Source organism: Thunnus maccoyii, chromosome 3, assembly GCF_910596095.1.
Source record: "Thunnus maccoyii chromosome 3, fThuMac1.1, whole genome shotgun sequence".
NCBI classification, from domain to species: Eukaryota; Metazoa; Chordata; class Actinopteri; order Scombriformes; family Scombridae; genus Thunnus; species Thunnus maccoyii.
Window position 1 is genome coordinate 30499095 of NC_056535.1, and position 72089 is coordinate 30571183.

A 72089-nucleotide genomic window follows, 5' to 3' on the forward strand; every position below is an offset into this window, starting at 1 on the left:
ATATATCACTATTCTTTATGAGTTGTACTGACAAGTCTTAAATGTTGTTGTTTTCATTTTTTTGTTATTACCATTAATGGTAATAAAGCAATAAGTAATAAAGCTAAAATGCCTTATGCTAACATGCTCACAATGTCAATGCTAACATAATGATACTAAGCAGGTGCAGTGTTTACCATGATCACCATCTTAGTTCAGCATGTTAGCATGTTAACATTTCCTAAAAGCGAATGTTAGCATGCACTAAACACAAAGTAGAGACGGTGGCCATCTTTTTTAATGACATAAAGGATAGCAGTGAGTTGCTGGATATGAACGACTCACAGCGACTGAGATGGTTGAGATGGAAACTGGCATCTTATTTTGTGAATGCATGGGAGTTCAGTAAGAGATGGATGAATATTATGGATGTTATTTATTATTTATTATTATTATTAATGTGTTTTTCTGTTCTGTTGTTGCTGTGGATTTAGTGTGATATTTTTTTGAATAATTTGTGACGAGCACAGCTGGAAGCTCTTGTATTGTAAGCACTGATGTTTGTTAAAAGTTTTTTACAGTCTCATGACGGATGGACCACAAGATTGCAATAATTCATTCATTCAGACACTAAACCAATCAAAGAGATGTTAACCAAGAACCAAGACGTTTGGGCAACAAATCCTCAAAATTAAATGACAAAATACGTAGTTTGCAATTGCCATCCAGAACAACACAAGCATTCTGTGATCTGACTCAACTATCTGTAGGATGACGGATGACATAATTTATCTGTGACTTTCAATACAGCCACAAACCACTGAAATATAAATCTGTTTTTTTGATCTGAGACAGTTTGGGTTTGGTTAGGATTAGGCACAAACAAAACTTGGTTATGGTTAGGGAAAGAACATGGTTTATGATAAAATAAATATTTCGTGCAGATTAGAAAAAACCATCATGGTTTGGGTTAAAATTACTACTTGGTTAAGGTTAAGGAATGATAAGGAACTAATGTTTAGTCTTGGTAGGAAAGGGGAAACTAACAGCCGTCTCCCATGACCAAGTCGTTACACTGTGTCCTCTTTTGCTGCTGAAAGAAAAGAGTCATAATTTCTACGGACGCCAGAGAGCTTTGTCAGAAAATAGATCACTTAACGAATGACTTACAGTACCCAAAAATAGCTAATACGGAATAAAAATGTATAAGTGGGTGTCAAATGATCTCTCACATAAAACATCAAGGAATGTTTTGTGCAGTAATGGAATAGAAAAGCATAACTTTATATTAATATTTAAAATGTGAAATGTAAATGATCTCGTTTTGAGACAACTAATTGTTGATGGACTGTAGATGGCTTCATGAATAAGTTAGTGTTTTTTTTTCATGATTATACAATGATGTAGAAGAATGTGGGTCAAATGTAAATGTAAAGGCATAGTTACAGAACCACAAAAGCTTTTCTGATCAATTTAGTAGGATTCTACACATTTGAGGGTGTTAAATCCCTACTCTAAATTCAGACAGGATTAAGAGCGCATCATAACACAGAGACAGCACAGGTGAAAGTTACAAATGACCTAATTGCATCGTATAAAGGACTCCTCTCTTGTTAGATCTGAGCACTGTATTTGACACCATTGACCATCACATCCTTTTACAGCGACTGGAACATTTAATTGGCATTAGAGGAACTGCATTAAGCTGGTTTAAGTCCTATTTATTAGATCGATTCCAGTTTGTATACGTTAACAATGAATCGTCCATGCAAGCAAAAGTTAGACATGGAGTTGCACAAGGTTCTGTGCTTGGACCAATACTATTCACCTTATATATATTTCCTCTAGGCAATATTATTAGGAAACTCTCCATAAACTTTTAATGTTATGAGGTGATACCCAATTATATTTATCAGTGAAGCCTGATGAAACCAATCAGTTAACAACTCCAAGCATGCCTTAAGGTCATAAAGACTTTTGACCTGTAATTTTCTGCTACTAAACTCAGACAAACTGATGTTATTGAGCTTGGCCCTAAATACCTCAGAAACACATTATCTAATGATATAGGTACTCTGGATGGCATTACCCTGGCCTCCAGCTCCACTCTAAGGATCTGGGAGCTTTGATAAGGATATGTCCTTCAACTCCCACATAAAACAAATTCCAAGGACTGCCATTTTTCACTGACAGAACATTGCAAAAATCAAGCACATCCTGTCTTAAAAAGATGCAGATAAACTAGTCCACACATTTGTTACTTATAGGCTGGATTATTCCTTATTCCTTATTATCAGGCTGCCCCAACAAGTCTCTGAAGACTCTCCAGCTGGTCTAGAACGCAGCTGCATGTGTACTGACAAAAACTAGAAAAAGGAATCATATTTCTCCCATTTTAGCTTTGCTGCACTGGCTCCCTTTTAGAATTAAAAATCTTTCTCCTCCCCCACAAAGCCCTTAATGGTCAGGCACCATCATGTCTTAAAGAACTCATAGTACCCTATTATCCCACTAGAACACTGTGCTCCCAGAATGCAGGCTTACTTGTGGTTCCTACAGTCTCCAAAAGTAAAACGGGAGGCAGAGACTTCAACTATCAGGCTCCTCTCTGTGGAACCATCTTCCAGTTTGGGTCCAGGAGGCAGATACCCTCTCTACATTTAAGAATAGGCTTAAAACTTTCCTTTTTGGGTTACTTGGATCAGCCCCTAGTTATGCTGCTACAGACCTAGACTGCCTGGGGACATCCCATGATGCACTAAGTTCCTCTCTCCTCTTCTTCTTCTCCATCTGTATGAATTCATGTCCCTTTAATGCATGTTACTAACTCAGCATCTTTTCTCTCCCCATAGTTTTGTGCTTTCTCGTCTCTCTCCTCTCTCCTCCTCTTGCTTTCTGCAGGTATTTCTGCCTCCGGAGCTGTAGAATCTAGATCTGTGACTGTAAACCACCTACTGCCCCCATGATCCTGCTCAACACCCACTACTACAACAATAATAATAATAATAATAATAATAATGCTTATTATTATTATTCATCTCTATGTGGAACTTGTATTGTACTATGTTCTCTTTATCCCTACTCTCTCTCTCTCTCTCTCTTTGAATGCATGCTGGTAGTAAGCGTAGTGAGTGCTGCTGACAGTGTGTCGGCGTGTGTCGGCTCTTCTTGCTTGTTTTTCTACTCGTTTGTGGAGGCGGCAGCGGTGGCTGCTGGTGTGACTGGCCAGCATGGCTGCAGGTGGGAGCTCTGGCTTACACAAACTAACACGTCAACACACCATTAAAAACTTTCTTTGGCTGTTGAGTGTTCGGTTGAAGAGTGTAGTCTAGCTGTAGGTGAGGCTGTTGGCTATGGAATCTGTATCTAAAATGAACAGTACTAATGTGATTTTTCTAGACAGTACAGAAAAAGTGAATTAGTTGCTTGAGAGCAGAGTAGTGATTAAAGATACTTTCACCCCGTGTCATCACTAGTAAATCCTGCCAGGTCATTATTTCTAATGTGCCCCAGTTCCTGAGAAATGAGCTTTTGGAGAAAGAGCTGGCGAAACATGGACAGTTAGTGTCTCAACTAAAAATGATCCCCATCAGGTGTGAATCTCCTCATCTTAAACATGTTGCCACTAAATAACATTAGTTTTAAATAAGCCACTAAATAAAGTTCTTGTTTTTTTTTCAGTGAGGTGTTGACATGTGAAAATCCAATCTTTACCAAAACAGGTTAGAGACTACAATTAACCTTGGTTGAGCAAGTAAAATAAGTTTGGGAAATGGCATACCTGTCATAGCTTTTTGCCCAAATACTTTGTCGAATGCCACACTCTGACTGTAATGCTATACTGTTTGTTACAGATCCAAACAACTGCCAAGACAAAATCAGGAATCCGAAAAATATTTACTAAGCAATGCCATTATCTGTGCATGGGCATTGGTGACCACTTCTTTCACAAGAATTTCCTGAGGGAGTACGTCCAGGTTCCTAATGAAGCACTCCTTCTCCATAATGATGGAATTTCTGCTTGTCAACGGTCACAATATGCACAATGTCTCTTGAATCCTGTTCTGTGGTTGTGTATGTGCAGTACTGTGCAGAGTGGCCTGCAGAATGAAGAGTACAGAGACACACACACACACACACACAAACACAAAAGACATTGGAATATTACAATCAAAGTTACCATATTATGCACTTGACTTCCATAGCAAACCACGGACATGTCAATGTAATCATGGTTGACTAAGGTATAAAACATTGCCTAATCTAGCACAGCAAAATGGTCCTTTTGATGCAAACGGGTTAAAACATCAGCTCTGTTCCTTTCCCAGAATTGTTCTACTGGTTCAATACAGTACATGTCCTGTATCCTGAAAAAAGTGGATTGAGCCACCATTCCTATTTTCTTAAAAATTTAAAAAGGAGTGCAAATAGCATTAGGTATCCACCCTGCATGCCAAACTTTAACCAGGGCTGTGAATTCCACTTCCACAAACTGTATCCAAAGGGGCAAAACTCCAATGTGAAGAAAAAGTCATGTTTTGTAAGTCCAAAAATCAAGATATTTACAGGCAAGTTTTTAATACATCTTCAGTCTTAGTCATATCAGACGTGTAGAATAACTTTATTTAATCAAATCTTGGTTTTTGTTATTGTTCTAACCAACCTAGATTTTCTTTGTCTTTAACCCCATAAAGCACTCAGGCATTATCATTCTAATGGCATATTTATGTCTCCCCTCCTACATGCATATAAATTGTGTATTCAGGTCCAGCAACTGTGACTGCAGGTACTGGCAGAATATTGAGAATATGAGGGAGCTGAACACACAACTCTCCAACAGTAGACCACAATAAAAACATTAACTATTTTTTCCCCAAATGGCATCACGTCAAGTCTTTCATTTCTCCATTAAAAGCTTCTTAGTACAGTCTACAATAGGTTACAAAAGGGGGGAGGGGGTCCTTCAGCCTATCGAGGTCAGTACACAGAGCACAGTGGAGTAATTATTCTCGTCTTATCTATTCCAATACCACTCCAGTTCACTGAGGTTTCAGGGTCACCTGAAATGGAGGATTACCAGGGCATGCCGCCCTGGTCACTGTGTTTGAGTAATTGTCCATTTGCATTGGTAGCTGCAGGAACATGGTGAGTTAATGCTGATCGTCGTCATAAGTGATGCTCGCCCTTTTCCCAACCAAGTCACTCTCACAAAGAACTTTTTGTTGGTCGGGAATGACTTGCATGTCCTCGTCTGAAGGACGGGGCATTGACACATCAAGCACGGCTTCATCCATGCTTATTTCATGGAGTTGGTTGATGTGGAAGGTTTTAGATGAGGCTGTACTGCATAAAGAAGCAAAATATGTACATTAATTGATTCCATTCTGATACCCAAAACAAACAATTACATGAATACATTAAATGTTGTCTTCACTTGACAAACCCAACTGTTTGTCATTGTAATCACCCTTCAAGATAGCAGTAATCCTACTTGAAATGCAACTAGTAAGTGAAACATACTGTAAAATAGCTCATCAGAGCTGTCCCCATCTTCTCCCCAGCACTTCTGACCAAGATCCTCCCAGTAATCATCCATGTCAGTACTGTACATAACCTGGGATGACACGTACAAAACAAATAAAACGGAAATAAAAATATTTATATATACACACTATATATATATTCAACAAACAAACAAACAGAGATCATATTAACAACTTACAATGTCCTGAAAGACTGGTTTAGAAACTCTAGTCCAGGAAAACATACCTAACATGGTCCAACTCTGCCATAATGCTTAACATAGGCGGCGATGGTAGTTATCCCTTGCTGGGAGTAGATGTTACTTGCTGCTTTTGATAGCTGGAATAAAAGGGCAAAGTCAGTATGCTTATAGCTATACACAGCATGAAATTTATTGTACAACAGCAACGTGAGGGTGAAACTAGACTTGAAAAGATAGAATCTCAGGTTTCTGTAACAATCTTGTAGATGTAATGGATGTGCTAATGACAAACAACACTTGGCGGCGACAAAACAATGTTGTGTCTTGAAGTAAACATGCATGCTTAGACATTTTTTGCCATGCGACAGTCAAAGTTTTCACAAGCATTGCACACAACTCGGAATAGTAGCACGCTAAGCTAACGTAACCTGAACCAGAGACAATATGCTGCTAAGACATGGTTATGACATATAGGAATGCCGGGGATGCTAGATGCTAGACAAAGACCAAGAAAGCTAGTCAACTAAATTAACCTTACAAAACTTGGTTTCCCATTACACAAAGTAATGCAAATTTAGGTGGCAAGCTAGCCAACATAACTAGACAGCAACCGACGCAAGAGCACTTATTACCACTACCAATGTCCAAGTGTGTTATCTAGCAAGTTTGCTAACATCACCTAGCTCTAGCTAGCAGCTAAACCTCTGTCAAAATGGGCTGAATTGGCTTATGATCAAAAAGTAGCGAGTCAACAACTTTGCTAACAGCCAAACATCAAGCGAGTGCAACAACACAAGACATAGGTAGCCAGCTCATTGTCTGTCTTGCAGCCTTTTACTTCACACAGCCCTCGCCAACAACTAAAAGCCAGTCCGAGATTTCTTAGCTTCCTTCGTCAACATCCTCTTCTGTCTCTTCGCCTCTGCCATGATGTCCATACTGAGAATACCAAGCTAGCCTCTTGTTATACCTGGCTTAAGACCCACAGTTGGTGTTATGTGACGTAGTGCCATAAAGCGTTATGCACTTCTCACGGGAGATTGTACCCACTCAACCCAAGTTACATAATGCAAGAACAGGCTCATTATTACAAGTAAGAAATCAAAACGATTTTGAAGCTGTTATTTTAAGGTAAATAGTTGCATAATGTTGCTTTAAATGCAAATTATCTGTCTTTTGGAAACAATGGGGGATACTGTAGGTCTAGAGAAACCTTCCTAGAAAACTTGGCATGGATTCGTACAAAATGGTAAAATAAAATGTGTTGTTTTGTTTTTAACAGTGATGTTTGATATGTTTCTAATATGTATCCATGAAAGAATATTTAGGGTGATGCTGTAAAACTGTCTGGTTATTAAAACATCTGTAATTAGGTTACAACTTCAGATGCCTTCTAGCAGAACGGGGGGGGGGGGGGGGACGACTGAAATCACAAACTTCAGCTAGTAATATTTCTAATGTGGGTCAAATGAAAACTGCCTCTTCCAAAACACTGAGAAATAAAGTATATTAAGATAGCCTACACAGTCAGTGTACTGATGGATACAATGGCTGTAGGGTAATAAAGTACGCTAAACTTTGTAGCTTTTGATAGGATGCCTTTGAGCATATTGTGATGTATTTACATTTCATTCTTAAAAGGTAAGGGAACATTAAACATTACACTCCTCTTTTTTCTCTTTGTCAGCTCCATTAAGCTTCAGGCTCATCCAGTCACACATAAATACGGTGGGAGCCGCTCAGTACAACCACAGATCAGCTAGAGATTAAACTCATTAGTTACACTGCCTCGTGTCAGAAGAAATGCCGTTAGCCACATAACTACTTCAAAAAATAAGTATAAAACTCAAAGCAAATAAACAAGAACATTTTCACTGGCAAAAAGGAAAAACAATCCATACATATGATGGTTTTTTGCTGTATTTTATTAGTCTAGTGTAGTAAATTTTGATGATGTCAGAACATATAATGTAAAGGTGATAACAGGTTTGCTTGTGTTTGTCTCTGTCCTCCATGGAGGGTTACACACTACATTAGTCCTCATACAGCAGCAGTCAGGGAATAACAGCTAAATGAAGATGGATAGCCTGCTCTGTGTGTGTGTGTGTGTGTGTGTGTGTGTGTGTGTGTGTGTTTGGTGCTCTTGTACTTCTATCTTTCTGAGGTCCAGTTGTAGCTTTAGACGACAAGAGTGTGGAGATTTTTGTGGACCTCACTTTGAAAAAGCTCTGTTTCAGGGTTAAGACTTAATTCTAGGTTAGATTTAGGTTAGGGCATCCTTTTCCCACCTTGGGGCTGAGACACCACACTGGGTTGCAGGAAAATTGCTAAAAGCAGTAAGTATAGTTATGGTTATGAAGTATTATGTTCATTCAAGTCTTATTCATTTTCAAACATATCATTCAAATTAGAATACAAAAAGCTTGGAAAAGAAATTGCTTGAATTATTTTGACCTTCATAAGACTGTATGTTGATTGGACTCGGCATTCACACAACTGTATGAAGCAAAGGAAGTGCCAGCCAGCTTACTGCGACTGTCATGCTGTCAAACTTTAAATGGAATTTGCGAGTTGGTAGAAAAATTTTGATTTTGATCAGTGGGAGATTACCCACAGCTGACACTGAACACCTCAAAATTTTGCTGTTGTTTGCAAGAATTGATAAGTGTGGGGACGCTCATGCCAGGCTAAGCTGCGAACAACCCCAACCTCCATTCAAGCCATGCTGGCACAGCAGAAACGGCTTTCCACAGCACAGCATGGCTAAGCAAGGCGTTGTTTACTTTGATGACGTGTTGGGAGGTATGCTGGTTCGGACAAACCGCAGTAGAGCCAGTCGCCTGCAGCTCCTCATCTAACAGCTCAGCGTGGCTCTTTCTGCTTTTTCCAGTCTCACCTGTAATATGTAGACAGATTTTTGCGAAGAATAGTGTCCGCAAAGTGGGTGACAAATACCAAATAGCAGTGCAGTAGACTTTGCATTTCAAAGAGCTGCTTCACAATAGAAGCCTCCTGCTGGTTCACCACTGGAAAGCTTTTAATGTGAAGCAGCAGCAGCAGGAAATGTTCGGATGTTCAGACAGCTGATATTTGAAAGAACAAACAGGAACATATGAATTAAAGTAAACTCCAAACCAGATTTGGCTAGAAGCTAATGGAAGCTGAACACAGAGGGCTCACCAATAGTTTAGGTGAGACATAGGGAGGAGACCTTCAAGGGTCCATGCAAGACCACAACAGCCTGGCTTGGTGTGGTTATCCCCTGCTGTGAGAACACAGTGGAAACACGTGATTTGTAGCTTTGCGCAGCCCACTGCCATTAAAGTGGGCTTGACCAAGCTTGTGGAAAAGCACCATTACCAATGTGAATCTGGATGTAGCGCTCCTGTTTGCATGAAATCAACATACCAGTCATGGCAAGACGTTTATTTTCTGTAAACAGCTGCAGTTGTGAAAAATTTCAGACCAAAAACTGAATTTGGGTTAGATCAACAAGTGTCCTCACACATGTTTGAAGTATCATGTACCAAGTAAATGTGTGTGAGTGTGTGTGTGTGTGTGTGTGTGTGTGTGTGTGTTCATGGTAAATCATCTGTTAGTCTGTTTAGACACTTCAGGACCAGAGAGGCCAAGAGGCTGTGATTAATTCTGGATGTTCCACTCGGAAACACACACATACACATTTGTGTGTATGCATTGTGTATGTGTGTATGTGTGTGTGTGTGTGTGTGTGTGTGTGTGTGTGTGTATGTGCATGTGTATGAGTAGGTGATTGATGTTGAGCTGACAGTGCAGTCAGACCAGAGGAGCTAAACCCATTTACACACCATTCATTTTATATCTAGAGGTCTCTGAGGAAAACACACACACACACACACACACACACACACACACACACACACAGTCTCAGCATTTAAGAGCACACAAACATCCTCTTCCTCTCACTCTTAATTCTCTTGATTTCTACTCATTTATTTGCGTCTCTTTGATCGATTACTGTTCGTGCATCAGCCTTTTTTTCATTATTATCATTCAGAGGTGTGTTTTTAAGTCTCTCTCTCTCTCTCTCTCTCTCTCTCTCTCTCTCTCACACACACACACACACCATCTTTTATTCAGGAAACATATTTATATTCTCCTCTTACACTTTCTCCTCTTCATGACTCTTTACAGGTAACACTTTAGTCCTATGAGTGGTGGGATTTAGATTTGATGTAAGCTGGGCTTCATATGTACCAGTTTTACCTTATTACACTGCAGGTGTGTGTGCTTGTATGTTCATACAGGTGTGTAGTGTATATATGTGTATGGATTTGGCTGCTGTCACTCAGAATGTCAGCTGTCAGGTCAGAGCAGATAAAGTTTAATTTAAAACACTTAATACACAGCTTAGTTGAACGCTCCATTCTGATTGGCCGATTAAGTCATTATGTGCTCTGTGTGAATATCAGACTGATGTTTGACATAATGATCCACTATTCACTGAGCACAAAACTGTTGATTGCTGGTTAGAGGCTTTATCTTTTGATGCAAATCACTGATTTAAATGATTAGGGGCTTACAAAGAGACAAAAAAAGGAAAAAATAAATAAAACATGAAATAGCTAGCATCCATGTAAGCCGTTTTGTATCGATTCAGGACATTTTCATGATCTTGGTTTCACCTGAGTGCATGGCATATGGAGTATAAAAGGAAGGTGATTAGTTGCTGATAGGGGGGAGGATAGCTGTTGATACCAGGTACTGGAGGTAATGGATTGATAGCAGGATGATAGTTTTAACAAAGAAAACAAGACTGTGTCCACTGAACTTAACAATCACAGTTGGCATTACTCACAGATATGGATACTGGATAGATATACTGTAAAATGGATTCTATATGTATATTAAATTAAACTATTAAATGGTTTTGTCAAATATGTTTTGGAGGAAATGCATGTTTACTGGCAATGTTTTTCCAGTTACTTCTTCAACCGCACAGAAGTTCAAAGGTGGTGGTCAGAGTGGGGATCATACAACTTGTCTCATGCTTCATCAGCAATTTTTATTTAAGACAACAATCATTTTCCAAACCTGCAGCGAGTGCTTTCAGTTGCCTCAACAGAACCATAAAAAAATTAATCAGCATGCTTTAGCTGCTACGAGCAGATATAAGAAAACTGATTAAATACATTGTCAGTCAACGTTCTGCAGGTATGTTCAATATGAACTTTTTTGTCACTTTGCATTTATGAAAATATTTCCTCTTTATGTTGATAGAAATCTAAGCATTTAGTTGATTATAAGGACTTTCCTCATAAACACAACCCCGCCCAGAAGCACATTAGAACAAGCAATCGAAAGCATCTAAATGAATAAATACTGCATCCTTGAAAATGATTCTGTGCTGCAGATACCAAGCTGAAGCTCATTTTTTTGTGGCAATGTGGCCAAAAAAAATAAAAAATGAACGGGACAGAAGACCCTTAAGATGACTTTACTGTTCTGAAGTGTTAAAATAAAATGAAGAATCCATCAAGGGGAATCAGGCACGAACAGATGCATTTATAAATACACACATACTGTACACAGCTACTGCAGATTGATGAATTATTGAAATGTTGACAGATGATTTTTTTTATATTTGTTTGCACATTGAAAAAATAAAGAAAAAGATGGACATCCACATATTATAAAAACACACTTTTACCTACATACACTCAGTTATACATGAATTCAAAATGAACTAACAGTTGTGCAGGAGAGGCAGACGTCTCCTAAAAACTCATGACAAGATTAACATTAAATAAAAATAAGAAGAGGAGAAACATTTCAGATAACAGATGCACACATTAAAGTCCAGAACCAGAGCATACTGTGTACTAATGTGCTTTGCTGGCCGGTCAGATTTACAGATGGATGTAATTTGTGTGCAGATGAGGTAAATTTCCCCCTCTGGGATCGTTAGGCCAAACAGTGCATGGCACTAACTGACGTGTGGTTTGACGTTCTTAAGTTAAAGCTCTGACAGCATGTCGACACTGCGGGCAGCAGAGTGAAGCGTCAGCATTTTACCGCTGACATTAGATCACATGTTCTGCTCCATGGGAAATGGTATTAATCATATTTTACGTTCCGGATAACATCATTTCGTTTTTGAGCTGTGGTCTGATTTAAAGTTTGCTTCTTATATTTGGAAACCAGCCAGTATGCCTCCAACTCAATATCTCATATCAGTGCTGATACACATATTGCACTCAAATCTCAAATCAAGTTATGAGTCTGTGGCTTCTGCACTCAATGAAACCTCATGAAAACCAGATTAGTTCATTGTCAACATCTGAAAATTGACCAACTAGTTTGGAATAAATGTGGTGACAACAGAGCTTGAATTGGTTCAGTTTCTCTCATGTTTTCTCATGTTTCTTGTGAGCTGTTGTGTAAATGAAAAATGTGATTTAAATGTTTAGCATGAAAGCTCATTCTTGACCTCGGCAACATTACAAACAATCCCAACTCAAGGTCCTCTTACTAGCTTTTCTGTGCTTTTGACTGTAGCAGATGGAGTTTGGTCAGGTTTCAAGAAGAAGAAGAAGAAGCAGATGTTGACTCTTGATATGCACGTTCACCAGCTGTTATTTCATCCATCGTCTCTGCTGGCTTATATTGTGAGTTAAGCATTCGCTTGCAGATGAAGACTGTGATTTGGTTGAAAGCTCTGGAAAAAGCAAGTAAGTGATCTTTGACTTGGGACTATATTATCAGTTTCATTCATACAGTATCGATATCAGGATGATGGGTGGTTAAGCTTTGCTGTCTGATTCCCAGTTTGTTTTATAAAAGAAGAGAGTGCGAAAGAATTCAGAGCAAGAACGAGCCAAAGAGAGCAAGTTAGGGAGTAAATGAGAGAAGGAGCAACGACAAGAGATCAAAGTGAGTAAAGGAGGGAAATAAAGCATCATTTGAGGATAGTTTAATTGCAGCTACATTCTAAAGCAGAAATAAATAACCATCAGCAGATGGTCCACAGTGATTTTCCTGTCGCACAGAGCAACAGATTTTAACTTTGCAGTCTTTCTCTCTGCATTGCTGTTAAAGTATATTTAAAAAAGAGAAATAAAATAACAGTATCTGGAAAGGCACGAGTAAAGAAGTTTAAAAGCAGTGATATCAAAAAATAATATAAATATAATAAAAGATGTACACTGACCGTACAGGTTAATATGTGGACAAATGTGCAAACTTACCATAGTAAAAGTCTTATGTTCATAGAAACATAACAGAGGAACGTAACAGTTGTAAAACAGTCGATGTTGAGTTTAGTTCTTCTGGTTCCTGAAACCTTTGGTTAAAAAGGGCTTTAAGTGCTCACACTGACTCTTGAACCTCATGTCTGACAGAGAGGAAGAATATCATTATTCGACTATTTTCCTATCTGCTTGTCCTGATATTAACATTAACACATACACACACACACACACAGTTGGTGTGAGTGGTGTGTGCTGGCTGTATTGAGTGTGTGAGGTTGTTGAATGGTCCTAAGGGACCACTCCATTACACTGCCTGTTAGCAATTAGCATCAGTGCTAACGACAAGACAGTGACTGATAGCGCACACACACATACGCACACACTAGAAGTACCTCATTATTCTCTGTGCTAGCAATTAGCATCAGTGCTAGCGACAGCAAAATGATGGAGGGTGCACGCACACACGCACCCACACACACACAAGCTACTTCATTATTCTCTCTGCTAGCAATTAGCATCAGCAGTAATGACAGTAAATACACACACACACACACACACACACACACACACACACAAACACACACACAAACAAAGCCTCGTTCAGAACTTTGAAGCTGAACACAAAGTCACCAGAGCTGTGTGGATCAATGAGCAGAGGAAGGCTCTAAACACTGACTGAGTAACAGGATCAATTCCCTCTTGACTTCATGTTAAAGGGGAATCCACAACAACAGCATTTTTGAAGCTTTTGAGACATAATTTAACCAGCAGAACATATTATTTCTGCATTCATTTCTGTATCAATGCACTCTGAGTTCTAAGGATGAACATGTGTTGTGTCACCCCCCTGGTGTGCTTACTGAAGCATGAGCCCTACTGGCAGGCATTTAAATGGACATTTATATTTAAATCTCTTTAAGATGTGTATGTATGAGCATGATTTTGTGATATCAGAGATAGTTTGGAAGCTAACAGTGGTCAAATATTACTTACACATCCAACAGACACAGAGCAACATAATCATCCCATTGTAATCATGTTTGTGTCCACCTGATGAATGGAAGTCTCTCTGGTTTGGACAGGTTGGTGTATGAGAATGTTAAGACTGAACTGGCCTTTGTTTCCTAAAAAAGGACCAGTCTTAGAAGTTAAAACACCCGTTTCCCAAAGCAGTACTTAAGAGCGAGTGCACGCGTGCCGTTAAGAGCTCCTTTGGCTGTCTGCGCTGATGAAGGTGATGCTGAATACATTTTAAAGTAACTTATTTAACTGTCTGTAAGCTGGGCTACATATTGAAAAAACACACATTACAAAGCGTAAATGTTGCGAAATGCACAAATAAATGTCTTAAACTTGAAATTGTTTTGTATGAAAATAAAAGCTTATTGTGCAATAAACAGTCTACAGTCTTAATAATTCAGGTTACTGCGTGAAAGTCGGTTGAAGAAAGTAAACTTTGATTTAGCTGCTGCTTGAGGAGCATGAGACAAACATACACACCATAAATAAAATGAAAAAAGTTACAGAATATAATACCAGAGGAGATTAATATATGATGCAAGAAGAGGGAGAGAAGGGCACAAATCAATTACTGAATTAATTTTGTGTGTGTTGGTTTCATTTTACTTTATAATTTAAATATCAACATCACTTATTTTACATATAATATATCACTTAACAAAGAACATCAGAGTTCATGAAAAAAGACATAAAAATGTACAAAAACAATGACAACGTAACAATAAAATGTAGTTTTTGGTTCCTCTTGCAAGTTGCGGAGTGGGCAGAAGTCACTGGTTATTCTATCATTTCTAAGAGCGTCTTCAGTTATGATGCTTTTGGGTAAAAACTCTTAAGCTTAAATTGGTTTGTAAAATAGATTCTACAATCATCATAATCTTAAAATGCTTTTGGGAAACAAGGCACTGCACAATAAATGTGATGTAAAATTAAAACAATAAGCTAAAAGAGGCTAAACAGAGTTGGGTTCACCATTATGAGTGACCCCTTTCGCATTACATGAAAAATACTAATTACAGCTTTAAAGCCATACTTTACTGCATTTCAGCCAGATCAATAGATCACAGACTATAAAGACTGAAAATCAGGACATTAAATAGCGGAAAGCTGCATTGATTGTGCACACACACACACATACACATACATACACACACTTCCTTTCAAATGCATGGACAGTACATACAAACACAACTATAGAAATGTCATGTATGCACACACACAAGCAGATCAATACTTTCTGATTGAGAAGGGTCCATGGAGAGTTCTTCTCAGCAAAGCAAATGAGGTTAACTAACTCACTGACAAACAGACTGATCGCTGTGTGTGTGTTGTGTGTGTGTGTTTCTGTGTGTGTGTGTGTGTGTGTGTGTGTGTGTGTGTGTGTGGGTCTGTGCTCCATCACCTTGACTCTAATTGCAGGCAGACAGTGTAATAGAGTTCTTGTATGTGTATGTGTAAGATGTATTACCACTGCTCTCCCCTTCATCAGTGTTTCTTTGTGTGTGTGTGTGTGTGTGTGTGTGTGTGTGTGTGTGTGTGTGTGAGTTACTTAGCATTTCAATTACTGCAGAGCTGAGTTACTGCATGTAAACACATCGAGGGACATTTTCAATTGTTAAAGTGATACTCTACCTGAAATCTATCTTTTTAGTATCAAATGACTGTGAAGATCTGTCATTTGGTCCTTCTGGTTTAGTGGAATATAACAGTGACCGATATAGAGGTGGGTAAAATAAATAAAACCACTCTAAAAGTAATGTTATATTGAGTTTGAGTGAGAAATGATTAAAATAAAATGATAAATGGGAACGTCTTCTTTTAACACTGACAGTGATTGATCATCACAAATGTGTCTACAAAACAATAAAAAGGTAATTTTGGGCATTTTTTGGACAGTGAACCAGTTTTAAATATTGCAAAAAGTAACAGTGACAGGCTGCACACCTACAGCAAGGTAATCAACTCTGTTCACTGCTGTTCTGTGCAGCATAAAATCAGATCACGTTTGCTCATTGCATGCTGGAAAATGGCCAATTATTGATTGACTTATTTATTAAAACAGCATGAGTATGTTTGGCTGCACTGTAAACAGGTACATCAGTTGTTCCTCTGCTTTATTTATAGCCCCTTTCACACATGCAGTCTATCTCTTAAATGTTCATGAACATTTCCTGCATGGGGTCATGTGTGAATGGATGCAGGGATCAATATCCAGGGAAATCTGTACTGCCGATTTCCTACCTCAAGACCTATCGTACGGCTGTGTTGTGAATGAAAACAGTAACATTGCAGGGACAAACACGTAAAGGGTTACATCTGTCTGACGAAAGACACTTTCATGAGGAGCGAGCGAACCATCACATGACTCCGCTGATGACATACCTGAATCTGTGACTTGTTCACGGTTGCCTTGACAATGTTTTGTTAACTAAAAAGCAATATAAGTTACTTTGTTTGCAAAGAAGCTCCTTTTTTCAAGAACGGCTGGAAACTGAACACGTCTGGAGATTTCTTCCGCCGCCTACACGTACATCCGGATTTGCCCCATCCTTGTCTTCTTCTCGAGTTTTATGGCGGTTGGCATCCGTAAGTGTTGCATGACCAACATCTGCTGCACTGTCCCTTGAGCCATCTATTGTGTCGTTGCCATAGCATGTGTGAAAAGACACAAGACAGAAATGTTCGTGAATGTAGCTGCATGCGTGAATAGTGAAAATCACTAGTGGTGCCTCAGGTTGTCATTATGTGTGAAAGAAGCTTAAGACAAAGTTGCTGCCTCCAGAATTCCAGGAACTGTAGTTTTAAACCACACTTGCTGTTGCCACCGGTAACTAAGATGCCACCGAATCGATGTGAAATCTTAAGGATTCATTTATTATCAAAGTTGTTGGCATTGTGATTTATTACTATTAGACTAACCGAATGATCAACTAACATGTAAATAACAGCCTCATGAGAGTAATTGCTGATCTGATTTGATTATTTTTCAGTGATGAATTGGTGGCTTATTGCTTGTTAAGAATTACTGAATAGATTTTCTTCATATAGTCAGAGTCAGAGAGATGCACCGTTCACAACCTGGAGGGAACACTGTGAGAAGAAAGACGGTGTTGAAGCCAGTGCTCCATCTGATAATGGAGTGGAATTACAAGGACAGTGAGGACCAAATGAAGCTACTATTCACTTTGCAGATTTCATGTACAATGAATTAAGGCTTATTTTTAATTAAGGCTGTATTAAAGCTTTCACATATCACATTTACGTTACATTTTATGTTGGTCTATTTTGTTAGGGAATGTATCTTCTTTTGTCCTCGTGTCTAAGTTCTAGTCCTATTGATGTTGAAGAAGATGAAGCCATCGAGGAGGCCATCAGACGTGGTCTTTTAGAGGAGTATGTGCAATTGGGATTCAAGGTAAGCATGTATAACTCATTTAGCTTAGAGTGTTGCACCACTCAAAGTAACACAAGGTCAGTTTGGCTTTCATGTGTGTTGGTATAAGCTATGATCCTTTTGTTTTGAAGGTTTGCAAAAAAATTTGAGCAAAGAAGAAATTGCAGGAATTTTAAAAGCACACAATGAGAGGGTTGTCACAACAGCATACAGATCGATCTACATCAGGCGAGGGAATGTGTGGACTATCCTCTGACAGTTTATTAGACTTAGATTCGCTGAGAGTACTGATGTGCTGTACCTCTGCCAGTGACAAAGACACCAATGAAGATGCAGAAGACCTTGGAGGACCCAAGCAAGAATTCTTCCGTCTACTTGTAAACGCTATCTACACAGAGAGTGGAGCATTTGAAGGTAGTCTTTTTTTTGCATAAATGTTATGTACTACATGTTAAATGTACTACTGTGCTGTGGTGTTAAAATGCTTTTTCTTAAATACTGGGTAAGCTGCCCTCTAAAAGTTTGGGTAACATACATACACAAGATTAGATTTTAAATTTTGATTATGGAAAACTATGGATTATGGATTAGTATGTACAGTTGCAGCTTCTGGATTGTTTAGTAACAAAAGATGTCTGTCTAGTGTGAAAAGCTGAACTGGGGTTCTGTTGCATGATTGTTAAATGCAGCTTTAAACTCATCTAATGTGTGACTGATCCTGGGGAATGTACACATAACGAAGAGAAAATAAATCTGATTAATTCTCGACATCAAAGGCCTCCATTGACGCTTGTAGAAAATGGGTACAAACACACTACGGGAGTTTCTGTTCAAGTCTTGATTGAATCATTTGATTTGCTGGTAATGTACAGAGCTTTCCAGCCAACACAGAATTTTCACTTTTGTGCACTCTCATGTCTTCCCAAATCCGGACATTCTTCCCTCCATGAACGGTTCTGATATGAAGGGGCTGGCCAACTTCACTGATGTTCACAGTTTCAGCCCAGTTGTTGTTGGACTGGAGAAAGGTTGACATTCTACTGTAACCATCCATTGCACAATGTACAACTAATTTCCATCTAATCAGTTTGTTATTGCCATCTACGTGCCATATATAGTTTGGACAAGGTACAGTGTATACTCGTATTGTCCTCCTGGACTCGACACCAGCACCATCAACCCTTTTTAGTCTCTGAGAAGACGTCTCTGCACCACAATGTTTCTGGCACATAAATATAATACTTTGCCTTTTCACAATTGTAACCCTGCACCGGGAAAAACTACAGTGACTAGTGCTCTGCGAGGTTTTGTTTTGGTAGTATATAATAAGGTTTCATGAATTAATGAATAATTTTATGATTTCATGCTTCAATGGATTAGAAATATTACGCAGTTAAGAAATGTGAAATCAAGACTGGATTCAATGTCCACAAAACCTCCAAAGTGACATCAGTATGATTTTATAATGACAGTTTTATTCATTTTTTCATTTTATTACTATTATTATTTTTTATTTGCCAGTGCATCACAATCTTCTAACCATCTTGATTGAATTTATTCTGTACGCTGCACAACAAAAATCTTTTTTTTTTAACCTGTCTACCAAGTTGCAACTTGTGTGTTTATGTTCAGCTGTGTAGTTTTTCCACTGTAATGATATAATCACCTAATCCACTCCCTCAAATGTGCACTTTTAAATACTTAAATAAATTTAATAAATCAATCCAGGAAGGGACTGTCAAAGCAAAATGAACCTTGTGCTAAATCTGTTTGTATTTGTATGTTTTATAGTTATTGTTCAGCAGTGTTTGGACACTGGTCATATCCAGAAAAAAAAACATCTCTCTACCGATGTTTGTTGCACATTCTTACCATTTAGTGAATACAGACATGTGGTTTATATTTGGGAGACACAGTCCTCAAATTTGAGTCCAGTTGGACCCTAAACCCTTCTATCCCCTGCTTGTCTTTCATTTCTTAAAGCTTCTCAGCAGGCACAGAAACATTCAAACTGGGTGCAAAATAACTCTTTTCACTGTGAAAGTGCAGAGGCTACACATCAGTTTTTGTAGAGTGTGGAGGGATCAGCTGACCTCCATTATGTTTTCATGTTTTGCTCTGGGCACCTCGATGGAAAATATTTTAACACACTGCCTCTGTAGGCTCTTCAGTCACTGACAGGAGTGTGTGCATGAATGTGTGTGTGTGTCTGAATGTTCACCCCAGCCCACTGTGGTGCTGATCACAAAGCTAATTATGATGAAGTGTTAATTAAAATGGATATGTGGATGGATACTGTGGCTCTGTCAGGAATCAGGCCCGACTGGTAAACACTCAACTAATCAGACAAACTACTTCAGCCTCTAATAGCTGAATGAGAAGCAGCTCTGTGGTTCGAGAATGACAGAAACATTCATTTATTTGTTTTATTCAAGATGCATTACACATTCTCATTAAATACTTGTGTGTTAACCAGTTGTGGCAGTTGAAGCTGTCACATCAAGGCCTGCACTTGATTATTTTAATCAGAATAATCACAACTCAGTGAATGATCTATTTTAATCAAATACCAGTATGACAAAATATCTTGTGTTTGTAGTGGCTTTGTCTCATTAATTCAGTTTAAAAAAACACCTACATATTTGATTTATTGAAATAAAAGACCACTGAGAACAAGTTTACTTTTTATCACATTATGTCACAACTCTCAGAGGGATTTATACGAAGCGGAGGCATGAAGTGGTTAGTGCTGGTAAAACCTGTGGGCAATACTGAAATAATATTGATGATGAATCTTTTTTAGACTACAAACATATCTGTTGTTAAGCGTCCATACAAGATTTATATCATTATTGGAATGAAGGTGTTGCCATGAGGTATTGTTTTATATCTGATCACTTATGTCTTTTGTTTTAACTTTTAACTAACCATGTGGGGGAATAATCTGGGCATGTGTGTGTAGGTGTGTGTGTGTGGGTGAAAAGTAGCAACACAGATGCTGTATTTTCAGTATTTTCTCTTTTTCTAACCTGCGGTTATCTATGTGTGAGAACAATAATGAAGTCAAAACAGTGTTTTTGGTAAAAAAAAGAAAAAAAAAATCTGTTTTACTAGAGATAATATTAAAAATGAGAGTGTATGTGAATAATGACAACATTTACAATAAGACCAGATGCTGCATGTTATGTCTGCATTGATGAACTGGGATTTCAAAGGGAAACATCAGATGCAACATGACCTGGAGGACATATTAAATATTTAGTACTACAGACACACACATACACACACATATAGTATTAACATGTTTTTGTGGTGTAATATATTTGTATGTATGTAGAAAAAATGTATGTTTGAACCTTTGATGGATCTGTTGACATGTTATGCTAATTCACACGTCACACCAGAATGTAATATCATGAGGATCAGGACTGGTGCATGCACTTCTGCTGCTCTAGGCTAACAACAGTCATGCTGCCCCTCTGTTTGCAACATACCATACCAGCAACAACACACAAAGGCCAATATACCAGACACATAACGCAAATAGTCTAGTGCGCTCAAAGTGTCAACAATATTAATATGCATGATGCAATATGCGGGCATTTTGCTGATCCATATACAAATAACACACCAAACAGGTCTGCATTATAACTCCAATAACCTGGTAATTCCTTACAGCAGAGTCATGACAGCACATATAGCTATTTTCCAAATAATCCAATTTCAGCTCCTCAAACTAAATGATACCAGTGCAAATCTGTAACACTTTCTCATGTGCGTCAAACACATACACACACACACGAAATGTGTATATCAGCAGATTCAGCAACTTAAATAACTAGAGAGAAAATAAAGCTTACCTTTCAGAAGTGTACACAGCGGGCCTTCATCGCAACAAAGGTCTTACTGAATAAACGAGCCAGGGCCTTTCCAGTCTCTCTCCATTTGTTAACGTCTGACTATAAGGACAAAGAAAATTTTCTGTGTGCACTGTCCCTGGGAAAATCAATTCCTTTGACTTGATACGATCCTCTCTCCATCAAAATGTCTCAAAGTCCTTGGGTTACTGTTGGGACCATTTAAAATATCCTCACTGTGTAACATTACAGTTATTTATTCAGGTGTCTGCGCTTCAATGATCCTGCTAATATTTGTTGTTTTTTGTGGAGTGATGTCATTAGCTGAGTTAGCAATCTCCTGACTTGCTTGAGGACTTAATGGTAGATTTGAAGGCAGGCTAACGTTAGCATCTGCTGCTGTCATCGTGCTGCTAGCACCTTCTGTTTCTCCCAAGCGCCAACCTCCGGTGCTGAAAAATGAAGCCAATGCGGAAGTGCCAAAAACTGCAGTTCCTCGAATGGCCACTAAAGGCTGGCTCCAAAAGCAAGTCAATCCCCATAGACTTCCATGTTAAAATACCCAACTTTGTAGCAGGAATAATCATGTTTACAGCCTGGTACAAAAAACGGTTTTGGTCTCTATAGCTAAATTATCCGTTCATGACCACTCTACAGGGGGTGAATCTTTTTATGACTCATCCGTTTAAATTTTATAAAGCCGTAAAGTTATGCAAAATTGAGGACAAGGTCGTTTTGAGTGACAAGTTGCTAGCTGCTACGTGGCTTGTTTCAGCAACCAGGCTTCATTCAGCTTACCTCAGCTCCACCTCTTTGCCCATTTTGGATTAGCCAGAGGTTAGGTGGCGTGAGGCACTGCCAAGATGGCGTAGCCGTAGCTACATTCCTCAGCAATTCACCCACCTAGCGAACCTGCAATTACTGCTATTGGCTATTCCATGATTTTTTTAATAGTGGGCACCTGCTTGGCCCATATTTCACCGCCCTTGCCAAAGTGTCGCCCTGGGCAGTGGCCTTCACCTATATGGATACACCAGCAGTGATGAGGATCACAACTGTATGTTCTTTTGTTTGGGAGTCCTTCCCTCTGTTGGTCTGGACCATAGACTTTATAGAAAGATGGAGGTGGTGGGGTGTGACATCTCCCATTGGTTTGCACTGAAGCCGGTTTGAAACCCAGAGTTGCTGCTCATGGTTTGCGCCATCTTTTCCGTTTGGAGCCAGGACCTTCCAAGTAAGGAGCGTGGGGTGTTGCCTTTCACAGTCTGGAAACACACCCTGCTACCTTGAAGTGAAGCTGATGCTAGCTTACTGGGAAGTCAGTGTTGCCAACTATTTTCAGTGGAAAATAGCTAAAGCTAGTTGCTAGATGTCACTAGATGATGTCATGTGCTTATTTGCATATTTATGACATCATGGCATAATTACATACATACAAGATTTAAAAAATCTAAAGAAATTAAGTTAAATTAAACTAAACTGACTAGCTATATCATTAGCTATTTCTTCAAACAGTTACTCAATGTGAATCTAAATCTACCTCTAATAATAAATAACTGTTTTATGCAGGCTTAAGTATCATGAATAGAGAGATGATCATGCACTGGAATAAATTTGCTATTGTTTACTCTGTCTATTTTGACAAAACAAAAATCAAACCTAGATAGTAAAGTTGAATCATTTAGAATGATTTAAAAAACAATGAGAATCAATGATTGGCCATTAGGTACACACCTTTACAGCTCATTCACGTCTATGTCTGGCTGATGATTGGTCCTATCCAGAGAGCCACATCAGTGCTCATTCACTGAGAAATACTGGCAACTCCCTTCAAGGAGAGGAGTTAAGGTCCGTCCAAAAACTTGCTTGAGAAAAAGTCGCCAAATTGGTGGCACTGATGGGAGTAAGCTGGAGCCAGCCGTTGTGGCGTTGCACTTTAAGATACCTCTGCATTGGCTTCAACCTCAAGCTGTGTGCCTCTTGGGCTGGACAAGTGTGTCAGACAGGAGTGTGCGAATCTGTTTCAGAGTAGCAGATAACAGCTTGTTGTACATTTCAAAAATACTAAAATGGAACATTTTAACACATTATTATACCTTTTATAAACAGATTGGACAGTCATTGAGAAGCTCTGTATTTTCCACTATGATGGATTTGGAGAGAAATTTGCTAGATTGCTTTATTGCACAGAACAGCAGAGTGGGAAATATTACTCAGGTAGTTTTTAAAGATTAAAGCATGATTGATGATGGTTTAATCATCCGCAGCATGTTAGAATGGAGATTTATTTGGTTAAACTCTGCGCTAACAAGCAAGGCCATACAGAGATCAGTTCAGGTGCACCATGACTGCCTGTCACTCACACACTAGTTCTGTGTCAAACCTGTGGTAGTGTGGAGTGGTGGGACTGTCAATGTGTTCCAGTTGCATGTTAACATCTCCACCTTTCTACTTGTCAAATTAGCCGTGCGGTCCCAGCGGCAGAGCTAATCCTCCAGGAGAGAACAGAGCAGCGAGCTATTCAGGATGTCAAGTTCTGCATTAAAAAAAAAAAGTTCATGTCAAACAAGTAATTTCATCTTTTACCAAATGACTTCAGGTGGAAATGTGAAGATAAGCACAGAGAGGACTCGGTGTCACTGAAGATAAATGAAATAATTTAAAATCCTTTAAAGGTGCTGTGTGGATCATTGTTAAGCACAAGTACATAATTGTCTCATTAGCACTTGGTACAGGTGTAATTAAGTTCAGCAAATAGGATAATAGCAGAGATGATTGGTTGGCTCTAAGTGTTGATAACTCTTGTTTTTGCAAACTATCTCTCCTTCCTTTCCATCCTTCCTTCATGAAGAAGGGAAACATGATCAACATTTACTGCTTCCACTATGGATTTTGAAACGCCTCAAAGAGCACCTTGAATTTGGACAAACGATGATGAATTACTGTGTCTATAGGACTTTGTAGTTAATGATGAGCTAAGAACTTTTTTTGGACAATGATGTCAGTGGCCAGGCTGTTAGTTTGTCCATCCTTCCAACACTTTTGTCCAGAGAGAGATACACTAGGGGGCAAAATGTATGTGGACAACCCTACTTTTGGTGCACTTTTGGTCTGGGATGTAATGTCTTAATGTGTAGCACATGTCCTCAATGTCTTTGCATACATTCTTGTTTGTTCCATGTTCTATGAGGAACATTTCGCTTCTCTTTATGCATATATGTGGTACAGAGAATGATGTTTTTTTGTTTTTTTTTACAGCCTGGGTTCCATAAAGGCAAATCTTTATGCTACAGCATACAATGATATTTTAGACAATAGTGTGCTTCCAACTGTGTGGCAACAGTTTGGTGAAAGCTCTCTCCTATTTCACACAAAGTGCTCAAAGCACAAGGGTAAAATTTGACTAACCTGCAAGGAGCCCTGACCTCAACCCGTTCCAACACTTTAGGGATGAACTGGAATGCCGACTGTGAGCCAAGCCTTACTAATGCTGTTGTGGCTCAGTGGGAGTAAAACTTTGCAACCAGGTTCCAAAATCTGGTGGGAAGTGTTCCCAGAAGAGTGGAGGCTGTTAGAGCAGCGGATTAATGTCCATTAGTTTGAAATGAGATGTTCATCCATCGTGTATGGGTATAATCATCAGATATCCACATACTTTTGGCTCATGTATTGTGTCAAAATATAATGTACAAATTGTCATGAAATTTACTGAGCAATTTCTTATAATGATGTTGATTTAATCTCATTCTTGTACACGTGTTTGACTGATTTATTGAGTGATTTGCAGTGCAAACACAAGCTACAAAGCAAAGTTAAGACAATCTAAATAAGTAAAAGGTGCATCACATAAATGAACAATTGTCGCAACTGCATGACAAACTGACAATCTGCAGTGAATCAGACTGTTCCTCATTCTCATCCTGATTGGTTCAGTATGGATACAAGGTTATTCTATTGTGCAGATTTAAATCACCTGTGTGATATTTTGTGTGTGTGTGTATAGCTTTCCAATTTTAGGGTTATTTACTGTTTGCCTGATGAAGCCTGGTGAACATCTCAGTGAGATTTATTGTGTTTATTGTGAGCTATCGACACAGTGTGCAGAACATGTTTCCCCCATTTAATGGCTACAATGGCGGTACATTTGAATTTGACATTTGTGTTCCCATAAGAATGAACCTTATTGATCCAGTGATCAAATGACCTTTTCTCCAGCAACAACATTACAGACTTTAGGTGCTACTGGCAGGGCTTTGGACATAGTCTTGTGTTCATGGGTATTTCCAGTTTATCATAACTTGAGTTTTATTTTCATTGTTTGTCATTGTAAGGATGGACAAACACATTAATAAAACACAAATTAGACAGTTCACAATGTGCAGGCTCAGTGAAAGCAGTCACAAGTAGGCAGAGAATATTGAGAATGTTCTTGAAGTCACAGGGAGGTATACATGTTTTGATTCTCAGGTGACATTGCAGATTATTCCATGAGATTGCTGCACTAACACCAAAGACAGTCTTTCCTAGATCAGTTCTGGTTCGGGGTTTCTGAAGCATCAACCAGTCAATGGAGATATGGAAATATGGACCAGTGCCAAACAGCAGGAAGGAGACATAAGATGTCAATTTCCCACTGATGGTTTTGTAGATAAATAAGTACCAAACATTATGATATCTGTCAGACAGGGAAGGCTAACCAACTTTTTCACTTTACAACCAGCTTCATAGTCTGGAATTATCCTTTAATAAGTGTTTTAGTCATGTCAGTGGCTTGGTACAAGGGATGGCAATGGCTCCACCACTTTGGTCCAGACTGACATATCTCAACAATTATTGAATATTGATGTTTCTGGACCCTGGGATGAATGCTATTGACTCTGGTGATCCCCTCCAGCACCACAATGAAGTTAACTTTTTTCTTTTCTATTGAAATATCTCAGCTACTGTTTGGATTGCCATGACATTTGGTTCACACTTTCATTGTGCTTGAAGATGAACTGTAATAATTTTGATTCTGTGACGTTTCATCCAGCACCATCGTTCTTTATTTGGATCCCCATTAGCTTCCACCTGTAGTGGAGCAAAGCGGGAGGGCGGAGGGGGCGGCTGCCCTGGGCCCACGGTTCTCTCCACTTACAAAGGTGCCCACCTTGGGCCCATTCTCCCTGGCTGAACATGCATTTTTGTTGTTTAGTTGAATATTGTGAAGCAAGTCTTCCCGGGGTCTATACAACAACAAAACTTTAAAATGACATTGATTATACCAAGAAAAAACAAAACAAGCCAAATATAAAGATCAGAAAATGAGGGAAATAACTGAAAAAACGGACAATACAAACTTACAATAAAAACAAAAACAAAATTGTCAAGATGGAAACAAAAAGAGAATAAAAAAAATATTTAAAAAACAGTTTTTATGACTTGCACTAATGACACTCCCATTAGCCTCAGTTGTACTTTGTGTTAAGTGATAATTGGTACTTAGATGGTGAGCATGGTAAATATCAACATGCTAGAATTATAATTATGACCATGTTAGCATGCTGATGTTAGCATTTAGGTCAGAGCACTGCTTTGCCTGTAAGTACAGCCACACAGAGCTGCTTGCATGGCTCATTAATTAATATTTTATTGTGTTTCTACCCATGTTTGTACTATAAATACTCTGCAAACCAATTTCCTATATAGGACATTAAGGTATTAATTGATTTGAACTGCACTGAATTAAATTATCATGAACAGAACTGTACATCTCTTTATTTACAGAGACCGTAACAGATCCTGGTGTACCAGGGAGTCTTTCATTTCATTCGGTCTAATTCTGTGTCTGTCTTGCTAACAAACAGCTCTGGTGCTTTGGGCCTGGACTGTGTGGATAATTAGAGTTAGAAAGGTGGGGATAAATACACTGGCACTCCAGGGACTGTCGGTGTGATGGATGAATGGGTAGAAGGCAGATGGAAGGTTTAGAAGAGCCTAGATTAAAAAAAAAAACATAACAAAAAAGAAGAGAGAGTGATAGATAGATAGAGAGATTAATGAATGAGTGGACAGTTGATGAAGGAGAGGATAGATGGATGCATGGACTACAAAGAGATATTAGATAGAATGGTATCATTTAGGTAGAGATAACCTTATCAACTTATAAAAATGACTGAAAAATATTGAGTTTGATGCAGTAAAAAAACTTTTTCAACAGGAAAGTTTGGATTATTATTATTATATCTGTTTCCATCAAGGATATTATAGGACTCCAAAAAGTCCAGATTGGATTCTGAGCAGTAAAGGGCTACTACTGATCTCAAGACAGTGATAAACGTTAGAGGAGGAAGCTGCTGCTAAGTGTAAACTAGAGAAACAGATTACAGCAGGGGCAAAAAATTCAGAAGCACAGCATTACAACAGCAACAAGGGCTTTGGTGAAAATGCAACAAAGGTGCATGAGGACTTATGAGGATGCAGGAGCTGTTTGAACGGTCATCAGGGTACATCTATTGTCTAACAAGCTCAGGAAGCCACGCCTCCAAACCACTTATTTAGAAGAGTCGATAACAAGACATTAACTCGGTAAACAAAGGTAATGAACCAGGAAATTGAGGGAGACACTTTCCAATAATACAACAAAGATGATCATGAATATTTAGAGCAATGACCATGATCACTATTCAGTCCGTAAGCTGCTTTACACTACTGAGTATGAATCACAGCCTGTTACAGACTGTGTGAGGCTTCTGAACTTTGTTCTAACAAGCTATGGCTGGTTTACAGCGTCACCGCTCCCCAGAGGCCCATCAGGTCTCATCTGACAGCTGGAAAGCTGAAGATAAGAGCTGGGAGCCCCAGAGGGCCTGTCAGACTGACACCTTTGTCGAAGTGCTGTCATGTTAACCATAATCATATGAAGATTTTATGTGATGCCGTGCTAACATGAGTCTCTACACTTCTTCTTGTTTGTAAGACCACATGGCCATGTATGTATTTATCCTTCAGACTTGACAGAGCCACATGCAAATAGAAGGAAGGTAGACGTCCAAATACTGTATTAAACCTTGGAAAACTGAGTGAAAAACAGCCCGAATAACAAAGAGCTCACATCTAGAGGGGAAAAAACCAACACACAGGGAGCGCAGAAAATGACTCCAAAATGTGCATCTTCAGTGACAGAATATTCCAGACAGGAGTTCTGCTCTTACCAGCTCTGAATGAAGCTCCTTTGATAGCTGTGGAGTTTTCAGGGGGAATATTATCAAGGCTGAGCACCGGAGTTCGTTGTCAGGCTGCTGGCTGCTAACATCACTGCAGAGGTGAGCGGCAGCGGAGGAGCTACAGTACTGTGGCCTGTCACAGGTGGTCTTCCTCAGCTGTCTTAACGCTCTTTCTCTGTGAGAGAAAAAGGTTAACAGTAAGTTGTCAATCTGGCAGTAAATGTACAGTACAGGCTACAGAGTGTCACTTTATAAATGCTGCAGCTTGTCAAGACCATGAAAAGTCACATCTGTTGTTTCCCCGACTGCTGGAAAATGAAGAGGGGTTAGCTTCAAAGTTAGTAACAATAGGTTAGCCTAACCTGCAAACACTAAACAGAGAACAGAGAAATGTTCTTCCCCACGCTGCCAGCAGTCAACCTAGGGGAAACACATTCATGTATGCATTTATGCATGCGCCATGGGGAAGAGGGAAGAGTTTCAAACTCAAAGTGAAAGGGGTTGGTTTGTGCAGTCTACTATAGACCTGGCCTTGCGGAGAACCTGCTGGTCAAAGATAGCCGTCAGCCACAGGGTCTGTGGGACACCTATCACCTTACCAGAAACCTTCACAATATAGCTCAGGTGATTTTTGTCCTTGAGGTTCAGGTTACCATACCAAGCAGTCATAGAAAAAGTAAGAACAGATTCAATAAATGACTTGTTAAACAAATATATTATTTTCCTATCTACATTAAAAGCATTTAACTTCCTGAGGAGGTACAAATGTTGCTGTCCCTTCTTACAGACCGGAGCAGAAGTTTTTATCAGTGACTGTTCCAAGATATTTATATCTTATTTATAAACTCGATGCCAGTTCCTTTGTTGAAGGTCTGAGATGGTGGGTGGAGTGATTGCCTTCTAAAATCAATGACCATATCCTTGGCCTTTGTGGCATTTAATTGGAGAAAGGCCTCATCACACCATTTGACAAACTCATCTACCAGCGGCCCCTGCTCTGAATGCCCATTCTCTGAGTGACTGCACAAATTAATACATATCACCATAAAGTAAAGCAGACAGTTTCCATAATATATATAAGACATTAAATGTGCACCTTTTCCATGACTCTATAATTACCTTTGCAATTCCATTCAACTCTATTAGTCCTTTTGGAGCAATTGATTTATGGACAAAAATAAATTATGCCAGACGGGGAATAAAAAGAATTGATAGAGTGAACGAGCAAGGTTGAGAGAAAATGAGAAGAGACAACCAATTAAATCATATATGTACAAGAAAAGCACACCAATAAGCTAAGTGAGCCTCCAGAGACGACCACATGTCAGTCAGCTGTCTTGCTGTCCATAATGACATGCTGATGTTGATCCATAGCGATGGAGGCCAGACACCTCAGGTTTAATGGAAACAAGCTTCAGGTTATTGGACTGTCTTCAACAGGTGGCTGTGACTGTTTTAAGACACTGGGTGGATGTAAAGTCAACACTAGAGTCTTAGTAACTCGGCTACTGGTTCATTTGTAACTAAATCAGCTACTAAAATTGGTTGCACCATGATTACACGGGGCATAATCTAACTACTTTGGATGTAAAGTCATAACTAAGGCAAGTGGCCAATCAATGACCAAAGATAGAGTTCCATTGTTATGGTTATGGTGCACATGAGCTTCCTGGCTGGGATGAGCCACTTGGTATCGTAGCACATCGCAGTAAGCTAGATAGATAGTGAAATAGCATGTCAATAAATTAGGTCTCTACTGGATTACTGTTACAAAATCACATGCAATTAATGAAAAATTATGCTGTGTGGCAGAAAAATGGCTTTTTGTGACATTTTATGATTTACACCTACCTCAGAGGCATGTGTAACTATTTAGTTGTTACTTAGAGTTATGCTGTAACTTTTCAATTTTAATTCAATTTTAATATGCTTTATTGGCATGAATGTACCAAAGACAATATTACCAAAGCATCAAGTAATAATGAGATTAAAAAGATAAAGATACAATCAAGAAAAAAGCAGAAAACAATTAACACTTGCTCTGTGTGTATGTTTATGAAAGACTGTGGAAGTGTGTGTGTGTGTGTGTGTGGGTGGTTGTGTATTTAGCTCCTGCATTAGACACAGTGATTATCAGTATCAGTCGTTCTAAGAGTAAGGAATTATTCACAATGATCAAATAATTAGTAGACAGAATTATAATAACAAAATTATAATAACAACAAAATATATAATATAAATGTATATAATATATATATATCTCCATGGTGCAACTGCTTTTATTTTAGTAATGCATAAATCCCAACTTAGTATTAATTTACATCATAACTAGGCCAAGTTTGAATTTACACACAGCTGGTGCAACAGGCTGCTGTTCTCTACATCTTATAATTTAAACTAAATAAAAATGAAATACAAATTACAAACATAAGTACAGGTCAATTTCTCACTCAGCACAAGGCGCACGGCTGCCAAGTGCTGCATAAAGTCAACATTATGCAGATTTCTTCTCGAATCTGCTCTTCTTTTTCTCTGTAGTAGTGTGAATTCTTCAGCACAGAAGACATTCAAGTGAAGTTCACGGCCTCTGGAGTCACACATGGATGTGGAAACATCGGATAAACACGGCACTCCAAGTGGAGTTGGAAATGTGGTATAGAAATACGATCGAATGAAAATGTAGTATATAGTGTAGTGACTTATAAAAACAGGAAAGTTACTAATTCTGTCTGGTTTCATGCAAACAACAACCAAGAGGAGTCAAACACAAACAAACATAATTTAAAAAACTTCTAACTTAACTAAACTTCTGTGCACTGGAGGCTTCAAGTTTTCACATCACAGTTGTGCAAGTTGAATACTGGCCAACAATTGGCTCCACAGTAGTTGTTATGTCATAGATCATGCTCATAAGTGCATGCCTCAAACTGTTTTTTTGTTTGTTTGTTTTTATTGGTGAGCACAGAGAAACTTTCCTCCTTCAACAGATGGATGTAAAAACAGTCTTTCACATTCTGAACATACATCTTTCTGCACCTCGAAGCTCAAACGTCCAAATGAAGCAACAATAAGCAAAAAAACATTGGAGTAGATTGAGACTTTAAACAATCATCTACTGCAGATCTAAAATATATACCTGTAGAAAATAGACCAGATGCCTGTTTGTATTAAATTATTGTACTTGTTAATGGGGGCACAAATGAAACCTACATCACAACTTTTCTTAAAAATTAACCGGTTATTTACCAGTTAATGGGTTTAGGTCTGTCAAAAGCAAAATTAACCAAAAACTGATATCCCTTGTTAAAATCCTGCGTGCAACTAGGCAAAAAAACCAAACAAACCACTAGTTAATTTTAAGCTTAAGAGACATGTGGTAACAGATGGAAATGATGTATCTCATATCAAACCCGACACTCAGGAATTTTCAGCCTAACATGTGACTGAATGGAAATAACGATAAATGATGTAAAATATAAATGTGTTTAACTATTATTATGGATAAAGTTACAGTCAGGAACAGTCTGTCTGTCAGCAAGAAACAGTTTAATGGAAGAAATAACATCATGAAAAGAAAAATCTTTCTAATAAATGAAGAAAGTTGTTTATGGTTCTTTTGTTGATCAGACTGACAATTAACAGATTTTTAACTATATGATGAATATATAAATAAACATAAAACTTGGGAGTGATTCACTTAAATTTAATCTGTAATCTGTCTCCACTTCGGTATGAAACTGCAGTGATGTATCAGATCAGTCTGATCAGCTGCAGCGTCCAATCAATAACTGATATCCAATAAGGGGGCGTGTTGGCCGGTAAAAGACTTCCGTGAAGGCCGCTCTCGTGTTTCCTTGCTCCTCAGAGATCCCTCCTCGCTCCTCGCTCCTCGGAGCAGAATAAGAGACTTGGGACGCCTGTCAAAATGGCGCATCAGGAACAACTTCCGGTTCAGGCGAGGAGCGAGGAGACATTGATTAAGAGACTTGAGACGTACCCAGGGAGTAGCACTGTTATCCATTGTCTTCCTCTTGCTGCTGCTGCTGCTCTGTTTGGTGCCATACTCTCACACTTTGTGTCCCCCACGGCCTGATGGTATTGATTGGAGTTATACAACCAAGCTGTGACTGCCACTGCTGCTTTGTTATACCTGAAACTCACTTGATTTTTAATTTCTTTTATTGAGTTTTAAGTGCTAGGTTTTATTCAGTGATCTTAGTGCATTTATGTTTTATTTTTTTTTAGTATATTCCTAATTTGTTGTGAAGTTTACTTGGTGTAACTTATTTATTGTTTTGTTTTTTTACTCGCTGATTCATACAGAGGTGGTGCTAACATTAAAAAGGTGGCTTTGTGCTTTTATTTATTTATACTTCTTGTGTGCTTATATATTTTGTGATTTGTTTGTAGTGTTAACGCCAACCTAAACTGTAACACCTTTGTACGTTTCCCTTTTTCTCTAACATGAATTAGCGAATAACACAGTATGTAACAGAAATAAGTGCGCTTGCGTGAAACAAAACATACTCTTTAGTGTACTATGATGTGACTACCAGATGGCAGTACGGTCACACTGTATTTTAATGCATTTAATCTGTAAATGATAACTCTGTCATTTGATGTCGCACAGACTTCAGAGCTAGACTATTCTGCAAGAAAGCGAGTGAAGTGATCTCTACTATCTCATCAGACCTACCCTCGAGAGACAGAGATAAAGAAAGAGAGGGTAAGTGTGATTTGTGTGTTTGTTAACAGAGAGAGAGAGGAAGAGCAGGAGAGAGAACATTTAATCTCATCACCAATGGATGAGATGTGTAATCACATCTCCTACCTAAAGTCTTTCCCAAGGAAAGTTATATTTTTATCCTTTGTCTCTGTGTTTCTGAGGTCTTGGAGCTCAAGTGAGTCCAAAGGGAAAAAATGTGAAATGTTATTGTCATAAATCCCTTTTCCTGACACAGCATGGGTCCTTTTAGAGGTGGAGGCCTCCGGGGTTTCATCTGGCAAGTGTCAGATAGACGTTTTCCCTGTTTGAGAGGTTAAAAGTCAGTTTAGATCCGGAGGTGTTTTAAGCAAAAACAAAGTTTCCAACTCTCTGACATCTCACAGAGCAAAACTCACACATGCCAAAAATCCCATCTTGTGAGGTGATCCAGGATTGAGAACACAAAGTAAGGAAGAAATAAAGAACAGAATCTGAAAAACAAGCAGAGAAAGTTGCACAAAGAATTACAAAAAGTGTAAATATAATTAAAATTTGTGGCAGGATAGACTCAACGTAGAAATCATTTGGATCAGGAGAAAAAAATGAGAAGATGGAGGAGCCAAAGTAAGATGTTGAACAGTGACAGCGCTGCAGCAAGGATGTAATTAAATTTAATTACCTTGTTCATTTAATTTGTCCCTGTTACTTGTTGAACACAACCTCCCCGATCTAAAGGTTAATTAAGAATATTGTGACTTGGTGCTCTGGGAACACTTTACTCTAGAATTTAATGATTGTACATGTCACTGTCTGATGATTATGTGGTGCATCATTGAAGCGGTGCTGGGTGTCTCAATTAAGTCTCAATGTTATTTCCTTTGTCTTCTGCTGTCATGCTGATCTCATTGTTGTCCGTGTTTTCACTACAGAGCATCATTCTTGACTGCTCAGTTTGCAGGGAGTGATATAGTCCAGTGCAATGTAATCATAGACTGTTTATAAAGATGGACGTAGCAAGATCACCCATTGTTTTGCATTGGAGCAGGTTTGAAGCCTGGAGTTGCAGCTTTTTGTTGGTGCCATCTTTTCTGTTCGGAGCCAAGAGCTTCCAAATAAGGAGTACGGGGTGTTTTCTTTCGCACTCTGGAAACAGGCCCTGCTACCTCAGACTGAAGCTAATGCTAGCATACTGGGAAGACCAAACACTGCAGACTTGGGTTAACGTTTAGCTAAATTGTGCTAACAAGGCAGGTGTTTTTCCTGGGTTTCTCCCGTCTCTTACTGTGCTCCCATTGCGTAATTTCCCCTGTAAATTTCCAGTATTTCCCTTTTTTTATTTTTACAGTTATACACAGAGCTGTAGTGGGATCTAATGCAGGTTAACGCTGTTTACTCACCTCTCAAATTCTGAAACAGCGTTTACACAGTCTTTCATCACTTTACAGCTGTTACTGACTCAGACTGACTTCCTACTGCAGTTTCTCTTGTAGCCTCTAGGAGCTCGTTTCGTTTTCCGTTTGGACATTGTACCCTCGTATGAGACATGGAGACAGCTGTTACTGTTAACAAGGAGCGAAAAACAAACCACTGCTCACCTGCTACGCCGGTGTTAAAAGAACTCTGTGCTGGCGCTAGCAGGCAGACTGAAGCTGCTTTCATGGGACAAACAAATGGAAGTTCAGAGGATCATGTATGACACTAACTGACGTGTGGCATCATATATCGGTTGCGCTGTTAAGGATGTGCAGAGAGCCCAGTATTTGTATCTGTATCTGTATTCGAATAAAAGTGAAAATATGCATTAGAGTGTTAAAGTAAGCGTTCTTCAATAAACTATTTTGAAAAGTACCCAAGATAGTATATGAAAGTGGGCCACTTCAGGCAATGATGCAGCACTGCTGGCATTCTTCTGGCCCAGACAAAATGGATGTGAGCCTGAAAGCAAACATGGCCCAAATATCTCAAATCAAATGTGGGCTTTTTTTCATAAAGATGCAGTGCTCTCAGGTATGTGTATTCTGGATGTGGGCCAGATCTGGTTTATCTGGTTTGTTCTTGGTTGACATACGGCTTGATTGTGGCCCAGATCTGGGAATCAGGAGCAGACCGCTCAAGTGCCATCATTTCATGTGGTATGTGGGCTGGATGAAAGTGTCGGATGTGGGCCACATCTGGGCCACAGCAATTTTGCTATCTGGGTAGGGTTCTCACACCGTGTCTCGGAACACGGACGACTATGCTGACCACTCAGCCAAGACCCAGCTCCGCCAGACACACAGACCTGCAGCTATTTATACATCCATGACACAGAGATAGACAGAGTGGGGCAGAGGAGAGAGTCTGTTGCGTTAGATCCACCAACCCTCCATGGTAGATCCACCACTGGATAATGGTAAATGCATCACTAACTGCGCCGCTTGTGACTTGAATGCATGGTGAGAATGTCGCCACCAACACTCTGTTCATAATAATCTTAATACTGTAAATGCAAGAGCTTTCATCAGTGGGCCATAGACTCAATCAACCTTGTGTTACCTCATTCAGCAATAGATAGTGACTCAACAAACATATATTTAAAATAAAATTTATAGAGATTATAACTTTAAAAGTACCGCATTGGCCTCAAACTCAAGCCATGGTAGTTGTATCTGTGTTAACAAAAGATAAAGAGCAAATAAAAACTTCCTTTTGACACAGAAATTTTTCTTTAAAGGGTTCAAAATGAACACTCACACAACACTCATAAGAGTTGGAAGTTGTTTTATCATCAGTGAATATTATCAGATATTTTGAGATAATGCAGCACTTTTTCACCCATTGTTGTAAATGCTTTCTACCTCATGGAACAGCAGAGTATAGACATGATAGTACAAGCGGGCTGCAGGGTGTCAGTTAATGCTACAGCTGCCATCCTGCAATTCGCCAGGAGACTCAAGAAAATCCAGGAGATTCTTCAGCAGGCTCAAACTGTAATGAATTCAGCAGACAGGATTCTAATATGCAGGTTGATTTAAAGGATGGGTCTTTTGATGTTATATATATCGATACTGTCAACCAATCCCATGAAAAGACCAAAACCAACAAGGAATTGATCCAACTAACATGTTGTTGTCTGTATATCCAAAGCCTGATATATCTTATTCCTCTGTGCATTAGTGATCCACATGATTGCACAGGGTGACATGTGCCTTTATTATCATGGCACACGGCACCTGTATTTTATGTTCCCACATAATCCACGGCTGAAAATAGTCCCCAACAAATGTACTATTTCCTCCTGTTTGAGTAACATTTGCTAAAAACCACAGTGTCCAGTTGTTTCAGACAATAACTGGGCCTTTTGAAAAATGAAACTACATATCTGTGTCATTTTGAAAGATTTACAACTGAAACAATGGGCTTGAGTGCCACTGAGAGGGTAGAGAAGTCAGTAAATGACGGTCTGTGGAATTGTTTTTTTTGCTTTTAATAGGAATCAGCTTTATAATTTATTTAACATGACTCAAGTGTGTTTTTTCTTTCTAATGATATTTTCTAAATGCAATACTAATGAGTGGCTAAATTATTATTGTTTTTGTTGTTTTGTTATTTTTAAATTGTATGAATGTGACCGTGTTTTGCAACCGTCAGACACAACAAATCTGCAAAACTGGGAGCAGAGCTGTTATACAAATCCTACAGCAGTCACATTGCTGTAATGATCACAAGCAAGAGTTCTGCAAGAAAACCTCCATTATCACACATGGACAAACAAAAAACAAGATTCATACACACACACACACACACAGTCTAGTCTTAAAGATACACAGATAACAGCTGTATAAAAGAATCAGGCATATAAATAAACAAATGACACAACTTTAAGCTCTCTGCCTTTAACTAATGGCCCTATCAGTCACACACTAACACAGGAACACAATGCGCCGAAGCAGCCGTGGACAAAACTTGCTGTAACTTTATTCTTGATTTGCCAGCCAACAGTTCTGCTGGAATGCCATGTAAGTTGTAGGTGTATAATGAATATGTGTTAACATTTACAGCTGAAAAGCATCACATTCCTGAGGCTGCATGTTGCTGGAGAATCTGTATCTGAGGCCAAACAATAAATGTGTACATTGCAAAAGTGAAAATGTGAAGTTCTTGCACTTAAATGCCAGATCTCAAAGGACAGTTGTTCAGTTCAGAACCAAACTATGTCCATTTTGATTGATTTTGAGGCCTTTCATTAAACTTTTAATCAGGATGTAACTTTCAGTCACCAGTGAGGAAAGCTACTGATTCAAGACACTGAGTGGATGTTGATTTGTGTTTGTTGTTTGTCCTAAACACCTTTACAAATACTGAGACAAATCTATTGATAACTACTCTGGTCTCAGGCGACCAGACATACAGTATATGTATTTTGAGATGGTCACTCTAATTAGGTGATCGTGACTTGGTCGAGGGACATGTTGTAGCCCAGCCAATTATAACTTGGTGTCTTTCATGTGTTCTATCTGACAGCATTAACAACATAAGTGATTGATTTGGACAGTGTGAAGTTTTTAAACATTAAAGATGCACTGCACTGGAGTTAGCTCAAAGCTAATTTGCATCCGCAGTCCCCCACAATCAAAACATACAACAGCACAACAACAAACAGTACAAAGCAAAAAAACACACAGAACACACCATACAAAATACCAAATACAAAGCTGTACACACAACAAACACATCATATACACCCACAATGTCAATTAGATATTAATAATGTAAACTTGTCAAATTAAAAGCAAGACTACCTGTGCTAATGAGAAGACCATAGATGGAGTTTAGGCTCAGTGGTCACACAGCTGATTGGTCTTTAGTAGATTTTTTAATTTGGCCTTGAATGTATTGATTGAACTACAGTTCTTCATATCATCATGTGGGGCATTCCACTGAGTTGTGGCTTTCACAGAGAAAGCTGACTGCCCAAATGCAGTGCAAAGAAATGGTATGGTACAATCATGTATAGAGGATATTCTGGAGGATCTAATAGAACTTACTGAGCGAGTGTACAGAAAGTCACATAGTGGAGGAGGGGCCAAACCATTTAAAATTTTATAAACTAGGCACAAATTTGACAATAATCTAAAATTCTTAAAACTCAGTAAATTGTATTTCTCCAGTATCCTACAGTGATGGAAATGCATTGGCTTTTTGTCCAGAGTTTTTAGAGTTTGTTTGTATAAGGACTCAAAAGGTTTTATGGCTGTTTCTCCAGCCTGCCCTCAACATGTGACACAATAAGACATATGGGAAAGAATCATAGCATGCATAAATATCTTGGCTGCGTCCAAAGAGAGACAGTTTCTGATATGTATAAAATTTGCTTAGTTGTACGTTATGGTTTTAACCGTTTTTTTTAACATGTTTCTTAAAGTTCAAATTTGGACCCAGTGTCACACCAAGATATTTAAAATCAGTAACTATGTAAATTTTTCACCTTTGATGAAAATATCAGTGTTAGGACATTGGGCCATAGTTTTAGAGAAAAACATACCTATTGTCTTGTTTACATTTAGACTCAGACATGATTGATCAAGCCAATATGTGATCCTTTCCAATGCAATTTTTTAGCTTAGCAGCAGCTAACTCAGCTGTTTTTGCATGTGTGTACACAACGGTGTCATCTGCATAAATTTGTAGTTCTACATCATGACACTGTTGAGGGAGATCATTAATATATAGGCTAAATAATAGGTGACCTAACACTGACCCTTGTGGAACACCCATTGTGCACTTCATGTTACTGGACAGTATATCACCAACTTTAACACATTTTATCCTATTAGATAAATATGAAGACATCCATGCCAGTGCTCTAGATGAGAAGTTAAATTTAGAGAGTTTTGATAGTAAAACATCATGATTGACTGTGTCAAATACTTTACGCAGATCTAAAAATACAACACCAACTAGTCCTCGTTTGTCAATTTGTCTTAATTTATTAAGATTAATTAATTAATTAATAATTAATTAATCTTTCATGTCACCATGTTTACAGTTGTATGTGGAAGAATGCTCCATAGTCTTATGAGTCAACATCACAATGTTGCCAGTGCCTGGAACTATGCTTCAATGAAGATATACATATCTGCACAGAGATTGTTGTTGTAGGTTACTGCAGGTCACAGAGGCTCACAGAGGAGCTGAAGCACACATCTTCCAAATCTCAACAAAGCGTCTTAGGAACCTGCATGTCAAGTAAAGTGATTGGTTGATCCAGCTCCCGTTGGGAAGTGGGCTCAAAACGATGAGGAATAAAATGTACATTACACATCCTATGCATGTTTGCCGACCTGCAGCCCAAAGAAGCTTGTTCCACCCAGTTATAGCTGTCAAACTGGTGTCAGCTGTCTCCCACTATGACACACTTCACAGGATAAAACTAACAACTGTCTTATTTTCATTCTTGATACCCCACGTCTTTTGGGTCGTGTCATTGTTGGCATGATATCATATAGTCAGAACCCAGCATAAGGATACAGACCTTTAAGAAATCCAGAATAGGTGCAATTTATTTTTATTTGCCAACTTCTCAAAGGAGAAGTTTGCAAAGAGGCAACCCTTCAAAAGAAAGATAATTTAGTGTAAGACTAATAATTTGTGGTTTTTATTTTTTGAACAAAATTTCAGCCAAAAAACACATTTAAATTCCTATAAACAATCATGTTTCAATTAAGAATAAAACGCCTCAATTCTAGATATGTCAGTGCCAGCCCAATTTAATTTTTGTAATAAAGGAGAAGCATAAGAATAATGATAAGCAATGGAGGAGCACTAAACAGTGCTGTGTGTGTGTGTGTGTGTGTGTTTGTTTGTTTGTTTGTGTGTGTGTGTGTGTGTGTGTAAGCAGCTTGCGTCCAGTCTCATCGCCCTCTGGACTTCCAGAGTAGAATATAAATGTAGAGCGGGGCAGCGTTTCAGAATTTCCCCCGAGGCCGGAGACTAAACGGTCACTTTGCCTCGGCCCATTTTCAGGCTCATGTAAAATACATTGGTTTCATGACACACTGGACTGGATCAACAAAGAAACTGGATGCACATAACAAGATGACAGCAGCCTCTAGAGGCTTTTGTAGCTGTATCATAAATCTCTCAGCAATCACAGCTTGTGTTATCATGGGGGTCCTCTGGACAACAGCCAGGCAGGAAACAAAGAGCTAGCTGACACAGCTTGTTGTGGTCCATTCAGTTCATGTTCTCAAAGCCAGAGGTTATTTTTTAAATGCAGGTTATTGATACTTTAAAGAGTCTGTCTGTTCACATAAATCATGTCCATCAGTATAATTTATTTAGTTTTTTAAGTTTTTGTAAAGGTTGTGAAAATCTCAACATCTACAGTCATAGCCAAAGGCACCAAGGGCAAAGTCTTCACCTTAGACAACCATTAATGTTGTGGATTGTCATGTCATGTGATGCAAATAGCACACACCTGATGTGTCAAACAGACAGGAGTAGTCAAGCCATCAAAGTACAGTAGTCCAGAATGTGATACCGCTTTTCTGACGAGTTGACCGGGATCAATGCTGAGAAATATTGTGGTGTAATAAGGTGCAGGTGTTTTGACACACATCATACTCTGCTGGTGTGTGTTGACCTTTAAAAACTACATGATGGATTGTGATACAGAATTTAAGGAAGAAATATGACACCCACCTCCCAGAGGAGAACGCGATGATTTGAAGGGCGAAGAAGGAATTTACACAGTGACCCAAAAAAGAGGGGACCTTAAAAATACTCCAGTGACTTTTTTATTATCCAGACTTTTAGTACTTAGTATTGATCAAACTCCAAAAACACTGGATCTCAATTTTACCATAGCTCGTAATTTCAGTATCCCCTCCTTGCCTGCACCTAGTTTGTGATGCAAGCTTCCAGTTAAAAATGTGTCGTCTCCAGTAGCATCATCAGAGTTATTTTCCTCAGACATGACAAAGCTAAAGCTGCAGAAGACATTCATGGTTGCCTGTCTTCATAAATAGAGTAGCACCAACCATGACTAATAAACTGACTTGTGTGTGCTCCTTTTACCCTCATATGCCAACTTTTAAGGCCTCGGCTAATAAGGATAGTGACAGATTCTGTAATTATAAAGACTATCGATTACTTTACTAGTGTTCATGTTACAAAAATCCAATGTTCACCCCTTCAGCAACATGAGGTTCCTAACTCTAATCTTAAACCTAAACACTTCAGTTCCTCTGTCATAGAAATACAGGAACAAAACGAGCAAACAGTAGAAACTCCATAGAGAGTAGAATGAAGCCTTTTTGAGTTACACAATCAGCTGCTAATATAGACGTCTGTTTACACCCTCGCACGTACACACACACACACACACTTTTCATCCAAGGTCCCTGTAGAGTATGCTACAATAGGGCCAGCCAACGCACATTTAGACTCACAGACTGCAGAACATAACTGGGAAGTGACAGATATGGGACAAGGCCACCGCAGCAGTATAAAAAAATCACACAATGCAAACAGTTGGGAGTTCAAGCAGTTCATCAGTCTGATGTATCAGTGTCATACTGGTCAGTCAATTTGTCCATTTTTGAATTACTTGCATTGCATTACTCACTATTGGAAGTGTTTAGTGGCTGTCCAGTGAAAAGCATGTATCTCCAAATTTGGGTCATTTAGATTTTTTAAGATAAACTGGAAGATTAAGTTCTCCTATTTCCTGAACTAAAAAAAGCATTTAAAAACTGATTGGATTATCTGAAAAATGTGTTGTGCTGCTTTTCTTCCATCATGAAAAGTTGGCATTTTGGAGATACATGGTTTTCACAGGACATCAGTGACTTGTGAATGACAAGCAGTGACGTCAGAGTAGAGTGTGTTGAAAGGAAACTATGTTATTCATGTAATCAACACATGACCTGATACGGAATTAATGAAACATATTACTTATAATCAGATAGTAAATTGTACATGTAATCATATTGTGTGCACACAGTGGTAGAAAATAGATCTAAACCTTCAGATTCCTGAAAGCATGTGCAATGCAAACTGTTATCCTTTGGAGATGGGCAGAGAAAGTAGCAATAGGTAGACCATTGTATGGAAATGCAGAAAGGGGGCTTCCAAGGTACGAAGGAGTAACAGTCAGGTCTTCCCTAGCAACGACTGTAATGACGCACTAGCTGTGACCGATCAGATAGCCCTTCCAATAGATATTGACCAATCGATAATATCCCATCCTTCTAGGAGGAGCATAGTGTGGGAGGGGGTTACAAGGGTTAAAGGACAGGTTCACAATTTTTCAAGTGTGACTTAAAACGATTGATGTTTAGTAAAAGTTATTGAAGACTGCAGAACAGTGAAGAAAACCAAAGTGTATTGACAGGAAACATCTCACTGTAGCTGTTTATGAGACCAGACCAACTAACTTCCTCATAGTGGACATTTTCACTCGTCGTAGCAGTAAAAGCACAGGTGTAACTAATAATATATGATGGCTTTATTCCATTCAAGTGTTTGACTGGTTAACTTTAAGTGTAACTCAGTACATGAATTTCTAATAGGATGTTTTTTAGTATCATTTTAGCTAATGTGTATTCTCCCAGCAAAACACAGACTGACAAACCACATGACAAAATGATGTGAAATGTGGGGAATTTTGAAGAAACACTGCATCTGAATTCTTTATAATTTACTTATAAGAAGCACATCTGCATGGCCCCCCCATGAAGTGCATAATCAGGTCAAAGTCTTCACACAAGCACAAACAACAGCATACATTCACACACAAATTGCAACACTCGACAGTTGCGACAGTGACAGATATGGGACAAAGCTGCTACAACCTCATTAAACTGAAGAGTGCATATAGTTCCAGTACATTGTTAGTCTGATAAGAGACTGGGCTGATGATGTAAGTACTGGAAACTGGTCAGTCATGTTATCTATCTTGATGTGAAAGATTCCTCTTTGACTGCAACTGAAACAATCTGTAAAAACTTTATATGGTGGTTAATTTTTATTCATCCATTGAAGATATACTCCCATGACTTCTCGTACAGAGTCCAACGCAACACAGTTCAGAACATCAAGCTGGAGGAAAATGTCAGATACTAAGTTTTGCAAAAGTTCTATCTTTCAGGCGTACTCTCACTGTTTTAGATTTTTCTTCATCAGCAGTCAGGTGACTACAGGCTATCAAACTTCTCACTTCAAACAAAGATTTGCTGCTTTAGCTCTTCTCTCTGACTGCAGAACTATGAAGAGTTTGGACTCTTCAAGATTTTAACTTCTTTTTTCTGAGCTTTTCATAAATTTTTTCTTAGCTTTGCCATTCACGTAAAGCGAGTCGGCAACAGTTCGCTGGTCAGCTGGGTTGTGAGAAAAGGGGCGGGCGGAGCTACTAAACCCAGCCAGATAACCGAACGTGATTGGCTGGTGGAGGGAGACATGGAGTTAAGGTGTGGTCACATGATGTTTCTGGTCTCCGAAAGTTCTCTGCACTTGGCTTTGAAAAAGGATATGATGTCACATTTGTGACGCGGGTAATAAAGAAATGTTGTTCAGAGTGATGACAAACTGTAAAAAAAAAAAAAAAACACATAGGAGTGATGCTCCAGTTTGGTGCTCCTGACAGTGAAGCTACCGTTTGATTGACAGGTGTTTTCAGTGACAACTGCTCAGCTCGACAAAATAAGAGCACGGGGATCCTGGAAATGCAGCATGCTCATCAACTGTGGCATGAACCCTTACCTCAACGGAAAACAGCTTCTCTTTTTCTCTCTTGGTTGCACACACACACACACACCAAATCCTCTCCTTAATCCATCCTGCTGCTTTCCTCCTTGTCTTCCTCCTGCAGAACATCCCTCGTCCTCCTCTCCTGACTCGGTGTAACACCCCAGCTTCTCTCCTCCTCCTCTGCTTTCCTTCATTAACTCTCTTTTTTGTCCCACATGGTCTCTTCAGGCTGAAGATTCTGCTGACAAATTCAGGTTTCTTACTCGTCCTCATGGAAAACAAATAAAGAAGACCACACAACCTGGATTAACCTGAAACTCAGCAGCACCTTGACTATTGTATGTCCGATGTTTGTAATGATAACAGCTCAGTCAGACTTTGGTCACACAATGATTTATTGTTGCAAATCAGAAAACATGTTCCAGTGTTTCTCACAATTAAACAATTATTTTTGTGTCCTTTAGGTGTTTTTGTTTGTTTTCATGTATTATATTTCTTCCAGAACATCTGGATTTTGCTTTTGTTTGATTGTTTTACTTTTCTCACCGGCACCAATTGTTGATTATGTATGTAATTGGAAAGAAAAAAGGTCCTTGTAGATAAATCAGCAATGTTCCTTCAAGCCTCAGAGTGGGTGGACCAAGACACAAAATAAAAACTTAGACATTGTGGATAAGAACAAGAAATTCAGTAAAAAAAAAAAAAAACTAATCTGGGTTGTGGTTCAAAGTCTGATTGTCTCTCAAGCACTCAAATTCGTGCAAAACAAATGATTGTGCTGCTCCTATCTTGTGCTGGATGAGACTACACTTTCAAGAGAGCTGCAGTGACCGGTCCTAATCAATACTATTCTGTACAGCTTGCATGTGAACGCGACATTAGTGCATCTTTATCTGCATCCCAGTGGACAGCAATCTGGAAATCAGCTACCAGCTCATCTAAATGTGTTAGATACAGAATTATACAGCAGGATTGTTATTTATATGATCTAAAATGGACAATAACTATCAAGATTCAGGTTGGTTTAACTGCTGTCATAGAGGAACATCATTTCATCATCTGTTGGAGTGTGTTAAGACATGTTGGTCTAAAAGCAATATCCATGATGTCACAGATCCTAAGTGCTTGCTTGGTCTTCACATAGAGGGCGATACTGGGCAGTTTATCATTCATCTAGATTGGAAAGAATGCAAGTCAGCCTGTTTTTCAAGAGAGTCATGGTTAGAACAACATATAGACCTGTTTAGTATGGAGCAGGTAGCTGGCCCTCTTAAAGACTGGACTGATGATGGACATTGGGATATAATTAAGGATTTTCTCTTGGCGCACTGAATACCAACATCAGGCTGTCCTCAGGGGGAGATACGCTTCTCGCCCAGTGAAGTATAGATGTTGAATGTAATTGTTCTGAGATGGGGGGATGATTAATCAGTTACTGCCATATTAACTGAACCGCAAACTTTAACAACTTAAATATTGTTTAAGTCTTAATCCCTTGGCTCCTGCTCTTCCTCTCTTTCTCTCCCCTCTGTTTGAGTTGAGCGGTGACTTTAGTTTGTAATGTCTTTTGTGTTAGTCGGTGTAAAGAAAACTGATCTATATTTTTATGAAAGCAATGTATCAAATGACAGTAGTCAATGTGAGAGGCGCTGCTCATAGTGATGAATTTACAGAGAATTATCAGCGACTTTGCAGCTCCCTTCAGCTTTATGGAGCTTTATAGTGAGTTTCAGATCATTGTTCAGCTGTCTGGCTGCAACTTTACTGTTTTGATTCACTCTCAGCACTCTCATAGTGTCGTTTTCTGCCACGGCAGGCAGCTGTTTTCAGAGGAAAAGCTCTAAAAACCCACTGTACACTACCTGCTCAGCACCAAAACAGCAAACAGACACAGTTAGTGACTAGCTAGTGAACATTATGGAGCATTTAGCAGCTAAAGAGCCAGATATTTCCCTCAGGAGTTGGTAGAGAACCAAAAACATTCACCAGGTGGACAGAAACAGACAAATGAATGATAGCGTTGCTCCATAACTGCTGGATGTGGAATATAAGCAACTGTTTGGTAACAAGTTCAACATATCAACTTAACCCTTTAACATCCACTGGGCCGGCGGCGGCAGCATCACGCAGTAACGAGTCAAAGCATTCAGCACAATCTGGTCAACTGGAGATTGTAGTTTGTGGTGACACCAGTGACACCACAAACTACAAACTCCCGATCTCCCATCAGTTTAAGTTCTGGCATAAAGCATATCCTAATTATTGTTATTCATATATGATTCATTATAGACGAGGACCAAAAACACTTTTTTGAGCCTTATTTGAACTGATGTAGTTGTGTTTGTGTTTTAGCCACATGCTAAACAAACACATTTCCAGGAACTAGAAGATGTCACTTGTCAGATGAAGCCTGATAAATGCATCATGGCCTTACAATTCTTCTGTTAGAAGCTTTTCCATCTGGGTATGCCAAATAGGAGAAAATTCTATAAAAAGGGTGGATGTTAAAAGGTTAAAAGGTGATGATGATGTATGTTCAAAATTTTAATGTTTAACTTCACAGTGTCTGACAGTTCCTGTAGATGTTTTTTGCAGCCTTCAGTGTCTCCCAACATAGTTTAGAGTAGATTGAAGTGACAGGTAATGTTGGACTAACTCAGCGTGTTGACTTTAGCCAATAAAAACGGATTAAAAGGTGGGAGAAGTTCATGATATGTTGAAAGAGTCAAAGCAATGGATTCGTCCCGTTTCCTGACATACAGGGCTGTTGTCAAGTTGATTCAGAGCACACAGAGCGATTCAATATTTGCTTTAGTCGGTCGCTCGTACTACAGTCCGTCCTCCGCGATTCCTCTCCTCTTCATCATCTCCCCTCTTAAACCTTTTCATTTCTTCTCCCCTCCTTCGTTTCATCTCCTTCCCTTCTTCTCTTCCCTTATGTCTCCGTCCTTCAAATTTAAGTGTGTGTGTGTGTGTGGGGGGGGGGCTTTTGTTGAATTCCCTCTCTACTATCAGTGTGGCAAATTGGCTTATGTGTTTGTGTTATCAGGAGCTCCCCTCTCACTCATAAATCTTACTCTTTCGCTCTCTCTCTTAAGAATTTTCCAGGGAAGACTATCATCTGAGGAAAATTGAAAACTTCTCTTCTCCTTCCTCTTGCTCGACTCATCTGTTTCTCTCCTCTCGTCTTGTCTCTTTTGATCTCCTCTTCCTTCTTATTTATTCCCCATCCTCTTCTCTTTCCTGTTTCTCCAATCTTTTCTTCCTCCCCTTTGTTCCATTTCAACCCCTATCCTCGAATCTTCTTCCTCTCCCTTAATTTTCCTCTTTACTCCCCCCCCACCCATCTCCTCTTTTCTCTCATTAAGGATCAACATGTCAGTGTTTTTATTGATACTTATTATTTCAACAGTGGTTAAATTGACAAATGTTCATATAATTTGAAATGAAATTGATAGTGACATATTTGGGGCCCTTTTATTTTTCAGAACTTATTGGGAATTTATTAGTTTGCATTTAAAAAAAATAATTATGGAGAAAATTGGATTATAATAATTCAACTTTTCTGTGTTTGTTTTGTAAAGACTTAGAGGAACTCTGGTTGATCTGCATCATCATCAACAGCCTTTTTGTTTTCTCTCCCAGCTTTCCTCTGGCAGTTCAGTCTTTAATTTCATAACATAATGTCATAATTATTAATTGATATAAATAATAAACATTCAGATGAGAATCAGTGATGTAAAGTGATCATTTTCTTTTGGTTTTATCTGTCAAATCTGTCATAAAAATGAAAAATGATGAGCCTTGTTATTGTAAACATTGTCAGAACTGGTGACAAAAGTTATCCTGAGGACAGCAGAAACACACATGTATGTATATATACACCGGCACGCATCAGTGATCACTACACACACACACACACACACACACACACAAACAACTTTGGAAGCCTCTGGCTGCCACGGCAACCTTCCAGGGAGCAGATTAAACCAAGTAGACATTGAGCCAGGGTTTTAATTAGTGTGTGTGTGTGTGTAAGCACTAAACAGACACACCTGTCGCTAGTCGGGTGCTGGTCGTGCCAACTAGACTCCTGACAAATGCCAGAAGGACACACACACACACACACACACACACACACACACTCACTCTCTCTGCCATATCCACAGCCTGGGGATCAGTTTGGCCATGATTAGCCTCAAAGTGTCGCTATAATTTATTTCCATTTGCTTGCATTTGGAGTCTGAATGTGACCTGATCAAACCCTCGAAGGAAATCTGGTCTGCACGCTGAGCAGCAACAAGCAGCTGATCGAAGAAACATCCTGATATCAGTTTACACAAAACAAGATCAAAATAACACCAACGACAAATTACATAAAAGGACTAGTTAAGCTAAATCTACTTTTATTCAACTGATAAAATCAAATTTAAATGTGAACTTTGCTGTGTTCCAATTGGTATTACAATCTTAATTTATAGGACCAACAATGCATTAATCTGTCTCCTTATTGTTTCTGACTTCCCTAACCTGTCTGTAGCACTCAGCCCCAAGCACACTGGTTCCTACTGAAGATGTAAACCTTTAGAAATGGATCATAAATATAAAGTTTCATTTTCTAAAAAGGCTCAGTAATTTTCTAAAAACAGCTGCACACTGTCGTTTCTAGCAAAAGTAAGTATTGCATTTTTAGGGACTATTTTCAGCAGCAGATTAATACACATATGGTGATCTAGTGAGTATTTCTGGCAGCAGGACAGTACATGTTGTTATGAACACAGGACACGGAGAGGGCTGTTGTGGGGGTGGGGGGGGGGGGGGGGGGGGGGATCTGGATATGAGGCTGATGGCAGGGAACGGAGGATCTGGCAACAGCAGGGTTGAATGAAGGAAATGGAGGAGTGTGGCTGGAGTGAGCGGGAAGGAATGAGGGGCAGCATTACAGGCATCTTGGAAGTTGTTGACAGGCAGGTGAGTAATGATCCTGGGACACAAGACAAACAAGTTAGCATGCGAGAATCACTAGGAATATAAAATAAGTTGGCCTTGAATCGTAGCTACCACTGTGGTTGAAACAACAATCTGGCAAAGAGCCGCTGAAGAGCCGGAGTAGATACACTGCAAGCTGGTGAACTGATGAGAGGCAGACTGGTAGAAGTGATGAGCTGATTGCAGACAGGTGCGCGGGATGAGCGGAGCCGAGAGCCAGGAGAACGAGGAAGGGGAACCACGCCCACGCTAACACACACACACAAACAAAACACAAACACAGTGAGAGACAGACAGGGGAGCACTGGGAACACTGGGAAGGGGAAACACTAGGGAATCTTCTGGTACCGTAACATATGTGGGATTGAGTTAAAATAAACTACAGTGTGTGTATTTCTTGTAATGAAGGAACATATCACCCAGTGCAGCTGTGCGGCTCAAAGATGTGTTTTTAATCATTTTACAACGGAGCTCCGTGGCAAAGAGAAATAAGATACATCAGGCTTTGGATACGTACTTCTATTCATTGTTGGGTTTGGTCTTTTCATGGGATTTGTTGATAAGAGGAAACATATATTTTAGCCAGAGTGGTTTTTGGGTTTTGGTTACTGCTCTTTTTAGAGAGGACAGAAAAACTCCAGGCCCAGATATAGCTGGCATATTCCAGTCACCATTGTCATCTGTTTTGCCCGTTATTTCCACAAACATGAGCAGATGAGACCAACAAAATTGTATTTGGGAACATAACATGCAAATTAGCCTCATACCCCCGCCCCCCCCCTCCTATTCTCTCACCAGATACCACCTCCAGACCTGGACGTTGCCCCAGTCTCTGTCCAATTTAGCCCAGGATATTGGCTTTCACTTCGCCAGAGTGACTATTTGTGTGGGAAGGTATCCTGGGGACACAGAACATAGAAACGGGCAGGCTTTCAGCTAACAGATAACGTGAAATTCATTCCAAAATAATAAGTTGTGTCCATGGATTGTAGAAAAAAAAAATGGAAGTGGCATCTGTGACATCACTTGCAGGTTTCCAAAGGGACGCTGTGAAGGCTGGAGTTCTGTTTTTCTGCTCGCTGGTATCTTGGCAGCTGTTGGAACCCAAAAAATTAAATTTGGCAAAGGAGAGGAAGGAATTTTACTCAGAGCTGATGGGGCGGGTGAGCTCCAGGTACATCTCTAAATACATCTCTTAAAGATTAAGTTTTCCTTTAATGAAGATATTACAGGACGTCATCTTTGTCCTTCTTCTTCTTCTTAGGATTGTTGTATGTGGACAAAACAAAAAACAAACACAAATTCATGAAGTTAATGGTAGCACAGTATTACAGCATGAGTCAGTTATGATGTCTATAAAATTAAAAGGAAAACAATAAGTTGACTGGTTGGTAAGAGAGAGAACCAATCTGTAACTATGGTGACAGTCAGTTAATCATCCAAGTCATTTACAAACTGTCAGACTTTGGAGTATCTTTGGGCTCCAGAGTATGGATCAAACCAAGACCCCTAGAAGACATCACCCTTTCCACAATGAGCAATCCTAATTACCTCCTGATATCTTATGATCTTTTTTCTTTCATGATGTAACTTATCTGTTTTGTGAAAACCTCCTGCTGTGTAAAATCTATATAATTTCTTTTTTTTTAATGCATTAGTTTGTGGCAAATTACATGATTGTGTGAAACTAGCCTTCACCTCCGGCACTTCACTTTTTTTTTTCCACTCCTCATATCTCCATCACCGTGCAGCCCTCACAAGCAGCGGCGGCTCTCTCTGCTGTTTCTTCGAGCTCACTTCAAAAGGAAAGCTGCAGTGCTAATTACTCCCACGAGTCGAGCCCTACTGTCGAGTACAAAGCGTGAAACGTAGATTTTCAGCATTCTCTTCATCTGAGGCTCGAAAAAGCTGCTCGCTCCTTTAACTCATTTGACCTCCTCCCTTGAAGTCATACTTCTCTGTAACTCCTGATTTTTTTTTTTTCACATCTCAGCGTGTGCACCTCGGCAGCAGCGATCAACCTCCACTCTCACTGCCCTGAAGATCCATCGTCTCCTCCAGGACTCAGACCCTTTACCAACTCTCTTATAACTGAAAAAGGAGGGAACTTCTTCAAAGAGAGACCTGGTTTGTCATGTTTATAGAGTGTTAGCCTTGTAGGTCGCTCTTAATGAATCTATTATACAATATTACTGTACAGAGTGGAAGCTGTCTCTGAATAGTCCTGCATTAAACTTATCTATTTATCTCTGTGGTATTTATCTCACTGTTTCAATAACAATCTTCACAGTTGTTTTTTTTCCAAATTATTGTTTTTAACCTCAGCAATGAGTTGAGGTTGAGAAGAGGTTTAGTATTTAAGTTTGTAGTAATCACTTCCTACAAAAAGCTAACTTCCAACTAGTGACCCTCCTTGCTAAGCTAAAAACAAAACAGAGGGATAACAAGCTACTAGCAAGAATAATAAGTTCCTGAACTTTGGCTCCACCTGTGTTTTTCCTGCTTTAACAAGTCAAATGTCTGCCATGAAAAGAATCTGCTTTTTTGAATTGATGAGCAAATGCTACCGTACCTAAACTACACACAAAGAAACCCAAACCACAATCCATAGTTTGCACAGGTGGACAGATAAAACTGTATATTACTTATAACTCTGAAAACACAGTATATGTGGTGACTAAAACTATGGGATAGAATTCTTTTACATAATGTTATAAATCTTTGAAATACAGTTCATGTGAAGTGAGAATTGCAATCATGTGGGTCAGGTTTTTTTGCATAAGATAAGTGGTGCTCCACACCTGCTGCTAATCAGCCAATCACTGATGAATAGAACAGTGTTTTTGACATTTCTTTGGACAAAGGCAAAAAATGTTGAGTCTTAAGCCTGTTTTTTGTAATAAATGTATTATTTCCACACAAGTTGATGCAGTTCATTCAGGGAAGTTTTTGCTTTACTTCTTTTATGTTTTTTAAAAAAAATCCCTACAAATGACTATAGACTCTATATAAAGATGGACGTAGCGAGGTGTGATGTACTAACACAGTAACAGTTGCTGCTTATGGATGATGCCTTTTCTTTTCCATTTGGAGCCAGGACTTTCCAAGTAAGGAGTGCAGTTTGTTGCCTTTCACGCTCTGGGAACACCCCGCTACCTCGGACCAAAGTGAATGCTAGCTTACCGGGAGCACTGAGCAGTCCACACTTGGGCTAACGTTAGCTACTTTTACTAAACTGTGCTAACAGGGCATGTATCATAATCAAGTACAATCAAACTTACTGAAATATTATAACAATAGTCTGACTCAGTGCGAGTCCCAGAGCTGAGGAGAGCAGCGGGTGAGTGGACCACCACAGCTGTCAATCAACACTCACACAACAGACGTCATAGCTACTATAAGTCATCCATTTTTGTTAACGGAGCAGTAATTTCCTAAATGACCAGAGAAGTTGATGCTTTTTGAATGGGAGCATCTAGTGGCCGGCAGTGGAATTGCACTTTAAGATACTTCCACATTGGCTTCAGACTCAAGCCGTGGTAGTTGCCGCTTGCAAATGACCCACTGTAGTTGACTTACTTACAAGCCACACTGATAATGTTTTGAACCGGACTGACGGTCAGTTCACACTCTGTTTACAACTTAAAGCAGCATTAAAGCTGCACCGTCCCTCCCCTGAACAAATCCCTCACCGCTGTTTACACACAACGAACGCGGTAAGAGCTGTGCGATGGGAGTTATGTTCGTTGTGTCTGTGTGGTCAGAGGCTCAAAGCTATTCATGAGACAGTAGAGTTAAAGCCTCCTTCACTCAGATCAAAGACACTGCTGCTAATAAAAGAGCAGAGAGAGAAAGTGAGACAGACACGAGCGCTTATCAGAGAGAGCAGAAAGACAAAGAGAGGGAGACTGCTGCTTGTTAAAAAAAGTCAGAAAGGAAAGAGAAAAGGAGGAATCGGGCAAAAGGGGAATTAAAGTGTAAGTCGTGAAGAGAGAGGAGATGTACATTTGCCTAATATACCCAAAGAAAAAGGTTTATCCAAGCATCCAGCTGACCCCTAAACATAACAACAATTCAACATGTAAATTACAATTCCTGCTTACAGGCATATGCGACTGAAAATCTATCTCTGTCGCTTGAAACTTGGGGTGTTGGGAAAATTCTTGTAATGTAATAATAATTCACAGCATCTCAAATGGATTTTCACCTGGTTTCACGGCAAAAGACAAAACCTATCAATACATTCATAGAATCTTCTGCAGCATAATCCACTTCTTCTCCGCTGTCAGTCCTTTTCATATTCTCATATGGAACAGTCTCCGTCACTGACTCGGTTATCTGCAAACTTAATGTAACACAAGCAAACTGTTATTTGTGAGTCGTCTTCACAAATGGATACATGCAGTAAAGTTTTACCGTCCTCCATAGTCTTGTCCTGTGATGCTGATGCTGATGTTGTTGATGCGTTGTCTTCATCTGTTGTCCGTCCTCGTTGCTCGCGGTGGTGTTTTGTGTCGTCATAGAGGAATCATCCTCAGTATCTGTCAAAGTTGTGACCTGCTGCTACTCGCTAATGTAACATTGGGGCTAAAATCACCTGCCTCTGCTGCCGAGTCTTCAGACGTGGAGGGACTTGTCTGAGACAAACTTATGTAAAGCCCTGTCTGTTGTTTTCTTTCTTTCTCTTAGTGTTTTTTAGCTTAGCTGCACCCAAAAAGCTGCTAGCCTGCCACAAACATACGAGCATGACCTCCACTAAACTGAGTGAATAAATGTATAAACACTGAAAGAAGTTTGGGATCGGATGCTTATATTTTTTAAAATATTTTATACATAAACCTTATTTAAGGCAGTTGACCCTGGGTACGTGTCTAGAATGTGTGTGCATAGATCTGGTTCTGTCTCCAGATTTAAGTTAGTATTTAACTTTGTGAGTAAAATTTTATAACCAACAACCAAAACAAAAAAGATGCAATTTATAAATGACGTATGTAACATTTGTAGCTATTTAAATAATCAAATAGCTCATCAAATAACACCCAGATTGTGAAAAACACCACACAGCTCCCTCCTGTCCTGTCCTGTCCTGTCCTTCCTCCCCTCTCTGCAGTCCTCAGGGCCGACCATGTTGTGTCTCTGGTCACACAAATGCATTAGGAGGCAATCGTCTGATCTGACATTTGACAATCTTAAGAGATTAAAGAGCTGCGGTGTAGCCCGGTGAGGCGGTTACAGGGCTGTATCTGTAGGCTGGAGGTCTGAGCGGAGTGTCGGGCTGCATCTGGCATTTCATTTCAGTCAGACACCAAAAGGTTGTTGGACTGAGAGTTCAACAGTGGAACCTGTTCCTCCGGGTTGCGGAGAGCTGCACTTATCACACAGAGACTTATTAAAGCCCAGGGGCGCGCGCACACACACACACACACACACACACACACACACACACACACACAAATACAAGGACACACAGGGACATGAAAGTACACATACATGAGAAGATCAAAGTACACACTTACCCAAGTGTTAGGGACACCAGTGTTAGGGACACACACACACACACACATACACACCGCAGGGCATGATAAAGTGTAACCTGTCAGTGCCTTGCTCAGGGACAGGGCTGAACTTCAACATTTATTCATTCTGAGCCATTTTCACTTCTGCTGCTCTGCACTTTAACTCACTCTGTGTCACATTCTCTGTCTTCCACCGCTTCGCTTCTTTCCACACAAGGGCGTGTGCTTAGTTTCAGAAGTGCACTGTAAAAAATGACTGTGAAATTTACATAAAAACTATGTAAAATCCCTACAGAAAAGTATTGTAAACTCAAAAACATATATTTTTTGTTTAAAGTACAGTGAATTTTTGGAAACTATTAAACAGAATGTTTTTGTTATATTTACAACAACAATATGTGATTACAATCAAATTTATTTGTTAAAACTACAAATATTGGTAACAAAAACAGAGAAATACTGTAATACTCATAACAAAACAATTTAGTTAATTTCACATGCAAATATTGTAAAAACTATAGTTTTAGTCAGTTGTTTTAAAAAATACAAATATATGTAAGTCACTTTACAAGTTTATGCTGTAATTTTAACATGATTGATAAAATGATGCAAATTGACGTAGGCCTATTTAAAATGTTTTCACAAAAAAGTTTTATTGTGAACCTGAGAGGTTACCTATCTATTTAAATATAAAAAATATACAATTTTAATAACATTGCATTTATAATTTAGGCTATTTGTAGCATATTGTAGAGTGTGTGTATAAGACATTCAAATTATTGATATATGCAAAGTAACACTGTTCAGTCCTAATCCTTGTATGCTTTATGTTTCTTTTAGTCTTTATCATTATCATTTTCACAGGCTAAACAACCTAACAGTGCCACCTCTAACCACTTGTACTTTTACTCTCTCATTGTGCACTGAGTCCTCCTAATTTTGAAATTTAAAAGTGCGCAGCTGAAGTTCGTCTCTGATTGGATAATGACGTGAGGGCGGGAGAAGCGCGAACCATTAGCCGTTAGCGTCACTAAGGAGCCAGTGTGCAGTCTGCAGAGCAGAGAACGGAGCAGAAATCTTCGGACCACTTCATTTTAAAAGATTTTAGGACAAATCTACAAGTTTTTTGGAGGGTCTGTGGCTGTTCAATTGGAAGGTAAGCTTCATATTTAGGCTACTCTTTTTTCGAGACCAGACGAAAATGTGTGCTGAAAGCTAGCTAGCTAGCACCAGTCCATATTTAAGACCAGTAACGTTAGCTCAATGTGTGATAACTTAATTCAGCTGAAAAGCACAGGCAAACATTTGAAATCCTAAAAATGATCACCTGCGTCTTTTGTAAAAGCAAATTTGTTACATTAAGAGGCTATGTACTGCATTGCAGAGTACATAGGAATGAGCCTCATTGTCTTTTCAAATGTGCTGGCGCCAACTGTAGTCAAACATTTACCACTTACTCAGCTTTCAAGGGCCATTTTTATCGTGTGCACAATGCACCTGCACCGCAAGCTGCTCCTAAAGCTGTTGTTGCGGATTTAAAATGCGCAGTTTCATTATGTGCCCGCAATTTACACACGGTGAAAGAGCTAGTGTCTCACTTAAATGATCATTTTGGAGAGGGCAGGTCTGTGTCATGTCCAGTAAGTGGTTGTAAGCATGTGTTTACAAAAAAGTCATCATTTACTTCTCACATGTGTAGGAAGCATAAAGCATGCTCCCCTGATGGTATTGATGACATGTACAAGGAAACTCGCCTTCAGCCCCCAAATGTCATTGCCAGTACAGATGATTCAGAAAGCACACATGAAGCCATGCCAACAGCTAGTGCAGCCAGTGATATGCCAGAGAATGATAGTCAGTCTTATCTCAGAAACATGTGTCTCTTTTACCTTAAACTGCAAGGACAGCTGCTTATTCCTGCCTCTACTATACAGACTATTGTTGAGGAGATGCAAAATGTGCACGAGTTAGGTCAAGCCTACACAATAACTAAAGTAAGTTCTTTATTAAAAAATGATATGAGCCTATCAGATGAAGCAGTCACTAAAATATGTGACTGCATTAAAGAGTCAGATTTGTTCTCTGCCTGTCATCAGGGACAATTAAGAACAACATACACCAGAAATCAGACATTCACAAAAATGTTTAAGTACACGGAACCCCAAAAAGTGCTATTGGGAATGGATGAAAACATGACACAAAAATTTGCGTACTACATACCAGTGGCAGAAACTCTGAAGAGCTTTTTGCACTCCCAGTTATGGAGGAATGCACAGCCACAACAGTTTGGAGATCCTGATGTAGAGGTTTTTACGGATTTATATGATGGAAAAATTTTCAAATGTCACCAGTTCTTTAATGAAAACCCTGAAAGCCTCAAACTGATTTTGTATCAAGATTCATTTGAAATTGTGAATCCCCTGGGTTCTGCTAAAAAGACACACAAAGTTCTTGCAGTTTATCTTTCATTAGCAAATTTACCCATTCATTTGCGTTCAAATACTGATAATATGTTTTTAGTCTTGTTGTGTGTTGAGAATGACTTAAAGCGTTTTGGAATAGCCAAAGTTTTCTCAGAGTTGTTGGCAGATCTGAAATCCTTGGAGACAGATGGAATAAATGTAGATGGAAAAACAGTAAAAGGGGGTCTCTACTGCATTGCTGGGGATAACCTTGGTTCTCATTGCATAGGTGGGTTTACAGAGAACTTCAGCCGCTCTCAATATTTTTGCAGGTACTGTGACATCACGAGAAGTGAGTTTGAGGCTGATCCAAATGCCTGTGGTCCTCCACGCACCCCAGAGACGTATGACACAGCTGTTGCTGATCTCCAGGCTGAAAACATCCAAGACGTCAGAGGAATAAAGGTAAACTCTATCTTTAATACCCTTGAGTCTTTTCACGTATCCCAACCTGGTCTCCCGCCTTGTTTAGGTCATGACCTCTTTGAAGGAGTCTTGTCATATGATCTAGCACTGTACTTGAAGAACATTATAAAAATGAAAAAATGGTTCACATACTCACTCTTAAACAGGCGCATCAAACAGTTTAAGTACAAAGGATCTGAAGCACTCACAAAGCCATGTGCTGTCAAACCTGACGGAGCCAAGTTATCAGGGCAAGCCATTCAAAACTGGAACCTTCTGAGATTGCTACCAGTTTTGATTGGTGACAAAGTGCAAAATCATGAGGATGAAGTATGGCAGTTAGCTCTCCAGCTAAAAGACATTGTGGATCTTATTTGTGCTCAGAACATTTCCTTGTCCCAGATAGCATATCTTGACATTTTGATCCAAGAATATTTGGAGTTGAGAAAGATGATGTTTCCTGAAATTCAACTCAAACCCAAGCACCACTATTTGCGCCATTATTCAGCACTGTCGTTGAAATTTGGTCCATTGAGGAGATTATGGACGCTTAGGTTTGAAAGTAAACACAGTTATTTTAAAAGATGTGCCAGACACTTGAAAAACTTCAAAAATATTTGTCAAACATTGTCAGAGCGTCATCAGATGTATCAGGCATATCTTTTAGCTGGGCAAGAATGCAGTAAACTACTGCAAGTGAAGGACAGCTGTGCGTTTTATCCCAACCTCTACAGTGACGCTATTAAACATGCAGTCAGGGAGTTAGCCTTTTCAGAAAGCAATACCACAGTTGCCACAGATATTCAGTACAAGGGCACTGCATATAAAAAAGGACAGTTTCTTGTGTACAGAAATGATGAGTATATGGAGTTTGGTGAACTTCTACTCATCTTGATTCAAAATGACACATCTGTGTATGTTTTGATGGATATCCACAAAGGCATCTTCCTCTCAGAATACCATCTGTATTCTGTGACAAAGGACAGTCTTGGGTTACAATGTATCAACATTAATGACCTGCCTGATTTCTATCCTTTGGTATCATATATTCTTAATGGATTCCAAGTCATTCCACTAAAACACAGTATTGTGGCAAAATAAAGTCCAATTAAAGCTGTTAATTGGACTGTTAGTTTGACATTAATATAAGTGTTACCTGATGCATGTCCCTGTTCTGTTAAGTGTATGTACTGTATATTTTTTCTGTTCTGCATTTCTTCTTCAGTGTAAATATGAGTGACTCAGGGCGAACCTTCCTAGATGTCGCCATCATGGAAGCCCTACCAGAACTTCAAGTAGTAAACAAAAACATCCTGGAAGAGCACTTGCAGTCCATTGGAGTCGAGACGTATGATGATCTACGCTTCGTAACGGAGGCTGATTTGATGACAGTATTAAGACCTGTACAAGCCAGAAAGCTTCTTTCTGTTTGGAAACAGAAATGTAAGTAAAAACACCACAACACACAGCTATTCAACAGCAAAAGCAGACATGGACATTGTGTAATATTGTACAATGTGAATCATAATCTTATTTTTTTGTCATTTAAAGACCAAACTCCCGAGAACAGCTCACTATCATCTGTGGAAGCCTCACCTACCCAACTGCTGTCATCGCTCTCTGTTTCACCCCAAAGTTCATCGTCAACCTCCTCCAGCAGCCTAGGACTTGACACACAGTGGGAAGACAACTTTGAAATTCCATGGAGTAAATTTCCTGAGGAAGTGATGGATTCTTTGGAGAGGGGAAAAAGGCCAGGCCCAAAACTGAGGAGGCAAATGGTCCGGATTGTTGTGACTGAGATGATGGAAAAATGCCCCCATGTAGGTAAAAAGCATTCAACTGATGTTGCAAAGCAAATGGTGGCAAAATATCCCAATTCTCTGCAAGATGTAATAGAGGGCGATATTGTTGGAACAGGCTACCATTCCCTTGTAAAACAGCTGCAAAACAGAATCGAAAATGTGAGGCGCACTTCAACACCCAAAATAAGAAAAAGAAAACATCAGGCTGATGACTCAGACCACACAGATGAGATCCCATTAGAAGAGAGAGCAGCAATGCAGGACACTTACGGATGCATTAAATGGAATGTGAAATTTCTGCCCCGTGAAGAAACTCAAGAGAGCCAGCACCAAAAGAAGGAAAAACTCAAGGAGATGTTCCAACAATCTGATGCCAATCCAGAGGAGGTAAAATGTCTAATGAAGTCCACTTTTTACACACAGCGTCAACATGTCAACCAGGGAAAAAGTATCAAAAGCCTTCGAGAGGAGTGGCCATTTTGGTTTGACGAACTTGGCATGTCGGTCCACTTCAAGGAACTCACTGGGATTGACCTCAAAGAGACATTCACGCGAAATTTGGATTTGAAGGGAAAAAGGCTTCTCAACTACATGACCACAGTTTATGTCACCAAGAGTAATAAGTTCCTTCAGACTTATGCAAGGCTTCAGAGGATGCGGGGACAGCAGAGTGGCTGCTCAGATGATGTGAAAGAGATGGTCCTGCTTCTGCTCAGCTACTTTGATGAGAAGGAGGAGTCCATGTTCTTCCATGTAGAAGATACCTGTCTGGCAGAAGAGGTCCAACTGGAGCAAGTGCCTCTGACACCTGCTGTTATTGTCTGTGGTAAGTCTGTTTCATATCTCTTTTTTTTAATTGCACTGTTTATAGAATCTGTCATGTGAGTGCAGCGCTTATTAATATAACCTGTTAAATAATTTGTTCATAGGACAGTCCTGCTATTCCTCAACAAGGTACATGCTGAGTCTGGATCGGAACCTCATCAACACAAACATCTCCTCCTTCATTTCTGCATTGTGCCTCATGTTCGGGAGCTACTTCTGTTTCAACATCCATTATCCATCTGAGCTGGCTTCAACTCTGGAGTTTCTTCAAAGGTGAGTAAACATGGCATGGCATTTCTCAGACCTGTACTTTAATTAAGCCTAAAATGGCTAAGCTACACAAAAACTGCCTTAATAGTTCCTAGGGCCAAAAACTGCCCCATTGAAACCCATTAAAACCACTATTTTTGATCCCACGTTTATCTTGACAAAAACTAATGCATTCCTTTATGTTAAGATTTCGGTTTGGACCACAGGCTTTCAATTTGTAGTTTTTATATTTGTCCATCAGGTGGCACCACTTTTACCCATTCAAAGCATGCCGCAAAGTTTCACACTTTTTATTGTTTTCTGGAAGAAAAGTGTGTGTGCTATTGATGTCGGATAATGTTGTGTATGTGTACTCACTAAATGCATTTAATGGAAATTATTTAGTTTTTTTTGTATAAAAACAGCATTATGTAGAGTTATGTAAACATACTGGCATTGAAAGGGTTAAAAAGCTAAAAATATAATTAATATTTGATATGTATATTTCAGACTCTAAAAGAGTGACATGTTTAAAGTAGAAAAAAATATCAAAATATACTATTTTTATAGCAGTTCATGGGAACAAGCCACGTTTTGGCTTTAAAAACATCCACGAAGTAAATAAGTTAAGAACACATGAAGTTTTTTTTTTTAACTGATCAATTAAAATGCTTAATATGCTTTTATTCTACAGGTGTTTTTTCTCGATAAACCCAGAAAAAGGAACTAAGGTGGAGAATAAAAACTCGAAGCGTCGTCTCAATCTGAACCCTCGAGTCCTCACCCTGATCCAGGACCTCTCCGATCACGAGTGGCGTTAAGCCTAAATATGGACTCCTTCTGTGCACTCTGACTGTTTGTTTGAGAAGAGGTACTGTTACTTTTCGCTTTGTTCAATCCACAATGTGTATTATGGTAATTAAGGCACAACGTAATTTTTGTTATTTTGCAAAAATACCTTAACAAACGTGCATTCTTATTTTGAGGGGGTACGCCTCTCCACAGATCTGACCTGTAACTTGGCCTGTTGGCATCACGTGATTGTCTCCATGGAGATAGATAAGTTTTATGCCATACTGTGGAACATTCAGAATGTAAACAAAATTTTGATTGAATTGGGTTGTTGTTGTGTGCCTGACACTTAAACTTTGTTTGTTAAAGTTTGTTAAAAATGTCCAGATTTAAAGAGGCTAATCTTCTGGAGTATCTCAACTTGGATTCAGTCATAGTTCAAGAACCATTATATGTAGCTTCTTTGCATGTTGTATCTGTTGAAAAAAATGCATCCAGTTGTTTACAACTATTATTGCTGTTAAATAAATTTCCCAAAAGTGATATTTTTCTCTCGTCTTTTCTCAAGATGTATTTTTGCAGGTTTATACGTAAATTTTACATTATAACTTGATTATTAAAACATAAAAACACAGCATATTTTGAAGAGATTTTATATATAATATACAGAACCATTCCATTTAAAATGCAGAGTTTTACTGTTGTTCTACCGGTTTAAATTAGTTTTTGTTTGATATTTCCCTGTTAATTTTATCATTTATTGATGCACAATTAGCAGTTATTACATGTAAAAAATACAGGAAATGGTCTATTTATATACAACACCGTTATGTGAAATTAACAAAAAAAAATTGTAGACTTAACAGTTTTTTAATGTGATTCAGCCGTGATTTCATTCACTGTAAATCAATTTACATATTTCGTCTGTAAAGTTGTCTACTGTGCTGCTGTATTTTTTACAGGAATTCTCTGGTAACCACAGCTGCCAGCGTTTTCCTGTAAAAACAACAGTTTTTTTTTTACAGTGTGGGACTGAAGTTATGAATTCTTCAATCAAAAAAAAACACCCTGAAACTATGCAAATCTTATATCCTGTCCTACTTTTCTACACATTAATTTTAACCTTGCAAATAACACATAATGATAAAAGTGTTGATCATGCCTTTTATACTATGGTAGTCTGAAAACTGGACAGACGCTCTATGCATTAAGATCCCAGATTTACAAAATACATTAGGAATACTGTGCAATGTAAATTTAAATTGCTGTATAATTTATGCACTAACACAATATTTAGTTGCACTGATGAGCGAGTACTTAATCATAGATAGTGTCTAGTGTTCAGCCCTGAGTAGTGTTTTCAGATGTTCCTCTGTGGCTGGATATGTCAAACCCCCAAGATCAATACTGGGCTGTGAGGTGATTTTGGCGTTGTGATCACTGTCAGAATTACAAATCATGAGATGCCCAGTGGCTGACAAAAAGGGTTTTTCCTTTTCCCATAAAACAATTAATAACATTTTCTGAGCGTCATAAACACCCTGAAATTACTGTCTGTATTATGTCTAAAACAGCTGAATCTTTAAATTATTTCGGTGTGGTTTGTTTGTGTGGGGAGTTAAAGAGTCAGACAGAGGATTAAAACAAGGACTCTGATGCACATACCATAGGAGCCCATCCTCAATGGATTAGTTTTTTTTAATCTATTTTCCCCAAGCTCAATAAATGACATTTAACAAATAATGAAACAGGTCTATAACAAAATAAAGAATGTTTCTACTGTCATGGTCATTTACCTTTTTTTTCTGGCAGGAGGTATGAGAGTGGTGTACTACAGATGAATGCAAAGAGTGACTTTTTGTTGAGAACATGATGGACAATGAATACTCAAGGACGACTGTGAAGCTAAATTAATTGAAACTCAGTGCACGATTGGCAAACCGAGGACAGCACCGCAGCGGCCCGGCCAAAACCCACGCAGCCCTGCGGGAGCGAGGCTGGAGCGACAAACGGAGCGACATGGGGAAAGCCGGTAGAGCTCACCGTGGTTCAGGGAAGGTTTGTGTCCTTTCAAGGCATTTGGTCTGTCCACCTTTACTCAGTATTCTCTCTGTGTCAGCGTGATAGCTGTGAGGAAGAAGAGCCACTGTGTTAAATGTTTTAAAGTTTCCAGTCCTCTCCGCAGCTTGAATGCTGATATTTTAGTTTCGGAACCCATTTCATGCAAACATTGATGGGTTTAAATGTGAATTAATGTCTTAAAATCACTATAAAATTGGATCTGTTTTCAATTAAACTCTACGGGCAGCAACAGATAGCGTCCCCCCCCCAAGCAGTGTGTGTGTGTGTGGCTAAAGACACACACTCACTTTATACCAACATCATGCATGTTAATACACACATGAAAAGCAAAGCATACACATGCAGGTAGCAGCTGGCGTCTTCGGGGAGAGCAGGAACCATGTGATCAAAGCTGCATGTTGCCAGTCAGTTTTCTCTTTGATGCAAGCTCCTTCAGGTTACGAGTGGATCCTCTGAGGGTCCTTCAACAAAATCCTCCAGAGAGCGAGAACACGTCAACAGAAAAAAACTGTGGAATACTTGTAGAATATGATGTTTATGATCTTCCACCTTTAGAAAGTGCAGTATGACAGACAGTAAGGAAATGGGAAACAGGATTTACCTGTTAGACACACGCTAACAGGATTCCCACCCCTTACGTTTTGGTACGAGACACCTACTTTCAGGCTCTGCAAAATGATGTCTGCAGATAAAATAAAGTGATAAGGCCACGTTACACGATGAAAAACTGTATTTTAATTCCTTACAATTATGAAAATTCAATTGTAAAGATTTCTTTGTGTTTTTAAAATGTTAAGGTGTAAATAAATGTAATAATTGCAATTGGTAAAAGCTCGATGCACTGAACATCACTACTGTCATTCACACTTACAACTTTCACTCATATTAAACTCACAGTCAGTCCTAGATAGTTGCTGTCCTGGAAAGAACCGCAAGTTTACATGGAAACTTGCAGACGGGTGACAAATTAAAGGAAGAATCTGAATAAATGCCTGCAGAACATGAACATGAACACTGTGAGAGATGGGTCTGATAAAAGCATGCTTACAAACTGTCTCAGGATGTGCAACGTCAAAGTTTGAAGCATGTTATATTGTGTGATGATGGTGAATTGTAGAGCTATGATGTAAATACATGGGGCAGAGAATACATAAGTTTTTGGGTCACTCACACAGTTTCCAAAATGCTGAAAAAATGCTTTTGGCCAAAGCTCTGGCACTTTTTTTCTGTGTTAAAACAAGTCAAGGGGCTATGTGGGTGGGTGGTGTACTGCTGCAGGTTTCCTCCTTTGCTTCAGTCAAAACGGAGAGGAGATGGGAATTAACTAGGAACATGTGAATTTTGGTACACCACCTAAAATCTATCCTGTTTCATTGGGGTTTTTTTATTGCCTTTTTTAGATACAGTAGTTACACAGTGAAGACAGACAGGACACAAGGAGTATGACATTCAATAAAGGTCCCTGGCCAGAACCGAACCAGAGACTTTGCAGTTTGCACCTTGAGCCCTGGTCCAACAGAACTCTTTTGAATACTGAGAAGCTACACAGGTGTTAGTTTTTTCAAAAAGTTTTTCAAAAAATTATCAAAACGTCAACAGAAACTTCTTAAACTTCTCCTGGCTTGATACACGACTGATACTGTCTCTGTAAACCATTTGTCACCAATTTATGTATAAATCATCAACACATGGACAAGTGGATCATGATCAAACTATAGATTTTGGGTAAAAACTGTGTGATAAACTACATGTGATCAGGATGGAGCTGGTTAGTTTTCCTCTGCTGATATCCATTATCTCTCTCTGGTTTTCACCATCTGCATCAAGGCTTCTTTATTTCCCGACACCCGGTTCATTATTTATTTGTATACCAGTCTTAATTTGTGGTGGGTTTTGATGTCATTTGGGTTCTTTTTCTTAATTCTCTTTTGTCTTTGTTATCTATTTTCCCTCATTCTCTTTTGTGGCAAGATGTTTTTGCCCATCAGGATTTTTTTTTCCCCTTTGAGTTTACATTTATTTTTATTTTTCTCTCTATTTCATCATGTGGACGTGCAAATAAACTTAACCAAGCAGTCGCTCCAACTTTCTGTTTCATCTTGATTATTGTGTCTCTGCCCTTAGCTTACTTTATATGCATCGTACCAGGCAAGGCAGCACTTATACTACAGCATACTTGTAGCGATATAACTACCTCTAGGATTTATGTTTTTCACTGGTTATAATAAGGGCACCACCTCCATTAGGAGTAGAATAAATGTAATTAAATTAATCAGTCTCATAACCAGAAATTGTGATTCTGTGTGATACAGGGACGTCTGTCTGCTCTGCAGACCACACACAGACAACTTCTTGCTGATAAATGAGGACATTTATTTATAGCTAAACGTCTGTCAATAACTGAACAAGTGAGGTGTTAATAAGGAGTACATAATTAAGAAAATAATCAAACAAATGAATAAAAGATCTTTAACACTAGAACCACCACTGGGTAAAATATACCTGTGGCAGTTTTTCAATTACATGTTACAATGTTTTAATAAAATATTCATGTTCTCCACTCTTTGACTTTTCCTAAAATAATGTTGTGTAGCCCCCCTATTTTTAAAAATAAAGATTAGAAACATGGACATTTATACCTGTAACCGCCACCGGGTAAAATTTACCTGTATATGAAATGCATTCATTTCTGTGCAGTTGATGTTTAAACGTTCTAAGTTGCTAGGCAACGGCATTCGTTGGAGTGTGTGATCTGACGACTATGTCGAGTCATAATGAAATTATAAAGAGAGCAGAGGAGAATGACCTACAAAAAAACCCAAATAAATTGATCACTGAGTTGGCGATAGTGACTGAAGGTGGTGACTTAAGTTAGAATCATCAAAGGACGGCGAGACGCTAGGAAAATAATCAATTTCTCTAAGGGAATTAACTTCTATTCCACATAAACTCTTATCACAGAAAAGCTGTGGACTTTGTCTACTTGTTGAAGCGTCATGTAGGGATGAGTCTGTGTCTGCAGGCCTGTCTGCCTGCAGGGCTCTGCCACAAACCCTCCGGGGCCGGCTACGCTCCCAGGTGACTCCGTGGATGCAGTTAGTCGCCAAGCAACAGGGGCCTGACAGCCAGTCTGGCAGTTTCATCCCAGGCCAATGCGTCGCTGTCCTGGTTCTCCCGAGGCAGTGGGATGTGGGCCGGCAGTACGGTCTGTGATGTCTGGTGATTCATGGCTGAAGTCAAATACATCTTTCTGCTACACTAACTTTCTGAACTAATTCCATTGGCCAGACGACAAACCTTCAAAAACACTAAAAACACGAGATGTATGATGGTACAAAAATTATAAAAAGACAAAAAGAAACGGTTTCCTCAGTTTAAAACTGAGGTACACTGAGGCTTGTTTTAGAAAAACGTCCAAATGCGCACATACTTTACACAAAGAAACAAAAGAAGAATAGAGAAGACTTCTGAGAAAAAGACAAACTTAGATAACTGAAGCAATGCTCCTTGGTGAGCGGAGTTGAGGTCCAGCCTGACAGAAAAAGTCGGTCTGGCTCTTTTATCAGTTCATAAAACAGGTGGCGTTTTGGGCGTGAAGAGAGCGTTTTGTACCAGAACCTCTAATGCAAATTAATCCTTTTGTTTCTTAGGGAAAAGTTTGGAACTAAAATGGCGGCTCATGCTCCCCGACTCAAGGGACTTACTCAATTGAGTTTTACCTGCAGAAACACACATACTTCAATGCTTCACTATGGTCAAATCAACTGTGATAAAATTATATGTAACCGTTGTATAAAATATTCAGAAAACAAATGGTTTAACAGTAGCTCTAATTACAGCATAAATTCATGACTAATCAACTGTTAAGATGTTTTCCAATACTGTTGATAGATGCACAGAGTTAGACAACACTGAGTCGATTACACAAGAAAACACACATACTAACATGCGATATTACTTGTCCTCAGTCGTACATCTTAGGGTCCGTGCGTTTTACAGTTCTTGTCCTCTTTGATTTGAGTGAAAATGGCAGGGGTCCAGCTGTGTGCTGCATTTGTGTGTGTGTACAAGACAGAAAGAGAGAGAGAGAGAGGGGGAGGAAGAGAAGAGGGGTGTGTGTATTCAGTCTCTTGATGTATACTCCAGTTAAAATAACCCATGAAGTCATTTTAGTATCTTGGCATCCTGTTGTTAATTCTTTATCTTGTCAGACCATCTGTCTCAGGAGTTTGAGAGCACCAGCGTCACCCTGTCACCCCCACTGTGAGACTGTGAGAGATGAGAGGACCAGTTCACTGGGACCAGTAATTAAAGAAAAGGTTTTGTCCAGTGGAATTGAGAAACAAAACAAACTGTTCTTCCTATACACTGTTTGTATTCACTGAGTTTATTTGTGGAGCGTGATGGAGTTTACAATTTTTCTGCAAGTCTCCAGAGTATGTGAAGCAGTGTGTTTGCTAACTGCTGTGTGAACTGTGGATGTAAAGGTGTCGAGTAGGTCATCAAGAACTTTCACTAAAGCTAACAGATTGTGATTTAGTTTATAATGACATGATAATTATTATACTGGTCGCCTGGTTCCAAGGAGACAATTTGACCCATATGTAGCTTTTTATTGTTGTCTCCAAGACTCCAAGGAAAAACTTCTCCTGGGCTCCTGAGCTCTCTTGTGGCTCACAGAGGCTTTGCTCTTGGTATACACAGTAACAATATTTTACTGTATTCAACTGGTGAGTGGCAGTGTGGAAGCCCATGACACCTTCACTGTATCGCTGATGTTGGCGCTAGATGAAAGGTTCACCAAAGTGATAATCATTCAGGGGAACATGAACGTCCAAACGTACCAAATGTCATGGTAATCCAAATCAATAGTTGTTGAGAAGTTTCACTTAAAGCCACAAAAAAATGTGAACATTCATGGGATCATTTAAGCTATTAGGATACATCCTCTAGGAACCAAGAATGTCTGTACCAAATTTTGTGCCAAACCATCCAGTAGATGTTGAGATATTTCACAGGATAAGTGAAAACTTTGACCTGCTGATAGCACGAGAGGATCAGAAAAGTCAGCAGGATTCATCATAGAAATATTGACGACTCCTACAAAATGAAAATAATGTACAATATCTCTTGTCTGGAAACACAAAACAAAAACACACACGTCTCCATACACACATCTGTGTAAAGCAATGTCACACTGCATCACCAAACCAACCACCAACTCCATTACAGGTCAAACATTTTTCTAGTCTTTTTACAAAATATTATATCCGACAGCTAAGTCGGCCTCCTATGAGTACATGACACTTATAGCATAGCACACAGCCAATCCATTGATAATTCATTGTAAATGTCAAAACCACCCAACCTCATACTGTAACTGCATTACATCAGGATGAATGGAGAGTCTGGGGAGAGGAGGATAGAGGGTAATCTTTCTTCCTCTACTTTTACCTCCCTCCCTCCTTCTCTCCGTCTCTCTCCATCAGCCCAGCACAGGGACCGATGGATGTGAGAGTGAGTCCGGAGAGAGGAGGTGTTTTAATGAATGAGACATCTGCTCCAGGGAGAGTGGAAATGGACTGACTGAACCTGCAGGAACAGTTGATAGAGAGCGAGGCGAGAAGAGAGGTGACACGGACTCTAGGGGGAAGATGAAGCAGAGGTGAAGAGTTTGTTTCCAGGCTGAGATACCAAGCTTGATGAAAAAAGTGGTATCTTAAATTGCATAAATTATGTTTTTAACAGAGTGTGTTTGGGGGATTATGAGGTTTGGGGGAATATTATTTTTGTCTGCCAGCTGGAAGAAGGTCAATTTTACTACTAAACTGTTAAATGATGAGCTGGAGAGGTGTGGGAGGAGAGGGTTTCCAAAGCTGTTCGGCCATCTGACAAGTAATTCTGATGTAGTATACTGATGCCCTAAGCTCGATTTACGTTGGATCTTATGATCTTATGTGTTGTCCAACCACGTCGGAAATCAAATGGGTTTATATTTGTTCCCATTTAAGAGAGAGAAGTTTAAACTCTGACTGCTTTCTCACTTGCACACAGCTGGGCAGTCACTGCGTCAAGTAGCGATTATCAGCTTGTCCTTGTCAGAAAGTTAGGACCCCTAGTCCGCAATCGGAAAGGTGTTGGGGGATCCTGAAGCTATTCGAATGTCCGACAGGAACATCTGAAGGAGTATACCAGCCCCTTTAATGTTTACCATGGTCACAGTCTTAGTTTTCGCAGGTCTTGGTCATAAACTAAGATATTGGAATATAAAAATTTGACCACATGATGGTGCTAGATGAAAAGTCAGAAGATCACCAATATTCATCCTGAAAATATGAATGTGTGTTGATCGAAGTGGCCGACCGATCAACTGACTGTCCATAGAGCCATGCTGCTAGCATGACTAAAATCCCAGTGAAGTCAGTGAAGGGATCAACCATAATAGGAAGGATAAAAGACAGGAGGCTTTAAAAAGACAGGAATGACAGAGTGACATGTAAGATGGACTGATAAACAGGGAGAACAGAATGGATGATTAAAACCGAGGGAGTGAGACGGCAGATGGATGATGGACATGGAATAAAAGAACAGATAATAGAATAAAAGCCACAGATGGACGACAGGTGGACAAAGTGCAGACTGCTGAAACTAAAAAAAAAAAAAAAAGGTCAGCTGATGTAAAAGCAATATACTGATAAATCAAACTGAAATAAATGGACTGCGAGATGGACAGAAAGCAAACAGAATAAAAGAAGAAATGAAAGATGATGGACAGCAGTTAATGCAGTAGTCAAGTGATGGTGTGTGTGGTTTTCTTGGGATGTTACAGTACATCATCCTGCCTCTCAGTAGACACTTCATTTTACAATGTTTTTGTTTACATTGTAAAATAATATGATGTCTTTGCTCTAAAAATGGCAAATAAGACCAAAAAAAAGGGATGATTTCCACCTTATTGGACTGCAAACCAGACTTAATATAAAAATATCACATTATTATTAGCAATTTATATAAAAATGATGTTTAAAAAAAGTTTCCAGAGAGAAGAAACTTTTACACAAATTTGCATCAGGTATGGGACAGAAAAAGAAGAAGAGACAGAAAAAATATGAAACAGAAACAGTGTTACATCAGTTTCACAGAATTCATCAAAAGAAATGTGGCAGATAATTACTTAGTATTAACAACCATGCTGAGCAGGTGTAAAATAACTGTCCTTGAGTTAATCTGACACGAATCCTTGTCCATATGAATACTTTGTCAAAATAAGGCAAAGCAGACTCTGACAAATGCTGATGATAGATGACGACGATGATGATGAAAATTAGAAACGAAGACGAGGCTTTTAAATGACTAAGTGGCTGAGAGGAGGAGGAGGAGGCCAGAAGAGAGGATGCTTTTAACCTCATGAATGACTGAAGGAACCAACAAGAGAGAAGGTTGAACTGAGTACAAAATATTGGCATGTGACAACGTTTACATGCACAAATATTGCTCTTATTCCAAAAAAGACAGTGTTCATAATAAGCTTTTTACATTGCCAATGAAAATGAATATTACACTAATATTCCCGTCTACATGCAGAGGGTTTTCAGAGTTTCCCTCTGCTCCAGTGGGAACGGGAATCACAAGATCTCCACAGGCAGTGAAGTAAACCAGCGAGATGAAAAACATTAGTGAGCTGCTGCCTGATATTTATAAGTGATATTGATATGACTGATATAACAAATTTATGGTTACAGGCACATCCAGTACCGAGGTTGTCCCGTGATGTTTACTACACTGCTGAGTGTTTTTGGTGCATCACACTGAGTTGTCACCGTCAGTTCATGGCTGCATATCCGGATAATAACCGTTCCCCTCTGTCCCCGTCGTGGAGAAGGCGCGCTCTGTTTTTCTATCCCGCCCTGAACAGCTCTCCACTCTCCTCTCATTCCTCTCTTCTGTCTGCCTTCCTGCTCCAGCATATGTCATTTTGCCTGCGCAGGTGTGCGTTACACAACCAGCCCGTCGTGCATCTCTATCCCAGCCTTGCAAACTGTTGGCTAGTTGGTTTGTTTACAACACGCAGAGCTGACTGTAAACAGGCAAGAGGCCGTGTGTCGCAAACTACGGTAAAAACCCCCCGCATAATCTGAATGTCCTGTATACATGTCCAAAGAATGCTACTAAAACCTGAATAATACCAGCATATCCCACATGTCTTCATCGGAAAATGCTACATTCGGAATAAGGCGTAATTCGGAATATGCTGTTTACATGGCCCCTGTCAAATTCGGGATAATAGTGGAATTTTAGTGTGCATGTAAACATAGTCAAGGACAGAAATAGCGAGAGAGTGGAAGAAGAACGAAGAGAGAGATGGAGCGAATGAGGGCTCAAGCTTTTACCCCATAAATGATAAAAATTTAATTCTGAAAAGAGGGGGAGGTACAGTAGCTTTTCATCCCACAAGTGACCATTAAAAGAGAAAGGAGAGACATAACGAAGGAAGCTTTTAACCCCGTAAATCGCAGCTCAGGAAAATCAAGACAGGAGGAAGCTGGAAAAATATTTGTAATATCCACAGAATAAACAACGACTTTGTTTACTTCCGAGAAATGGCACGGGGTCCCCAGTTCAAACCAAACAGAAGAGATAAGATGCTGCGAGTATTGGCATTAAAAAGTATTAAAAACATTCACAAATGCTGACAAATACCGTAAACTCGTTTCAGTCAACAAAAATGGATTTCTGAAATAGGAGATTAACTGAATGAAGAAGAATGGAAGCAACTGTGCAGAGAAATTCATAAAACAGCAAATTCTAAATATTGGAGGGAATTTGTGTGGAAATTATATACAAGATTCTTTATTACTCTAAATTTATTACTCTAAAATTAACACATCAATGAAATCAGACTACTGGAGAAAACGCGGTGAGAAATGGGCACTCGTATATTTTCTTTTTCTGTCCCATTTTAAAATCATTTGGCATTCAGTCATAGTAGGTATCATGGGTATTCTCAATATGAAGAAGAAAAAATAACCCGATATATATATTTCTTGGAAAATCACCACCAGAGCTGATGCAGGAAATAGACTAATACCAATATATAATACTCAGAATCACAGCCATGA

General features: G+C 39.2%; 1 protein-coding gene and 5 long non-coding RNA genes across 10 annotated transcripts; 2 read left to right on the forward strand and 4 right to left on the reverse strand.

Annotated features, from left to right (window-relative positions):
• Nucleotides 1-3029: 3029 nt before the first annotated feature.
• Nucleotides 3030-5590, reverse strand: LOC121894561. The gene is made up of 3 exons (XR_006095571.1): nucleotides 5500-5590; nucleotides 5040-5322; nucleotides 3030-4079 (listed from the first exon to the last, which is right to left on the reverse strand). It is a non-coding gene; the product is annotated as an uncharacterized LOC121894561 (long non-coding RNA).
• A 6839-nt stretch (nucleotides 5591-12429) lies between these two features.
• LOC121894559 lies at nucleotides 12430-19054 on the forward strand. 5 transcript variants are annotated; one of them, XR_006095566.1, is made up of 4 exons: nucleotides 15924-16539; nucleotides 17002-17151; nucleotides 17278-17368; nucleotides 17479-19054. It is a non-coding gene; the product is annotated as an uncharacterized LOC121894559 (long non-coding RNA). The 5 variants fall into 5 exon arrangements; XR_006095568.1 differs by lacking the exon at nucleotides 15924-16539 and adding an exon at nucleotides 12430-12616 and having other exon boundaries at nucleotides 17002-17368; XR_006095569.1 differs by lacking the exon at nucleotides 15924-16539 and adding an exon at nucleotides 15348-15676 and having other exon boundaries at nucleotides 17002-17368.
• A 3929-nt stretch (nucleotides 19055-22983) lies between these two features.
• On the reverse strand, nucleotides 22984-28577 carry LOC121894562. The gene is made up of 3 exons (XR_006095572.1): nucleotides 28398-28577; nucleotides 23588-23740; nucleotides 22984-23222 (listed from the first exon to the last, which is right to left on the reverse strand). It is a non-coding gene; the product is annotated as an uncharacterized LOC121894562 (long non-coding RNA).
• Nucleotides 28578-33238: 4661 nt separating this feature from the next.
• LOC121894560 lies at nucleotides 33239-34976 on the reverse strand. Its single transcript, XR_006095570.1, has 3 exons — nucleotides 33794-34976; nucleotides 33531-33605; nucleotides 33239-33436 (listed from the first exon to the last, which is right to left on the reverse strand). It is a non-coding gene; the product is annotated as an uncharacterized LOC121894560 (long non-coding RNA).
• Nucleotides 34977-48737: 13761 nt separating this feature from the next.
• On the reverse strand, nucleotides 48738-49713 carry LOC121894263. The gene is made up of 3 exons (XR_006095513.1): nucleotides 49630-49713; nucleotides 48907-49083; nucleotides 48738-48829 (listed from the first exon to the last, which is right to left on the reverse strand). It is a non-coding gene; the product is annotated as an uncharacterized LOC121894263 (long non-coding RNA).
• Nucleotides 49714-54869: 5156 nt separating this feature from the next.
• Nucleotides 54870-61431, forward strand: LOC121889281. Its single transcript, XM_042401127.1, has 6 exons — nucleotides 54870-55506; nucleotides 57085-57217; nucleotides 58443-58660; nucleotides 58769-59848; nucleotides 59952-60120; nucleotides 60791-61431. Exons 3-6 carry the CDS (start codon nucleotides 58450-58452, stop codon nucleotides 60915-60917), a joined length of 1587 nt encoding a protein of 528 aa, XP_042257061.1. The 5' UTR covers nucleotides 54870-55506; nucleotides 57085-57217; nucleotides 58443-58449; the 3' UTR covers nucleotides 60918-61431.
• The last annotated feature ends 10658 nt before the right edge of the window (nucleotides 61432-72089 follow it).

Bases quoted from the DNA above. Each gene is read 5' to 3' on its own strand.
- LOC121889281 (XM_042401127.1), top strand. From the start codon at position 58,450: ATGAGTGACTCAGGGCGAACCTTCCTAGATGTCGCCATCATGGAAGCC. The intron at 58,661-58,768 runs GTAAGTAAAAAC...TGTCATTTAAAG, and splicing joins TTCTGTTTGGAAACAGAAAT to ACCAAACTCCCGAGAACAGC. The intron at 60,121-60,790 runs GTGAGTAAACAT...TTTATTCTACAG, and splicing joins ACTCTGGAGTTTCTTCAAAG to GTGTTTTTTCTCGATAAACC.